A 72,089-nucleotide genomic window follows, 5' to 3' on the forward strand; every position below is an offset into this window, starting at 1 on the left:
CAGCTCACGTCTGAAACCTCATAGTACATGAGCGATAATAAATTTCCATGCTTATTTTAGTAGGCTACAGTAAATGATTTAGTATAACAGTAAGCGTTTTTGAATGTAGCCCAGTCTGCGTTATCAGTGCAGCAGCAAGAGGAGGAGGAGGAGGAGGGAAATCCCCTCTGATGTACCCCTGAGTCTGAATCACTTCTACAGGGTATGGAAGGCCAAAACATCCAAAAGAGTGGCAAAAAGCTTTGCTATGTGTAAAGAAAATACAATAGATTTACATAAAATTTAAATTTATGTAAATATTCTGAATTGGGACTATGGCACATATCCCATTATATGTTAATTATAGGCCTATATGTTGATATGCAGTATGTACAGTCTGTGACCACATTGAAATTATGGGATTAAAAAAATAAATAAATAAAACTGGAAATTCAGAAAATTCTAAAACAAACAAACAAAAAGAAATGTGTAACAAGAGTGACTACTCAATATTCAAGATGTTACACAATTTTCTAGGTCACTATGTAAATTTAAGTACATTTGTTATATTGACCATGTTAACTCCTTTGTACAAAAGGTCAGATTTTCCATAAGTCTTAGGCTATCCCTTCCATTTAAGCATGTGTTCAGACAACAAGCTGATGTATTTGATCTTACATGGATCATCAGGTTTTACGCACTTGTTTTACACACAACTTGTGGAGTCTGTGTCAAAAAGAGGACAAATACTAAATACTAAGAAATTCTGAAATTCACATCAGAATTTTTAAGAGTCTCCGTTTCACTCAAATTGTTGCTGACAAGATCATTTGTATGGCTTAAGTGTACGATTACCCATCGTGCCTAATCAGATGTTATCAAACTGTTTGGTGGTTGGGTTTGCAAGGGTGTGATGAGGTCAGACTTCAGAGCTAAAATTCAGTCACTCACACTGATCTGCTATAAACCTTTTGGCCAAATACAGTAATCTTAAAGTATTAAAACATTTTCATGCTCTGTACTGTATGAACATGCTCTTTTTGTATGAATCTGTTAAATGATTGTGTCAGACTGTCTATCAAGTAAATGTTTAGAAATTGTTTATATATATATATATATATATATATATATATATATATATATATATATATATATATATATATAAAGTTAATATTCCTTATGAGTCAATACAATGTTTTACAGGTGCACCAGCATAGTTTATTTCATATATTTTAACCAGTGCCTCATACTTATTAAGACCATGGCACACCACCGTTGACTCATGCATCACTTCATGTTGTTTCTATTTTTGTTTGAGTAGTACCCAACATGGAAGACGAAAGGTAACCATTTGGCCCTACAATGGAAAAGAAACTCGTATCTGAGAGTGACTGTATTTTTTTGCTGGTCGCCTTATTCCACTTTTGATACTTCTGGCCTTCCATAGTAAGATGAGCATCGCCCACACCACAGCCCCCGCGTGGAGTGATGGTGATTCTCCGCAAGAAGCCCCGCCCCTTATATGACATCACTGACTCTACTCTGCCATAAATAAAGGGGGACCCGTCACATCTCCCATCATAAAACCAAGTTCGCGTTGCGAAGAGCTACAGAAGGAGCTATAAACCAAAGCAACCAAAGGGAATTTTATTTTTTTAGGATCCACTGGAGTTCTATACTCAGGAGGAAGAGACTGGACACACTAACATGTATGTATTACATTGATTCATTAATGATTTTTAAATGTTAAAATGTTTTACATAGCTTTTAGAGATAACATTTAGATATTTAATAATTTAATAATAATGTTAATAATAATAATAACAATAATAACTTTATTTATTCATAGGATACAGCACTTTAATTGATTACATTTAGTTTATTATAGAGCCTAATTGTATAATGCATCTTTCAGATCGTAGGCTACTTTCTTATCAAGTGAAGTATTAAGAAGCGCTCGTGCTCAACGTAGCCAGTTGTGAAGCCATGACTTTGAACAAAGGCGACAAGTTGCGGAACATGGACAAAAGGAGAGGGAGCACGCCGTTTCCCATGCACCTTCAGACTCTGCACCGCAGGAGCATGCCGGTGGACGACCGCGAGCTGCGCTCCTCCATGCCCCCGGTGCTGGCGGGCGAGCTGACCAACCTCACGCGCTGCACGTCCTACAGTCCCGGCGAGCAGCACCGTGACAGCTGCGTGTCCGATTCCTCCGACTCGGTCATCTCCTCCGGTAGTGACTCCGACGGACAGATCTACAAGGTCGTACTTTTGGGAGAGCACGGCGTGGGGAAGTCCACTCTCGCGCGGATATTCGGCGGAGTGGAGGACACTCACGATTACGAGGACGCAGGTAATGACCATACACAACTACATTAATAATGAAAAGGTGCATCCCAAGGACAATCTAAGCCATGAGGAATCACCCCATCAGAGTGTGTGTGTGTGTGTGTGTGTTTGAGTGTGTTATGGGCAATGGAATTTGTTATGGATGGAACTAGACTTATTGATTGCTGCTGTTTCCATCCAGTTACCATTGCCTCCATTACCCACAAAGAGACTGCTGTCAATCCCTGCACACATTAATATAATGGCTCTAAATGGTAGTGCTAGCCAGCAGTGCTCAGTGGGACTGATATAGAAAAGTGATATTGCAAGACACTAAGTTGATCATATATTTTGTTCCATTCTTCTAGGAAATACATATGACAGATCTATCATTGTCGATGAAGAAGAAGCAAATATCTTATTATATGACGTGTGGGAACAGGTGAGCTAATCACAGTCACTCAATATAAGGTTTTAGAAACTTATTTTTACCATGAACACATGTCACACAATCTACATCAACAATGTAATAACCAGATACCAATTGTGTGATCTCCTAGGACAACAGCCAATGGCTGAAGGATCAGTGTATGCGTATGGGTGATGCCTACATCATCGTCTATTCTGTGACAGACAAGTCAAGTTTTGAGAAGGCATCAGAACTCCGCATACAGCTCCGCCGGGCACGACAGTCAGAGAACATCCCCATCATCCTTGTGGGAAACAAGACTGACTTAGTACGCTCCAGAGAAGTGTCTGTAGATGGTACGTACCCTCTGTCTGCTCTAGAGTCATTATTGAGCAAATCCTTCCCTCACTTATTCCCCTGCCAGCTCACTTCCTCACTGCCGGTGTTACATATCCATTCCCAGATGACTGTTGCATGTAAATGTAAGACTAAGTAAACAAGACCCTAACTTTCCTCAACTACTGAGTAATCGCCATAATAAAAGTCAGTATCTCCCTCTCTCCGTCCAGTAAAATATGAAACAAGGAAATTATAGAAGTGCAGGAATTAACATAGTTGTTAAATGATTCAAATGGCTTCACTTTTAGACATTTGCAAATTACCCTAATGACTGCAAACATCATAGACATATTAAGTCTTCCATCAGACCCCCATCCTTGCTCCTTCTAGCATGCTTCCTCACTCCAAACATTTAAAGCTGCTAAATTAATGTATCCATTCCGAGGTAACTAACGCATGGAAGGTTATGTAAACAAGTCCCTAAGCCTCGCTCCTCCTGTGTACTGAGTAATAGCCAGTTCCTCTAATCTGTATTAATTTTTCCCTCCATTTTTCTTGTAGAGGGCAGTGCATGTGCCGTCGTGTTTGACTGCAAGTTCATTGAGACCTCTGCATCACTACATCACAATGTCCGCACTCTGTTTGAGGGCATCGTGCGGCAGATCCGCCTGCGCAGGGACAGCAAGGAGGAGAACGCACGGCGCATGGCTAACTGCAAACGCCGTGAGAGCATCAGCAAGAAGGCCAAGCGCTTTCTGGGTCGCATGGTCGCACGCAAGAACAAGAAGATGGCCTTCAGGCAGAAGTCCAAATCCTGCCACGACCTTTCAGTGCTCTGAGCGCGATGGACTTGTAGAGCCACTAAGACCAGAAGCTGTGTGTGTTTTTTGACACTAACTCAAGGACTAGACAACTGTACAGAAATATCTTTACATATTTTCTATTGTAAAACAGAAACCAACAATAGTCAGTGCTATAGACTTGCATGAGGCTTTTTTAGGTTAAATATTTTATTTCATATTTTATGTTCTTTTTTTGCCTTAAAGTTGTTGAGTGGTCAAATTCTGGCAGTGCAAGTAGAAATCAAGGTCTCAAAGCCATTTCATTGTGAACTGAGAACTTTGGACATGCCTTCTCAAGAGAAGAGTTTGTGAATACAGTAGCAATTGTACTGATTTGTACAGCTCCCAAAGGTGGGATACACTTTCTCATGTACATGTCTAAAAGATGAGCACAATTCATTTTCCTCACTGATATGAGAAATGGAATCATATTTACTTGAATCTGAGTGCGCAGGTACGTACTTCAGCACTTCAGAAACACAGGATGGGGTTTAGGGGAGGGACTCTGGACTGAGAAATTTCACACATTTAATCATCAAAATATTATTTAAGTGCAAGGTGTAATTGAATATCGTAGAAGCAATAAATTATGTGTTGTTTTTCAAAATGTTTGTTCTGCACCTCCATTTAATATTATTCAATTGTTAATTTTATTACGTTTACACCGATTTTATAATAAAAAGAGTTAATTTAATGAGCAACATCCTTGTTTACTGCTCACACACACACACACACACACACACACACACACACACACACACACACACACACAAACAAAAACACAATTTCCTCAGGAAGCTCAGTTGCATTTAATGTATTCCCTCATCCATATGTAGGTGTGGAATTATTCAGAGACTTGTAGACCAGGAGTATCATTAAAGGAAACGAGGCAGTTAAGAGCTTTTGCATGAAATTAAAGGAGTTAAACATTAATTCTCTGAGAGTAGACAAAGGTCCCTCACACTTCAGAGACATTCTGTCTTTGTTGAGGACCAGAGGAGACACTAATCTATTTTTACAAGGTATGTTTTTCTAAAATTCATTTGAAATATGAAGGATATATTTGCAATAACAGGTCTACAATACCCTATGCACAATTAGGAAAGTAAACTGCACAGTGTAAACTCCGCACTGTAAATGTGGCTGGTGTTACTTTTAGCACTTAATCTGAAGTTCTTTCTTAGGCATGTTAGCCATCACAGCATTTTCGATTGCTATTCTGTCAAATAAATCAAATAGATTCACTTTAGTCAAAATTCCCATCAATGATCTCTATACTGTGCTGAAGTGTATAACAGTTGCACAGGATTTAAAATGCACCCAAATGAAAATAGCCTGCAGTTTAGTAAAATCCTGCCGAACGATGAAATGTGACTGTTTTGTGTAGCAGACTATAAATCGCGGTGTGTTCAATGAATGACATGTCTTCATGGATCAAAACACTGAACGTAGGTCTTTTTTCTTTTGTTTTACTATATGTGTTTAGTCGCATAATGTTACATAATGCATGCAATGCTGTGTAAACAACATTAAACAACATCTTTCTCATACAACTCTGACATTTTAGTGGAAGTAAATGCTCTTTTTTGCTCTTTTTTCTTTTTATTTTAGCTGCTGCTTTACCTGTCTACTTTATATGGAGAAGCAGCACACCTTAGGATTGGTGTTCCAGAAAACTATGATGGTATTTTCCCTTGGTACCTCACCAAGGTGAGTTCTTCCCAAAAAGGACAAACTGATACTGTTGCTCTAAATCTGAACAGACTACAAATCACAGACTTTAACTGCAGACTTACTTTAGGATAACTTTTTAGGCCTTTCCTATAGAATCTAAGTCTTGTCTGAATTTCCTTGGTGTGATTAATACATCTCAAAGCACAGTGGAAGGAATCTCTCTGCTATCACATTTTAGATCTAAATGGAGCAGCTATTAATGACTACCCTTGTGTTTTGAGTGTAAGGTATTAAAGACTCTCTAGATTGAAGTAGAGGTGGGGGTTCAAAAGGAGCTAGCTTGTGTACATGCAATTCATTGACCTCTTTTACAAAATTTAACGATCCAAGGTGTAATTATGAGCAAGCTGTATGCGTCACTAAACTTTATATGAGGCTCCAGCACAAAGCCAGAGGGCTAGTCGTGCTGTGTCCAAAATGCCAGGCATTTTAACCAGAGGCCACGGTAATAATGAGCATTTCTGTCTCCTCTGGATTGCCTTTACCCTCTGACATTGGAGGGAATTACATGAGGCAATCTTGCCACACTCAGTGTTTAATATCAAGCTCCCAAAATGTTCTCCAAATGTACTGAGGACTGATTAATTACTGTGTTGGTACTGAAAGGACATAATAATGGTTATTATGTTTATTCAGGCTTTCATAAAGAAGGCACAATATGGGTTATAACTCATGTTTTTGTATGTACCTATCAGTAAACCAAAGTAAGAATATTAAAAAACATTATTTCTTAATAGAACATAATGTTCTTTTGACCCTAAATATAGCCGATGAGCAAAATGCTTTAAATTCTGCTATAATGGTATAAAGTCAAAGTCTTTAGTGGTATACTGGAACTACAAGGCTAATGTACAAGGCTAAGGTAACAAGTAAGAAACACTTATAGTTACCGAGTTATGTATGCTTATGCTAACACATGCTCACATTGAGCAATATCATATTTGATGTGGTTTCTGACAGTCTCTTACACACTGTTATCTATAAAAATGGACTAAAGTATGTTGCAGAGCTTAAAACAGTAATGGAAGCCATCTTGAAGCCAGAATCACTTCACACAAACATCATACTCAGGTTTGGAGGTGTAATTTTTTTAGATTTAGATTTTAAATTGACTGTTTAAAGGGACGCAGATGTTAATCTAGTTCTGATTTAATGTTGTTGTTTTCTATATGGATTTTTCTGCTTTTGTAAATGAAAGAAATAGTATTAACTATAATAAACAATGTCTTTCAAGATAATTTGGCCACACTGTTTGCATGATGCTACACTGGCCAATAAGCTTTGCTTGCTTGTTAATTATGTTAGCCTTACAGCTACAGTGCAAAATTAAAGAAGCAATCTATAGACACCACACATGTTTTGGCTAATGGAATAAATTTAGGGTAAGAGAAATGTACGTTATGGAATGGAATGGTTATGGAAATTAAATTTTTAGCCAATTGTAGCATGGGAAATATTTTACTAGTTATTCAGACAAGCAGAATCTGCTCTCTGAAATGACCCCATTAGTTGTACCATTCTTAACCAATCAAGAGTTCATGAAACTACAAATCTCCTGTGTGGCCTGGGCAGATGATATTGAGTGGTATGCTTTGCCACATAGAAGCTAGAATCTGCACCCAGTATCGATGTGCTTTATTGAGCACTGGCATGATCCATACCAGAGTTAACCCAACTGAAGCATGTGTTTAAGTGGCAGTCATTTATTTGCAGAGAGGATTTATCACTGCCAGCAACAGAAATCCCTCTAGTCATGTGAGGCTCAGTGGGTTACATGGTATGGGTAACATCTTATCAGCCCACATTAGACATGTGTCAAACACAAAGCTGGCTGTCAAAGCAAACCATGAACAAGTTGCAAAAACAAATTAAGTGCACTGATATTGCTCTGATATTGACTAAAACATCATTGAAAAACTTAGCATGTGATTTTCAGAGTAATTTACTGTGAAAGGGTTGTTGTGGTGGCTCAGTCATTAAGGCTTTGAGTTACAGATCAGAAGGTCATGTATTCAAATCCCAGCACCCCCAAACTACTGTGATTTTGTCCTTGAGCAAGAGCCTTGAGCTCAATTGTGTCATGCATTAATTGTAATTTTTTATTATTTTTTTTTTTAAAAACACCAGCCAAACCCTGCAAGATATAACAATACTTTACTGTAAATATGTCTTACAGTTGTTTACTGTGAATCTTACAGTACTTTACTGGCAATCCTGTTGAAAGAAATTACTATACAATTGACAGGATTTTTTTTTGTGTGTGTTAGCTGCACTGACAAAAATCACTATCACACTTAACATGTTGACAATCAATATCCCCTTTCAATCACACCCCTGTAACAAAGAAATGCTTGAAATCTAATTTTCCTTCAAATCTGATTTTGTCTTATTGGAAGTTTTTGTTATTACTATTGTGCTTGTTCCCATAGCTGCCTGATCTTCCCTTAACCTATGCTGATCTGTTGGTGAGCGGTGATGATGAGGGGATTTTTGGAGTAGAGTCAGGCTTCTTGTATGCCCTAAAACCACTGGACCGGGAGAAGAAGCCATCATACTCCTTGCAAGTGGGTAGACTTTACAGTTAATATCTGACTGATTTTTTACTCATTATGTATTGTATAGGTCAAACAAGATGTAATTTTTAATGGGCATTTTATGGGCAAACTGCAATCCAACAATAAACAAGAAATAGAATAACATAAAACTACAGAATGACTTATTCAATGACTCACCAATACCATTTAATACAGGCTGTCAGTCCACTTCCAAAGCTTTGTCAGAAAGCTTAGTCACTATTTACAGTTGCAATCGACATTATTCAACACTCACTGCAAATCAGGTTTATTGTCAAACTTTACAGACTTTCAGATGTTTGCGATGAACAAATCAAACAAAAGCAATTGAAATAGTTCAACACAATGAATGCTTCAAGTGGTTTCCCCAAATTCAACTTAAAATGCAACTTATAATGATTTCTCCAGTCTGAAAATTATTCAATCCCCTGAATAGATTCCCTCACAACAGCACAAATATGCAAAACAGGTGTTGTCTCAAGCACACTTGATGCAATTAATCAAGCTGCATCTGGTGTGCTTGAGCTGGAACACATGAAATTCCTGAACTGGCTAGGGGAAGAAAATATATTAAATATCTGGACAGGGCAGAAAAAGGAAGCTATCAAGGGCTGCAACCAAATTTCTGAGAAGGCAGGTTGTGAAAAACCCTCAAGTGACTGAAAAAGACCTGCAGCAAGACTTGGTGGCAACAGGCACTGAGGTTTTATTGAGCACAGTAAGGTGCGTACTAAACGCAGAAGGTTTCCATACCTTAACTCCAAGATGTAAACCACTATTGACCAAAAAGCACAAGAAAAGTTGCTCAAAAAAGTTTTGGGACTCTGTTCTGTGGAGGGATGAAACAAGTCTGGAACTTTTCAGCACGATAGATCAGCGGTATATCTGGAGGAAGAAGAATGAATAAAGAACACTCTGTCCACAGTCAAGCATGGTGGTGGCTCAGTGATGCTCTGGGGCTGCTTTGCATCCTCTGGCACTGGAAACCTGCAGCGTGTGGAAGGCAAGATGGATTCACTGAAGTATCAGGAAATCCTAGGAGAAAACGTCATGCCGTCTGTGAGGAAGCTTAAACTTGGGTATCATTGGACCTTTCAACAGGACAATGATCCCACCTCAAATTCCACCAAGACTTGGTTGCAGAAGAAGTGCAGGAAGATTCTACAGGGCCATCACACTCACCTGACTTGAACCCCATAGAAAATCTCTGGTGGGATTTGAAGAAGGCAGTTGCAGCATGCAAACACAAGAATATTACTGAACTGGAGGCCATTGCTCATGAGGAATGGGCTAAGATTCCTCAGGAACGCTGCCAGAAGCTGGTGTCTGGCTATGCATCTTGTTTGCAGCAGGTCATAACAGTAAAAGTGTGCTCTACTAAGTACTAAAGATGCTTGCCATGAAGGGGTTGAATCATTTGGAGACTGGAGAAGTCATTGTAAGTTGCATTTTCAAACATTAAGCATCCAATCTAATGCAATTTCAAGGCTGCACCAAAAATACCTGACACACGCTATGGAAAACTGCAAGTCACAGCATATGATGAAGGGGTTCATTGTGGGCACTGAAAAGACTTATCATGTGACCATTAAATCAACCTGTGCTTTTCTCCCAGGTGTCCTTCATGGCATCCATGCACCCACAGAGCTTTAGTGTAGAGGTGTGTGTCATCGACAAGAATGACAACGTGCCCATGTTCCTGCAAGAGAGCATGCGAGGCACTGTTCAACTTGGCCTGCTGAAAGGTGAGAGAGTTCAGCAAGGCTACATAATGAGTCCTTCATCATTTCTTTGTAAAGGGTTTATGTTATCCAGGGCATTTTACATACAGTAGTTAGTACTAAACTAACATTACACTTATCCAAATCAACATAAAATCCCAGCACAGAAGTGTTAAAAGAGCTGATAACAAAATAAGTGCTGTCCCAATGCATGCCTCTAATTACAAACAACTGTCATAAAGCAGTAAGACAGAAACAAATTAAGTGAAATGAAATGAAATAACACAAATAAAAAGAAATCTTGTGAGCTAAAGAAAAGTAACTTACAATAATAACAAAAGAAAAATATTCGCAACCACGAGAAGCACAGGTCATTGATTACATAAATAAATAACAGGAAAATAAAATAGATAGATACTGTATACATAAACTCATACAGAGGGAGACTACTTCAAGTATAACGACTTCAAGTATAATCTAAATGACGCCAAGATTATAGTTCGCTTGATTTACTTCTACTAGTAAAAATAAAAAATACCATACAGCCTCAAGTAAGATAAAATTTTGGGGCCACATTTCAACAGTAATTTACAACAGAGATGCATTGGAACAGACCACTTAAAATCAACAGTGACGAATGATATAATTGGATTTTAAGGGCAGTGTGAAAAAATAATGATTTAATTTGCTTCAAGGACTTTTACCTTAAATGGAAATACTTTGCAAGGTTACAAAACTGTACCACAAAAATAATTTTCATCGCTTTCATCAGTCTTGCTTTTATGTTGTAACCTTCAGATTCACCTTCAGAGTGTACAGCAATTTAAAAGAAAACGATTACATTAAAGATGGAAGCACTTTCTCACTTTCTTGCACTGTTGGTAAGGCTTTTAGGGATGAGAATAGGAATGTGCATCATACTCAGAGACGTTGTATATTACAAATTCATATTCTATGTCAAAATGGAATAACCCTAATCTCAGATTTCAGAGTGTAATGTACTCACCTCACATACATTACATTTGTGAAAGTTATTAAATATGAATTACTTAGGAAGCCAAACTACAGCTCTCACTCTCTCGCTCTCTCTCTCTCTCTCTCTCTCTCTCTCTCTCTCTCTCTCACACACACACACACACACACACACACACACACACACACACACCTATGTCAGCAGTTAGTTTTATAATGTTGGAAAATGTTGAGAAGAATTTGGCAGGGTTTAAGTTGGAGTGTTTGTAATTATTTGGGGCTTTATTGAGTGCTTTGGGGCTTATAGGAAATATTTAGAATGTAGAGATTCTTGGGTGTGTATTGGGAGGGTTGGGTTTATTGAGGTTTAGTGGAGAATGCTGACTATGTTGGGGTTTATTACACTATGATGTTGGGTTTATTGCAGAAAGGTTTTTTGGGGTTTATTGAACAATGGTAAGTTTTATTTCACTCCTACTAACTGCTGGGGTAGTGTTAGCACCTGAATCCCACCTGCTTGTGTGTATTCATGGTGAAATCTTCCAACAAGGTCATGTAGTGACGAATGACCACTGTTGCACATCAATCAGTCCCTTTCTACTTCTCACCTATGCACATGTCGAGGATAGCCTTTTCTCTTTTGATCTTGGTGAGAACTCAAAATTCTGTTTCATCCCCTTTGAATCACACATGCTGAGACCTTCAACAAAGTCACACACAAAGTAACAGTGACATACCAATTGCTATATAAAAAAATAAAAAACAAAAAAACAACCTTCAGGCCACGTCACTTCTTTTCCTTTTCTTGACTGGCCATACATGCTCATGCTAGACCAGGTGTAGATTTTGGTGCTATTGTGTGCAGCTTGTGACTATGGTCGGAGCTACAGTTTTTCTGATCTCCAAAGCTGTGATAGAGTCCTGTTTTCTACTGTTTCTTCTATCCACCACATCCTCAGGTGGCACATTGAGCCTATGGCTTGCTAGCTTAGAGTGTTCTCTAGTTGCTAACTTAGCTTGTTATCTTTCACTGTCCAATGCCCTGTATAGCTAGTGTGTTGTTTTCAGTGGCTTGCCCTAGATCACAGGATAGGAGTGTGTATGTGTATGCTTTCGGCAGTAACAGGGCAGGAGTGTGTGTGTGTGTGTGTGTGTGTGTGTGTGTGTGTTTGTCTTCATCTCCCTTATACTGCCAAATACATCCTCCGAGAGTGGTTCTCTCAGCACTAAAGTTTTGCTCCGGTTCATGGCATAGGAGTGCATGCTCCTCTTTTTCCCTCACTTCCACTTGAGCTTTGCCACTAACAGAGCTTGAGCATATGTGCGCCACACAGTTATGCGCTCTGAGTCAACAGTTTTTCACAGCCCATGCTGGCTAGCAGGCCTGTAATAATAGGCCTGTAAGAGGCCTGGTGCTTTTTGTAAACACAGAGCCAGAGCGTTCTCTCTCACCCCAACAAATTCTCAGCATCCCAACTCAGAAACCAGCCACCAGCTTTATGCTTGCTGCCTCAGTATCAACATAATCATGTCGTTAGCCATAAACATCTCGGTCCAGCTCCGGCTGATATCCAGCACAAACTAAGAAACACTCACTGAGCATATGGTCATCAGACATGGCTCAGTTAAAGTAGCTAATTTTAGGGCCCTATAGTGGAGCCCTCCTGATAGCTCAGGATCCTTATGGAGAGGGTATCCAGGTGTTAGACACTGCCCCTGTCATTAGAAGGAGTGAAATAGAAGACTAGTTACAAATGTAACTGTGGTTCTATGAGCATCAGATAACCGAATAAGCACTCAGCAAATAAGTTCCAGGAAAAGAAGTGACATGGGGTGAAGTTATTTACAGCAAACCCTGTCACTTTGAAACTTTGAGAAGTTTTGAACTTTTGAGCATGAGAGGATATCCATGTGTTGACAGTGTCCCTAGAACCACAGTTACTGTAACTAGCATATTGTTTATATTATTTGTCGAAAGCTTTGCAGTGCGTTGAATCTCTTACCATTAGCATAATCGTTTTCCCTTCGTGAGCATTACTGCCCTGCATTTATCTAGTCACTCTATAAAAATATTTGGTCAATCTAGCCCATGCTCCTAAGTCTAAATAGCTTGCTAGTCACAAATGCCCAACAAACATAACAAGATGTCCTCTTGATGAATCAACAACTTTGCAGCAATCATAGTTGAGTGTTATTCTCAAAGTTACTCTCTGAATTAACGACTTGGTGGCAGACATGGCTCAGCTTAAATCATTCATCACTGAAAAGGTTTGCACATCTAAACAGAATCCTCCTTATACCTCAGTTGTCAGTCATCCTCCCAGGTAAGCATGAGAATGCTAAGTCTATAACCTCTGGGAGGTTCTTCCAGGCTAACAATGACCTACCAGATGAGTTGCTACTTTGAACTCAGCAGTTTCTTGGAGAGGCTTGGTTCTGACTGTGTCTGCATTCTTGTGCCTATAGCAGGCTGTATACACTGAAGCTGTGACTGCCACCCTGACGATGGCTCTGGGTGATGCAACGCAGCGCACAACATCAAATGGATTCTTCCGCGTGGCACCTGTGATGGCAGAGTTTCTTATGCCACAGTGTAATAACTTTATTGACAATGTTCATAGGTGATTTGGGCAGGCCCCAGCTTACAACTGGCCAGACCCCATGGCCCTGAAGCACAATACCAAGATACACGCTGCCTAAGTGCTGAGTGCAGACGCACTTTTTAGTTCCTGGCAAAAATGGATGATATAGCATTGTATGTGGCACATTATGCTGCTACCCTTGGAGCAGTCCATCCAGTTGGCAGACCCCTCTGTAAGGGATTTGATTTACACTTCACTCCTGGCAGTGCATCACCTGAGCCAGGATATTGACCACTCTGCCTGATATCTTCAATTCAACCCTGCTGAACATACCTTGAGCACCATCATTCACCAGCAGCATCATTCTTTGGGCCTGCTACCAAAGAAGCCTTAGACAGTAGACTGCAGGTTTCAGAGTCATGATGCCATATGGATTCATAGGGATTCTCCAAATTCACAATTACTGAAAATGTAGGGCACTAGGACCAGGTTGAGGCTGCTGCTGCGCTAATATTGAATCGGGTTGGCTGGCTGTCCCACTTGGTCTGAAAAAGTGATAATAAAGACTGTTGGCTAAAAGCTTGCTAATATAAAAATTAAGTCTTATTCAACCTACCTTATATACAGAATGAAACAGTTATACAGAATGAAATATTTACAATGTGAAAATACCTAGGTTCAAAATGAATATACCTGTAGCTATTTACATAGCTGTTAAATCCTTGTTAGCTAAGCTTTGGTTTATGTGCCGTAAAGAAACCCTACAGATAGTGAGAGTGTGAAAAAGATGACAAAAGAACATTATTGAGAACTCTTTATATTTTTTGCTTTCATATATCTCTCAGTATTTCTCAACAATCACATCATTAGTCACTTACTGTACACTTATTGTATTGTTTTCAATAAGTTAAAATCAGTGTAAGGATCACATGATGATCTCTCATTAAGCCTTAAGCCTCATTAAACCTATTCAGTTTTTGTAAATCTGAGTTTAATAAAAAGAATGTGTTACTACACACAGGCAAGGAGAGGCAATGTTCCAAATTGTTTTCGGAAGTTTATTTCATGACTCACTAGAGGCCTACAAAATCAATTGAACATGACAGTAGTCTGTAGAAACTACTCGTTGTAGAGAACATTACAGTCTGATGCCATTTCTATCCTAAACAGGGAAAATGATATATGAAGCTATTAAAAATATGCAGCAATAAAACACATAAAATGTAACATGTTATTTTCCATCCATATGTCATAGCTAGTTAAGAACTTATTTTCCACACAATCTATATAGCTTCACATAAAGGGCCATGGAAGTCACTAAAGAAGTCTGTTACAAAACAATATTTTTATGATGGGATGTAAGGTAAAATTTTAACAGAGAACTGGAAGTTAGCTGCATAATCAGTGCAACCATTGTAGAAAAAAAACATTTTTAAAGCCATACACTTTTATATCACTTTTGGTTGTGGCATTATGTTGTTGTTTTTGTTAAAAAATAAGAATAAAATAAGAATTTTTTTTTAAAAGTAAACATAAATGTGCCAACTGAAGCAGCTGTGTCTCATGTCTTTAATTCTCGAAAAACCTAGGGATCCCGTTCATGCAAGTGGGGGCTTTAGACCGTGATGACCGAAACACACCCCATGCTGATCTGCGTTTTCGCCTCCTAGATCAGATGCCTCGCATCCCAGCCAGTCACATGTTCCACGTAGATGCCACCAGCGGGGAGGTGTCTCTCACAGAGGATGGTAATGAACACAGGGCCTGAATCTGGGAGATATATATATAATCAATATTGTTTAAGTGTTTCAGTTCGGACCATTGTGTAATGACATTAAGAATAAAATAATATGGAAGAAATGACTGAATTTAAAATGTATATACATTTATTAATTCGACAAACTTTAAAAAATGTTTATTTTTATTTTTTTAAATCGTATAAATGATAAATCGTTTACCAGTGACCTACAGGTAACTAGCCTGAATTTGTTTAGGTTCAGTTTAGAACTGGAGACATTTTATGAGCGAGCATGATAACTGCAGAAATTATTCATTCATATTAATTAATTAACATATATTTTATATAAAAAAAATTATAGTGGCTAAATGTTGTATTTTTTGTTGCTCTTCACTGCTTAAATGGCTTCTGATGCCCTTTCCTGTGTCTATCTTACTATATCCATCTTACTCACCACTTCACAAGCACACACTCACCCACACATCTGTTGCAACGCTAACCTGTAAAAATCCTAATAGGAATCAAATCAGGGTTCAAAGAGCCAACACTTTATGTAGGCCCTATGTCAATTTATTTGAGTGAGTCGATGAGAACTTAAAATCTACAGTCGCTGTTAAATAACACCACTGTCTCTGTTATATTGTATGTATTATAAGCCTATAAATTGCAGAGTCTATGAAGCACATTTATTGTATCTGTCTCTGCTTTAGACATTTAAACAATTTGCTAATATATTTTCGGTGTACCGAAAATCATACAAATTTATATACATACATATTTATAGCGAAGCTATAACCTGTAATTATAATGTAACCTGTATTATAATGGAGATTAATAAACAAAATGTATTCTACATCCTTTTGTATGGCTCATGTGTACATGTGTTTTCTTTTCAATTACAATACATATTGTCTTTCTTTTGTGTGTTTGGATATGTGTGTGTTTGTCTGCAGGTGCCTCTACTCTAGACCCTGAAATGTGTGGCCGCTATAAACTTTCAGTGATGGTCCAGGACATGGGTGGGAAGGCCAATGCTTTCTTCTCTACTGGCACTGTGTTGGTGGAGGTGACAGGAAACACATGGGCTTCACCCGACCCGGTCCGATTGCAGGAGAACCTACCAGGCCCGTACCCTATCCCCATCTCTCAGGTTAGACAGCACATACACACAACTAGACATGTATTGTGTTTTGTCAAACAACAAATAAGTCACTACACTCATCAGCTGACCTCACAATCATAATTTTCCTATATTTCTGCCATTCTATAGGAAGAATGTATTTGACAAACTTGCTGTATTTATCTGTCTGACTGTCTATGGATCTAGCTCCCATTATATTATCTCTGTGAGCTTACATTGTGTAGTTTTACTCTCTAGTCTGTTAGTGGTAATTATTGGGTTGGTTTCTTAATCTGGGTTGTTGCCACAAATTATTGCACATTCCCTCTAAAGGGCCTGTGGCTAACGTGAATACAACTGCCATGCTCAGTAGCTTCTGAAGAAGGGTCTGAGTTGGCCCTTGCTGGCTTCTGGGCATTTGGAGGCCTGGCCCACTCAAATAAAAGTGCAGAGAGTTTTGCCCATGGCCCCAAGAGGGTTTGCAGAGGAATACGACTGCTTTCACAGTGGTTGGTACACTGTGGCAGCTTCCTCCCCAAGAAGATCTATTATCCCAGATAAGCAGGCAGTATTGGCACCCTTAGCCAGGTCACCTGTATCTGTGGGTCTGGCCAGATTGAATGGCCAACTGTGAACACAAGGGCTTACAGCATATGGGCTTTGTATGTCCTTAAGTGGAAGTTGTTCTGTGAATGGTGTTCACCTCAGCTGGACCCTGAGCATTGCCCAAAACCCTTAAGTACTCACTTATCTTTAAGAACTGCTAGAAAGCTCACAGTCCTTAAAACTGCTATTGTTGCCAAATAACTGCTGTGTTCAAAAATGAAAGAGTGTTTTCACTGAGAGGTTGAACACCATGTCCAGTTCTGGATTTATTGTCAGATGCAATCAAAACAGTCTGGCAAAGGCACTGAGAGATATAGAGGCTTAATCTTCTAAATGCAATCATTCAAAGGATCATGGAATATTTTTGTACTTTGTTTGTGTTAGGCTTTGCTCTGTGTTAGAGCACAGTGGGAAAGGATTTCACATGCCCATATTCATGGCTGCTGTTAATCAGCCAACCTAGATATTTGATATGTACACTTTGTAACAAGCGCCAGTGTCTCCTGTATGCAAACTATGCAAAAATGACATTACAACATGTACATAGGTTTTTTTTTTATTATTACATAGGCCATACTATTCATTTCCAAAGACAAGAAGGTAGACAAGGTCCTCAATAAGTCTAATCAATTTGTAATTCAAATCAAAGTGTGAATGTTTATGTCAAATGTAACAGCAATGAGCAAAAACTTATCAGGAGCTGAAAAATGAAAGAAAATTAGTGGTACCACTGCTGAAACTGCTGCTGAGATGAATAACTAATACACAGTAGGTGAATGCAAAATTTTGTATAGCATAGGAAACAATGGAGAAGGAAAACATTTCAGCCTTTTTTTTAATCTTAACCCCAACAGTGGAGGCATTTTTCTGGCCTGGTTTGTGTTCACATGTCCCCTTAGAAAGAAATTTCAGTGCACATCAATATAAAGTTAGTCTGAGTGATTACGTTTAACCTACGTATGATGAAACATTTCTGTCCTGATGGGCTGGTCTCTTTCAGGATGACTTCCCCCAAATCCACAGGGCACAAGGGCTCACTGAAAAATCTGATGAGTATCAAAATGATGTAAATCACATTAACCATTTTTTCAACCCAGTTGAACACCTCTGAGAGAGTTTGAAGTGAAGTGTTAGACAGTGCTCTCCACCATCATAAAATCTTAAAACACAAACAGAGGGAATATCTATTAGAGGAATTGTGTTCATTCCTCCAGTAAAGTTCTAGACAATCTCTGCCAAGGCACATTGAAGGTTCTGTCTCATGTCAGATGTCTTATGGTGGCTCAACACCTTACTAAGGCACTTTATACCACAGCAATGTTGAATTCTGTATTCAAATTGGTCAGAAGGTGTTAATTTTCTATAACATCAGCTTTGACATAGTGCTGGCTGCAAGGTAAATTACAGGTATTAATGTACTTATTCAAATAAGTTATTGTTTCTATAGTAACAGATAATTGGCAAGAACCTGTATGGTGGATACTTACAAAACTGAAATCTAGTAGGCCTAATAAACAATTTTTAAAAGAGAAAATGTGCCGCCATTTAACAAAGTAAAACATAATCATTGCTGTGGTTTTCTACAAGGAGATGTTTATATAATATGCAAGGAAAGAGACTCTTGTAGCACTATGTAATAAGTTTTACATTATGTTTTCTGCTGCACTGCATTTTTTGTCTTATTAACTTCAAGACAGGGAGAAAAAAGAGAAGGTGGTGTCTAAAGAGACTGACTGTCTAAAGCAGCTTTAACATAAATGATAACCGAACTCTCATAGACATTCCACATTAAAACATTAAATGTAACTATAAATGGATAGAAAGTATAGTGTGTTGTTCTTTAATATATAAAAATGTATAACTGTTGGCAAATTGTGTGTTATAAGAGGAACAAACAACTCTTTGTTATTATCTTGTTATAGGAAAATAAACACAGCATTATGATAATTTCCTATAATAACATTTTCCTCCATGTTTTATATTTGACTTAAGTTGGCTTTCCTTTGTCACCCGTTTTATATATAACCCGAACAGTACGGTATGTATACAGTATCTAAAGAAGGATTCAGGCAGTAACTGCAGTGTACTTCAATAATATAGTATGTAATGTTGTAAAATCCAGAGAAACAGGACATTTTGGACAGTCCATAAAAACCTTCATCAGTTGTGCAAGCAGTGCTTCAGAGGCTGTAAGAAACGAAAGCAGTTGATCAGCTTTCCATATGCTTCCTCACATCATCTTTCCCATAACATCAACTAGCAATGTTAAATGTGCATAAGACTAATGCAATTCTAACCACTGTATGTGAGTCTGTTATTGATGTGATAATATGTTATTATGTGTTAATATGTCCCAGTGTTTTTATTGCTCAATCTCTGCCTTACACATCTCTGATGCCTGGCTCTCAGTATAGCCTGATCTTTAACTTGTTATTCAAATTTTATTAGTCATGGTCTGGTGCCTGTCTCAGCACAAAAATGGCATGAGAGTAAAAGTAACACAGGACAACTGAGCCAGTGAGACAGGAAGAAAGGAGACAGCGTGGGCTTGTAGTCCTCAGCAATATGGATCTTGTCTTTTGTTTCCATTAAACTTTAATTGGCTGGAAAAAGTAAGCAGCACTTTGCAGATCTGCAGATCTCAGATCTCACTTTGCAACGGAAAGGATGAGCGAAAGCTCAGCTAGAGAGCTAGAGGTCTGGCTAAACATGGCCAGAAGGGGTTATTGTAAGGGAAATGAGGTAATGTTCAAATAGTTGGTTTGTGTACTTATAGCCACCCGTCCACACACACACACACACACACACACACACACACACACACACACACACCCCCACACACACACACACACACTCAATACTGAGCATTAGCACCCTAAGGGTGAGCACCCTCTTTTCTTCCACCTCCTTGATTCCTTTGTCCCCCACACACCAATGCAGCAGAAATATTATCACATTCTAAATTCGCTGTTAATCTTTTTCCAGATAAAGCTTATTTGCGGAATCCGTTAATGCACTATGGTGATAATATTAACAAACTATTGAAGCTACATCTACCAGTTATTGGCTGTAGTTGCACTGATTTACAGTAAATGTATTCATTTGGCGTATTTTATTTTTTTTTCCAAAGCAATCTAAGCACAGTGAGCAGCTGATGGTTAAGGGTCATGCTTAAGGACCCAACTGTTGCTCTCTATCAGCACTAGGTTTGAACTCACATGTATAGATAGAGACATTGAAACTTTTAATTGCTGAACAAATGAAGGACCAATCATACTGTGCTGCACTTTAGACTTATAAAAGACTGTTCAACTACATACTTGTGAAATATTTTGACAAACACTGCCTGAATGGCAAGGTCAGCTGCTTTGGTTGCACACAATGTAGTAACTTTAATAAATATAAAAACATCAAGGTAAAGGCAGTGAGTGTGTGTGTGTGTGTGTGGATGTTTGTGCATGTGAGGGTGGAGTATGTCTGTGTATGTATTTGAGTGTGTAGACATGTGAGAGAGAGCGTGTGTGTGTGTGTGTCTGTCTGTCTGTCTGTCTGTCTGTGTGTGTTATTTCTCTTTAATAAAGACACGGTAATGCAGGAGTGGATATCTTTTAAAGGATTTAGAGTGGGTATAGTTCCCCATGACCCTGAAAAGGATAAAGCGGTATAGAAGATGGATGGATGGATGGAGAGTGTATAGAAAATGTTTGCATTTCTGAACTGTTCTGTGTGCACTCCCTAGTGCATGTGTATGCATGTATATTCATAGCACCGTAGGGCTTTTTGTGTGCATGTGGAAAGCCTCATTCTGCCCACTTTTTTGGGTGCTGAGATGCATGTGGGTGGTGGGAGTCACAACTGTTACGACTGTTACTGGTGATGCTGAAAGACTAATGGGGTTTTATTTTCCAAAAGGCCAACATTCTCTCTCTCTCTTTTTTTTTTTTTTTTTTTACTGTAAATGCTGTACACACATAATAATAGAACCAAAATGTTCAGCAGAAACCATTAAATCACATGTACTCACAAGGATGATTTAGTGTTTTTTTTTAAAGTACTTAATTTTTTCCCAATTATCGACCCAATTTGGTCACCTGCCAGTTCTCACCCACCAGCCTGCTGTCCCCATCATATGACATGCACTAACCAGGGAGGTTGAAGGCAAACATGTGCTTCCTCTGAGACATTTGAATCCAACCGATCACATCTTTTCAAACTGCTGCTCATGTTGTGTCACAGGGCAGCATAACACACTTGGAGGAAAGCATCTGCCATCTTCTGCATACACGAGCTTCTGCAGCAACATGCACACTGGCAGATTGGTAATCATTCCAAACTTGAAATATGAAATATCTACCTGTCACTAAGCATAGGAGTGAAAATCAGGCGAATAACCCTTATTTGATTGTATTATGTGTTAATTCATGCATATGTAATTTAATTACATTTCACATTCACATTTTTATAGGACTGGCTCATATAACTCACATTCGAGTAGTAACATAACAGCATTTCTCACTTGTTTTACTATTCCTGCATTTTTTTTTATTTTTATGGATGTCCCTCGTTTCTTGCCTGGTCATTCAAATTTCCAACTGAATTATCTATACTGCATATAAAAACAACTTGTCCAAAGCCTTCCTGCAAAGCTGGATCATCTGATAATGAATTACTAAGAGAACAAATGCTGGATCTCCCTCCATTAAGAGCAGCTAAATTAAGACCCGTTTTAGAAGTTTATCACCATCAATGCATCACTACTCACTTCATACAGCTTTCACTTCAAAGACCTGCATTATCAGACTCTACCCTGACACAAAAGTTAATCATTTGTATGGACAACCAAAGCTTGGAAACTAAACAGATGACATCACTTTTGTTGTAGAGCACCATTTTTAGAACACAGGGCAGCTTGTTAATCTCTTCCAAGCACAGCTGCCCTGCTGCAAAGCTCTGCAAATGTGTGCAGGGCTGTGTAAAGAGTAACTGGCTGGCATGTACACAGAAAAAAAGGAGACAGGACAGGCTTGGGGAGCCATCTCCATAACAAATGATGAAGGTTCAGGAGCATGGTGGACGTGCACATGCACGTGGTAGTCACGGTCTGCTCCAAGCTCCTCTCCTAATTCGGTGCTTTTTAACACCCCGTCCATCATCGGCTGTCACCCTTTTTTCCCAGCAGAGTGGAAAATCCCTCTGTGGTTAGAGCAGAAGCTTTGTTTTGGCAACTGCTGACCTCGGTACACTCTCCAGTAACAGAGCTCATCTCTGCCTCCTCACTGCTTTGGGGCTCTGCTAAAGTTTCACTTTAACTCAAATATAAACATTATCTGTGCAGCACTGCTCCATGTAGATGCAGCTTTGTTTGTGGATTTTGTTCTTCTGAGCATGTTGATGCTTTTTGATACTTGTTACATATGCTTTCACATGTGTATGCATGTATTAATGCATCAGATAAACTGCCTTTTTTGTCATTCTAAATGAAAAATCATTTTAATATCTTTGCACTTTTGTTCAATTTAAAGATAACAGAGTATCATACCCTGTCATTAAAAAAAAACTGTCTATTTAGGATAACGAGTAATTATAAGATTTGAATAACTTGATAGATATTATTATTCCTTACGTGTTAGCTACCTTTCATCATTTTAAAGCTCTTCTCTCTCCACTATGCTGTTCCTTGGCCAATCCTTGTTCTTATATAAGATATTTTAAATAAGAAATAATATGCTGTTACTATATATAAGATTTTGAGGGTGACTATTACATCTTTAAATATCTATAGTATTGGAGAAGTGAATTGTCTCAGTGGGCCAGCTCATGTGTTAGAGTGATGTCACCTAATCGGGCCTCATTTCCTTCGCTCGCACTTTTTTAGTTTAGTAACAAACAGTTACTTCTGGCTTGTTAGTTGAACTCCCACAGACGTTGGTTGATTGGTCGCTCGGTGCTTTCAGGCTGTTGGTTGCTGTCCAAATTTCCAGCTACAGTGTGCAGACCATTTTAAATGTCAGATTGCTTTCTGTAGACTACACTTTCCAAAACATTTCTCTCAGTCGAATAAATTCTTTAAAATGACGCAATGTATCTACAGTGGCTCCAGAAAATATTCACCCCCAAACCCCTAATGCTTATTTCTCTTTTTGCCCTGGTGCAACATCACATTTAAGAACAGAATTATTTTAAGTGAGTCTCTATAGCAGTGGTCACCAAGCCTGTTCCTGGAGATCAACCTTCCAAAAGATGTTAGCACCAACCATAATCATGCCCACCTGACCATCTAAACACTGCCTTAAAAAGTTCAACTAAAACAGGTGTGCTAGATTTTGGTTGGAGATGAAACCTGCAGGAAGATAGATCTCAAGGAAGAGGGTTGGTGACCACTGCTCTACAGAAAAAAAGTAAATAAACTATTTAGATGTTCTTAATATTATTTGAGAATTAAAAACATCTAAAAACTGCTTAATTGATAAGTGTTCAACCCCCTTTGTTTTAGCAATCTAAATTAGGACTAGTAGTACATAATTTCTTGAGAGCACATACTAAATGTGTTAAACGTTCATTTGCTTAAAAATTCCTTGTAAACTGTAAATGACACAGTCTTGCATTTGCCTTAGTTTACACTTGCACTTCATCAAACTGAGATAAGCCTCCTTTAGGTTTTCAAACCTTTGAGATTTACTCTGCACTGTTCATTGAAAGTATTTGGCAGTTTCTCTGGAAAAGACCATCTGCCAAATGAGAAAACAAGAGTGTAAATGTGTGTGTGTGTGTGTGTGTGTGTGTGTGTGTGTGTGTGTGTGTGTGTGTGTGTGTGCGTGCGTGTGTGTGTGTGTGTGCATGCGTGCGTGCGTGCGTGTGTGTGTGTGTGTGTGTGTGTGTGTGTGTATGTGTGCCATGCTCCTCAGGTGAAATGGAGTGGGAGTTTGGTAGCGTACAGCCTGGAGGGAGAGTTTCCAGAGATGCTTTTCACCATCAGTAGAGAAGGAGTCATCTACCTGAATGCCCCTCTGGACCGAGAAACCCAAGATCAGGTAAAGGATAAATACACACAAACACACAGAACACCACAAAACAAAAAGTGTTCAGTTTTTGTAAGGCTTATGTAAGTTTATTTAATTGTTCTCTCATTATTTATTGGTGCCTGTTCCTGTGCAGGAATCAAGGGACAAAGGACAAACACTGGACGTATTTCTGTTTTTTTTTTTTTTTAAATCCACATGAGAGACATGGCACATAAAGCAGTTATACTTCCATTTTATTAAGGGTTTCAATTAATACCATCTGTGTCAGAGGTGCATTAGAGGTGTGTAAAACTCGAGTTCACATATCATGCTGCCCTTGTATTAAACCTTTTCTCTATTTTTTTTTCACTCGTGGATCATTAATCACAGAGAAATCCACTGAAATCACATCTGAAATGACAGTTTGTGACATTATAAGATCGTATCTCCCATTCTTATATCAACGATGCATCTTTCGACACACAGCTAGCTTCTTCTAAAATAATAATCCACATCATAAATGTGCAACAAGTAGTTTCATAGAAAACTACGTGTATGATAGAGATACTCATCGATAACCAGTTTATTCTCTGTCTGACTGCGTCATGTCACTTTTTATTGAGCTGTATTACTGCTACCCATCTCCAGTTGTCCATGTCTTCAGTGTTTCATGATGTCATTGGGCATTCGAGCATTAGTTTTAGTGCAATAAACTAAGCATTAGCAAACTGAGCATTTGTGCGTGCACTTTTAAAGCTGCTGTGACCAACTCAGACTCTGTGCTTGTGACCTGAAGTTTCAGAAGGTGAGTTCTAATGCCAGCTCTGTCAAAGAACCACCAGCATTCGAGCAAGACACCTTCAACTGCTAAGCTCTCTGCTTGGATTGGATTCCGACTTGGATAAAATTGTTTGCCAAATAAATTAATAGATTTTTTTTTTCTTCTCCCTGTCTCAGTTCCTGGTCAGCATAGTAGCAGAGAGGCCAGATGGCAGAAAGATCGCAAAGCCTGTAGAGCTGAGGGTCATGGTGGGAGACGCCAATGACAACAGACCAACCTTCCCACAGATGCAGTACCACACTGTTGTCAAGGAACTTGCACAGAAAGGTCTCTCTCTCTCTCTCTCTCTCTCTCACACACACACACACACACACACACACACACACGCACAGTCACGCAGTCAGTTAATCATCACAGTATGATTACAAGAACACTGGGTAGATTCTAGGGTAATGAGACGCTTTAACTGTGTATGATTAATTAATTAGATAGTTTGGTCATTTCATAAAATCATAGAATATATGACAATTACTGCAGAATGAATAACTAATTATTGTTTAAATACAAATATACAAATAAACATAAGTGACAGTAATTTTTAATACTCAACATCACCATAACTGACCGGAACAGGGTAAACTAAAAGTGTTAAAATGGCCACTTTATATTGATAGGAACAAGAAAGTGATGGTTAGTGGCTACTTTTATTATCCCCAGCATAAGAAGGGCTTCTAGGGACCCATTTCAGTCAGTATTGTTTATATTGATGATCACTGAAAAGAAGAGATATATTGGAATGAAAAGATTTTAGATGCTGCATACTGTAAAATCTAAAATTCTCCCTAAACTTTATGAACTGTGTTATGTTGTGATAAAATTTGGGGAGAATTAATTTGAGTATGCAAACCGATCAAACATTTGCACTATAGGTGTTGCTTCATTCTTATAAGACAGAGGGAGAGCTTAAATGTTTTAAAGGTTACTATTTAATTTTATATGTGACAGGCAGGTTATTTTTGTGTCATACATTAATTAAGTCTAACATTTTTGTGGAACTGTCATTAAGCAATTTATTATTTAATATACAAAAAATGTTATGGTCATCAAAACATAAATTGATTTTAAGTAATAAATAGGATGTTAGGGTTATGGCTGCAGGGATACTGACCCTTCTCCTTATATTTCCTCAATGCTCAACAGGAACTGAAATTCTCACAGTCCAGGCGGCTGATAACGACGACCCCAAAACGGATAATGTGCGGATTTTTTACAGATTGGCAGGGCAGGTGCCAGAAAGCCCACGCCAACTTTTCCGCGTGGACCGAGATTCCGGGGTGATCACAGTGCAGGCTGACAGCATGGAGGGCACTGCACCACAATACACACTCACAATCATCGCTGAGGATGCTAAAGGTTATACACACACCCATCACAATCAACCTTCAAGAAGAAGATTTTGTCACATATAAAGTGAAACTCTTTTCTTCATATATCCCTGTTTCTTAAGTAGTTCAGGGTGCAGGGTAAGCCATGATATGGTGCCCCTGGAGCATAGCGGGTTAAAGACCTTGCACTAGGGCCCAACAGTGGCAGCTTGGTGATGCTGGGGCTTGAACCCTTAGCCTTGTGCCTGCCAGTTCTAACAAAAGTAGAAATGGTCTCTCTGCCTGCCAATCCTAATAAAGTAGGTTTTTTCTCTCTGCCTGTCAGTCCTAATAAAGTAGGTTTTTTCTCTCTGCCTGTCAGTTCTAATAAAGTAGGTTTGGTCTCTCTGACTGTCAGTTCTAATAAAGTAGGTTTGGTCTCTCTGCCTGTCAGTTCTAATAAAGTAGGTTTGGTCTCTCTGCCTGTCAGTTCTAATAAAGTAGGTTTGGTCTCTCTGACTCTCAGTTCTAATAAAGTAGGTTTGGTCTCTCTGACTCTCAGTTCTAATAAAGTAGGTTTGGTCTCTCTGACTCTCAGTTCTAATAAAGTAGGTTTGGTCTCTCTGCCTGTCAGTTCTAATAAAGTAGGTTTGGTCTCTCTGCCTGTCAGTTCTAATAAAGTAGGTTTGGTCTCTCTGCCTGTCAGTTCTAATAAAGTAGGTTTGGTCTCTCTGACTCTCAGTTCTAATAAAGTAGGTTTGGTCTCTCTGACTCTCAGTTCTAATAAAGTAGGTTTGGTCTCTCTGCCTGTCAGTTCTAATAAAGTAGGTTTGGTCTCTCTGAATGTCAGTTCTAATGAAGTAGGTTTGGTCTCTCTGCCTGCCAGTTCTAATGAAGTAGATGTGGTCTCTCTGCCTTTCAGTCATAATGAATTAGATTTGGTCTCTCTGCCTGTCAGTTCTAATGAAGTAGATGTGGTCTCTCTGCCAGTCAGTTCTAATGAAGTAGGTTGGGTCTCTGCCTGTCAGTCCTAATAAAGTAGGTTTGGTCTCTGCCTGTCAGTCCTAATGAAGCAGGTTTGGTTTCTCTGCCTGTCAGTCCTAATAAAGTAGGTGTGGTTTGTTTAGCCTGTCCATCCTAATAAAGTATGCATGGTCTCTCTGTCTGTCAGTCATACTGAAGTAGGTGTAGCCCATCACACATCAAAGCTAATTTATTTTTTGTGGAAAATATTATATTGCATCACAATAGCTCCCATTTTTATTTTAATTTTCATTGACTATTTCACATAGGTCTTTTTTATACAACGTATCATTGATCATGTATCAAGATACACACTGAGTCATCTTACAAGGAGAGATGCACACTCGTATATTATATTCAATAAACTCTGTTTGTGGAAAAAGTTTTGAGCAAAGGTCTGTGCTGCTCTTTTTTTCCCACGAACTGAAAATGACCTCCAGTTTTTGGCCTCGATTTCAGATCATGCTAAATATCAGACAGAGGAAGCAAATGCGCATAAGACATGGTGTTTATTAGAAACAGTGCATCACAGTCCAGATGTCCTTGTTGGTACTTATACTGTGTTGTAACTAAATACATTTTTGTATGAGTATTTTATTCACACACATTAACTTTATGTGTCTGTTTACAATGACAAATGTACACTGTGACAAAGTGATTCAGAACACATAATAAATTATTTGAATGATTGTTCATTTGCATGCCATGCTGTTGGTTATTAAATGTAACAGTAATGATGATATTGTGATGGAGTGAGCATGAGTCGTGTCTTACACTTTCTGCAGGGCTGAACAGCTCCTGCACTGTGATAGTTAAAGTTCTGGATGAGAACAACAACCCACCTATCTTCTCTCAGCATGAGGTATGTATACTGCTGTGTGTCTATGTTTATGAGAGGTATTGTTAGGATTAATATTATTCTGCATGTTTTTGAATCTGTAGAACTTTATTCAGTATATCCGTGTTTGACCATGTATAACACTGTGTGTATATTGTTACTGATTTGTGTATTTCGATATGAGGTGATGCATAAACCTGTGTATGTACTGTATATCTCTATGCTCTGGTCTGGCAGATACTGATTTGATTTACTGATGTGAGCGAGGAAAGTATTTTTCAGGGGAATCCACAAATTAATCTCAGGCTTATAGGAAATGGCTGATATTGCAGAGGGCTTTCCTGTTCAGAGCTCCAAATGGATAGTGTTCTCAGTGCTAATCAGATTAATCTCAAGACCAGCTATTTAAAAGCAAATTGATGGCACCTCAGTAACATGACTCTTTAGTCAATACTGCAATAAGATAAGTTCTCTAAATGTAGACACATTTCAAAAACATTTAACAAAGTAATTAAAGATTAATATGAAGTAATATGCATTTTTGATAGCTGGCATGGTTAATATTTTGGAAAATAGTTCATATTAATAGAATTGTAATAAACATAATCCAGGGTCAAGACATGACTGTAGAATTTTCCATGAATCATTAGCATTAATAGCTGGACTCAAAACACTATTTAAGTCAATCCATTATCATAAACCAAACAGCTAGCTATATGTCAAACCTGGAAGATATTAAACAGTGTAATCTACAAACATAAAAACTGAATACAGTCAACCAAAGAATTGTTAGCACCTTTCAAGAGAAAGGGCAACAGAAATCACTAATGATGAAGTGAATTAAATAATTGGTGACCAAAATTCCAGATACCTAGCATGAGGTTTTCCAATTCTACACATTTTAATCAGATAAAGCAATGCATTCTCCCAGTCTTGTCTTCCAGAGGATGCCCCAACCTCTATCTTTTACATAAGACAGTTAAAAATGGTAATTCCTCTTGGAAACCCTCTTAGGTTTCTTTTCCTGAGGTGATCTTCTAAAAATGGTCACCTTTCTTCACTTTTTTATGGCAGACATTTTCTGGAAAATCCCCTCCATGCACTCACCCACGCTGAATGAATAATGCAGGAGCACAGAATGCACGTGGGTGTCTTTAAGCTAGAATGGTAACAAAGTAACAACATTGAGACCTCGGAAAGAGGGAGATTTTTCAAACCCAAGCAGGTTATCCCCCAGATTCCTGAATTCTGGCAACTTTTAAGGAAAGGTCTTTTAATTTTATTTATTTATTTATTTATTTATTTATTTATTTGATAAATATATGGCCTATAAAAATTGTAATGCACTTTTGATCAGGCCCAAAGGCTCTTATGTCAAATGTAGACCCTCATATGAGTGCCAATCATGTGTATTGACAAACAGGTAATGTGGTTTTTCTGTAGTGGTCAAATCAATTTTAGATTAATAACTTAATGAAGCAGGATGGGACATCAAAAGCATAGACATATAAAGAAAATACTAGAAAGTTTGTTCATTCATCTTCAGTAACCTCTTTATCCTGATCAAGGTCTCGGTGGATCTGAAAACTATGCCGGATCCTCAAAAATTGGGGGACAAGCTTTCTGCTTGGCAGTCTAAAAGCCATAAAATGCTCAGCATGCATGCCAGGAGAAAGATGCATAGGCGTATTTCTCTCTGCTGCTGACAGTGATGTCTAGCCCTTCTCTGAGACAAAGCCAACGTTTACAAGATGGATGTAGTCTGAGCTAATGCCCTTACAGTGCCAGGCTACCAGTGTTGAATCATGGGATCATGCACCTGGAGGGCAAACTGGTTACCCTAACTCTTAAGCAATAGTCACATGCTGAAAATATCCAGCTACATAAGTGCAGGGTTTTAGTTTAACTGTTTAACTATTGCTAGTACTACTGTAAGTCATTTAAATTAAATGGAATGCTGTTGTTATTTGGCAGTGTGTGCTCATTTTCTCCTTGCATACATAGACACACAAAGCAAGAGGTGGAAAAAACTCTTAAGCGGGTTGAGATGGTGTGGCCATGTAAGTGTGTGATGGTGCAGTGCAGTGTGAGTGTTGACAGGTTTGGCCTGGCCGATCAGAAGCTCAGTGAGAAGGGCTGATTACTGTTCTCCCAAACATGCTGATATACAGGCTGAGATAGAGAAGCTCTCCACCTCGCCCGAACCTGCCAAGACTCACAAACTATTATAAATAGAGTGATCTAGTGGATTCTCAAGACTTGTGGTTCTACTATTTTCAGTGTTTCTCTTCCTTTTCACTAAGAACACATAGTATAGTCTGATACCTTCTCTATACATGAACCATGCGTTTGTGGAAAGTTTAATACTTTTTTCTATCTCACTTTTGAGGCCATTCTTATACTTTTAGGTTGTGATTCATGTAAGTATCAGGTTTTAAATAAAAATCTAAATGTTAAATTGTAAATTTTAAACAGAAATCTACATGTTAAATGTAGAAGTTCAGTGTTTTGCTCATATGGTAATTGCCCCCACCGTCTCTGAGTTTTGCGTCATTGGGAACACACAGCACTGGCAAAGCAACCTTGTTCCAAAACTAGCAGTGGGTGTGAAAATGGCAACCTTTCCCACTTCGAGAGGGCAGGCTCAGTTAACATATCAGAGCAACAGTTACATTCTATGTTTAACATTTAGATTTATAATTAATAATTACATTTAACATTTAGAATTCGATTTAAATTTCACATAAAACATTTAAAATTTACATTTCTATTTAATATTTATACTGAAACTTAAAAATTGTTAGTTTACATGAATCACTTTCTAAGTGTATCAGAATGGCCTCAAAAAAAGTTTAAAAAGAGTAAAGTAGAACATTTTAATTTTTATATTTGGCAGCTCATAGCTTTGCTCAATCTCACTAGTAACCTACTTAGCACTCATAACTAACCTAACAAGCTTCACATGAGTGCCTCATTTTTGTGCCCAAAACCAATATAAATGTATTGCAGTGGACTGACTTGTTTCCATAAAGGTGAACTCTGCTGATTTTCTAATGTTGTTATTTGCATTATTCATGTAGCTCCAAGGCAAAATTGAAGAAACAAACTTTAGACATCAGGCACATTTTGATAGATCGCCTACATTTGAGGTAATAGAGAAAATTGTGTTTTTGGTCGGACTGTTCTTTAAATTTCACCTTAGGTGTCATACACGTGAGTACCAGAGTAGATTTTTGTGATTAGCCTCTGGTAGCTAAAGTAATTAACATGTTATTAACCTTGCTAAGTATCTAGGTGATGACAGCCACAATTTTCTCAACATTTCCTCCAGTGCTTTTATCTATACAACTTCACTCTGGGCTCCAATCCTCCTGCTGCATTCTCCTCAATTTTATTATTATAAAGCTCACTCCATCTTTCTCTCTCTCATTTTATTCTTTCCCCACTGTAACCTCCCTTAGCTTTGTCTCAGTCTCACTCTTTCCATTTTTTGATCTTTCTGTACTTTCCTCTCTCTAAAGTACCTTTCTCTCTCTACATTACAAACCTTTCACTGCTGTGCTGTTCATTTGGGAGTTTGTGCATACTCACTTTCTCTCTCCCTGTCTGTCTTTCTCAGTACGGCCCGTTTCACTTGGCGGAGGATGCCCCAGTGGGTGCCACTGTGACGGCGGTGGCAGCGTGGGATGCTGATGAATGGAGTGGGGACAGCTGGCTGGTCGACTATCGACTAGAGTCAGGGAACGAGGATGAGGTCTTCGCTTTGGTGACAGACCGACAGACTAACGAGGTCTCGCTTGTCCTCGCTAAGGTACTTCCTCATGTTTCCTCATTCACTGGAGTATGTCAGAGAATGATTTTAAGATAAGACCAACATTAAAAATAGATAGTTTGGGATTTTAAGAGATTGTGCTTTGACTATAAGCTCCCTCTGCCCAAGTAATCTGGCCCTGTAATCAACCCTTACCACATGTCCCTCCCAGTAGAAAAATCTCTTTAATCCCCTCTAAATTCATCTCTTCATCTGACTGCAGGCCAGTAAAAAAGTCATATGACTTCCTGTCTGAGAAATGCACCTTTTTTAAAAATGGGTCATCCACACTGTGTCCTCTATACCTTAAAGCATTAATGTTTTCTGTATTAATGTATCATTATCTGACACTGATTTTGAGTGACAGTCATTATGTTCTAATAACGGATACTATCACGCATAAATATGTACACTTGGGCTTTGATGATATGCCATAATTAAGGCGTACTGTGAGAAGGAAATGAAATCCATTATATTTATAGCCCCTGATAGCAATAGAGTAATGGTTCCATGACGTTTACCACTTCATCAGGCCCACATATCAAAAATGACACTGATGAACTCATCGAAATTTGAAAGCCAAACTCCCCTTTGGTAACTCAGTAATTTTACAAAATTAAAAAGCCACCCAAACATTGATTGAGTCATTTGTGGCCCAGATTTTAAATTCTGCTAAAACCCTTAAATGTTGCATAGTCTAGAAGCTCACATTACACCGGCTGTTGCCATGTAACTAGCCGTTGTGTGCTGAAGCTCAACTGGAATCCTCAGTCCGTCAATGACATCAAGGACTTTGTACTGGTGCATTTGTTTAAGGTTTCCTCCTATTGCTGGGAGATCATCAGTTTGAATCCTAATAACGCCACAGTAGTTTGTGGTCAGGAGTTCAAGAGAGCATAATTAGCCATGTGTTCTGGTTCTGAATCGCCCTCCTTTCTTCACTATTGATTAGAGCGACGCTCATGTATACAGTGCTCTTCTATCATGGCATTGCATGAGCAGGACTTCAAAAACATGTGGTAGCTTCACCTGTGTAGGAGGAGGCATGTGTTCGCCTTCATCCTACCAGTGGCAGTAGCTTTCATGTAACAGGTGTGCTTTAGCCATTGTGTATGATTTAATTAGAGGTTAAATATCTCCAAAGTTGCCAAAATATGCTTCTTAAAAAGTATATACCTGCTTTTAAAAGTATTGAAGAGTAAATGGTAGAAATTGTATTACTGGGCTGTGCTAATTTTTCATACTGCATCCGATTAATTATTGATTGCTTTTTGTATTTGTCAGAGATTTCCCCATGACATAAAACATAACAAAATACACGTGTCAAAAATTTTTAAAAAATTATGACAACCCGGAAGCTTAATCAGCCTGTAGCACGACAACACGCACTTCTGTGTTGTCATACTTTGTTTATTTTTTGACACGTGTTTTGTCTTATGTTTTATGTCATGTCTCCGCCCTGTGTTGTTATTGGTTGTCTCCCTCACGTGTCATCATTATTCACAGCTGTTTATGTTTTACCTTTGATTTCATTGTATATTTAAACCCGTGTGTGTCTTTTTTCAGGGCGAAGTATCGTTTCTGTGTTTTGCCACCAGTGCCTTACTAAACCTTTGTTCGGTGTTCTCATTTCCGATTCTTTGATCTTGTTCCCAGTTTTTCGTGTTCTGCCTTTGCCCTGTCTACCCTGTTTGCTGATTGCCTTACCCACGCCTGTTTTTGACCACGACGTTGTCTTCACATTTTGGATTTGTCTGCCTGTCTTTTTAAATAAAAATTGTAACTGCGATTTCATCTGTTTCAACCCTGTTTACATGACGATATTCAGCAGCATGTGGATTGATAATGGATTGTCTGAAAAATGTCAACAGCATGTGAGATGATAATGAAAATTAACAAGCACTTGATAATGCACTCCAAATAAAACAGAGGTCACATGTACTGAGCTGTTTCCTTTGCTTCATGATTAGTGCTCTGGTACGTTAGCCAAACCTCTCTGTCGCTGTTGCAGTGTGAATCAGCCAAACTGAATAACTGCACTGTGGTTAAACAAGAACTAATTGCAGTGCTTCATGTTCTCACTATGTGCACTATGTTTCACAGCTTTTTGATAAAACTGTTTACTCTGTCAGAACAAAGCTGTGACTGAGATAAAGTTGTTAAGAGAGAGAAATTACTAGTTTTTGTTGTTTTGAATCATATAAGAGCAGGGCATACATTATATAGGGCGGCAGGAGGAAAAGACACACACACACACACACACACACACACACACACACACACACACACACAAGTGACATAATCTAGTGATGAAGCTTTCAATTCAATTCAGTTTTATTTGTATAGCGCGTTTAACAATTGACATTGTCCCAAAGCAGCTTTGCAGAAATAAATTCAGGATATAGATTTTAAATGTATGAATGAATGGCTTACTCAATTATTGCTCCATCTCTGGTTGCTGCAATGACATTCAACACATTTAACTCAATTTACAAAAATGCAATGCTAAATATAAATGTGAACTAACATGATTGCATAACCTTGAATTACAGAGACACAGCTGGTGGAGATTTCGGGTTTGAATCCCCCCTGAAGTATTTTATGACAGTTCCTAATGCTTATTCATGGGTGGTTAATATAACACACATATAACACACAATATAATACACATACAAATATAACATACAATATAACACACATACGATCATTATAAGTGTGTCAGATAGCATTGTTTGCAGAGTAATTGTGCTGTACTGTTCTTCATAAAGGAAGTTATAATAATTCCTCCAAATGGGAAACAGGATTAATCATTTGGGATGATGTATTTTTCTCATTTCTGTTTGAAAGCTACTAGTCAGATAGCTGCAGTGTGAGTTCAGGTATATCAATGTGACAGCTGATTAAGTGGACATTTTACTGCAGGAGTAAATAACAGAAGTGCAGATCTCATTGTAGAAGATAAGTTTTCATATTAGTATGTCATTTGAATCATTTTCAGTGGAACCGTTATGAAGGTATTTTATAACAATGTTATTAATATGGCAAGACAAATTTGTGTCATTGCTCTCTATCCACATTCATATATATATATATATATATATATAGATAGATAGATAGATAGATAGATAGATAGATAGATATAGATATAGATATCCATGGAAGAACTGTACAGAAGATCAAACATACAATTAGGAACCAGCCAAGTAACACGAGGAAATATTATGTGTAGAAGAAGACCAACCTAAGAACACCCCTATTCCCTATCTCTCTCTCTCTTGTTAAGGAGACTTTGTGCTGCCTGGAAAGCGACAGGACATGTGCATGTTTGTTTATTTTTTATCAGCAGATCTAGCTTTTCCGGGAAAGTTTTTTAAATGGTGTTGGAAATGACTGACATAGAATCTTGATGGGAAATGTGCTGTGTGTTCTGGAGCACAGGCTCTTTGTTTAACTGGATGCAACATCAGAGGTGGAATGAAAGCAGTGTACCACTGAACAATCTGACTGTAGTGACACGCCATCTTTGTGTGGAAAAGCAGCTCAGCTGTTTATACTGAACTGTAATAGCCTTCTGGACCAGGCTGCACGATTTGTTAACTGTCACCTTCTTCTCACTCCTGTATTTTTATTTCTTTTATCTGCCAAATACATGTTCGACAATTTAATTCCCAAATCCATTTACCTTGTCTAATCTGGCCATGATGACAGAAAAGCACTAAAGTAACATATTTCCCCTCAGGTGCTGGATTTTGAGCGGGAGAGTGAGTACATTCTGGTCCTGAGTGCTCAGAACCCTGTGGCTCTGGTGAGGGGGAGGTATGGCCCTGCATCCACCGCCACTGTCTCCATCTTCATTGATGACATCAATGAGGGCCCCGTTCTGTCACAGAGTCACTACGAGGTCACTGTCAGAGAGGGCGAGGAGCCAGGACGGGTCATAGCTACAATTAGGGCTTATGACCCCGACTCCCATCCAGTCAGGCAAGGGCTTTTTTAGTGACATACTTTATGAAAAAATTTCTTACACATGTATTCAATATAGTACGGGAATTTAGCAAAGTAGATTTTTTGTAACCAAAACAATGGTGACAAAGCAGTTTTATAATTATAGTCAAAGAGGTCATGTTTTCTCAAGTATTCTGTCAGGTTCGCTTACATTCACCAGCTAGCTAGAGCTAGTATTGAAGATTATTAACCGCTGTAAGTGTGTAAATCCTCAAAAATTGTATTGTTCCTTTAGGAGTATCATTCATCTTCCATTTGTTTCACCTTTATGTCAGTTTAATCTATCCTATCATTAGGATTAATGTACTTATTATTATTATTATTATTATTATTATTATTACTATTATTATTATGTACTAATTATTATTGTACTATTGATCTTATCTTTAATGAATCAATCCCTAACTCAATCTTAACAACCTTGCGTATAAATTTGTGCTATATAAATAAAAGCCTTTGTAAATATGATTTTAAAATCTTCTCAGAAATCCTACCAGGTGAACTCGTGATAATCGGATAGCTAACAAATTCTGGGGAACTACAGAATGGGTACATATATGAATGGAAATGACTTTTTTCTGCTTTAAATTTTCCAAACACAACATCAAAGAACATGCTTTCTGTGGTACTCTATGTGCATGTGATATTGATCACAGGGAGTTCTGTTTACCTCCAATTTCCTTTAGCTGTTGTTTCATCTCTGTTTGCCACACTGCCTAAATAAGGATTATGATTTGTGGAAAAGTGTAAAGCTGGATGTAAGACCCTTACGGTTATACCCAGTTGCTTCTGGCACAGAAATCCAATTCAAAACTGAAACACTGACTCAAAGCATCAGCAATGTTACTGTTGTAGTTTATATTTCAGGATTAAATTACCCAGCTAAATGAAAAGTGTTGCTTTCATCAAATCTTTTTTTTATTTTGAATTTTTATTGCTATTTATGTTATGCAAATAATAATTCAAATTTAATAATCTTCTGTTCTTGCAGGATGTGGAAGAATAGGTCACACAAACCTACATGGTTATAGCACCAGAACTGAACAGAATGTTCTTTTCTCTTTTGTAGGTACTCACTGAGAGGGGACACAAAGAAATATTTCTCGATTGGAAAGTACTCAGGAGAGCTGAAGACAGTGCAGGCTTTGGACAGAGAGGAGAACAGTACCTACACCATGGAGGTGGTGGCTGAGGACGGACGTAAGAGATGCTTCATCCTACCATAAGAATCAATATAAGACTAATATGTCAGTTGCTGTAGTTATGATTTTCATACATACATACATACATACATAAATGCATACATACATACATGCATACATACATACATACATACATACATACATGCACACATACATACATAAATGCATACATGCATACATACATGCATACATAGATAGATAGATACATACATACATACATGCATACATACATGCATACATATATGCATACATACATACATACATACACACATACATACACATATACATACCAGGATGACCCTGCCCCTGTCCTCAGGGCATTAGGTCTCACTGAATGGTTTGATGAGTATGCCAATGTTGTAAATCAAATGCGATGCTCAATGCCTTCAGAGTCACCATATCTCAACTCAACTGAACAGATATGGGGAAAATTGGAACAATGTGTAAGACATCACTCTCCACCACCACCATTGAAAAACACCAAATAAGGAATATCATTTGGAAGACTTATGTACATCCCTCCACTGCAGTTCCAGAGACTTGTAGAGTCAATGGGTATCCTGAAAGGGAGGGAGGGAGAGGGAGAGAGAGAGGAAGAGAAAAAGAAAGAAAGAAAGAAAGAAAGAAAAAGAAGACGAAGTGGTTTAATAAAATGTAATACAGCAGCACAGTGGTGCAGCAGGTGTGTGTGTGTGTGTGTGTGTGTGTGTGTGTGTGTGTGTGTGTGTGTGTGTGTGTGCGTGTGTAAAACATTGTGATGGACTAGCATTCTGTCCAGGCTGTATTGCTGCCCTCCATGCAGTGTTCCAGGCCCAAGCATAGGCTTATAGTCCACCACAATAATGATCAGGATAAAGTGTATACTGAAGATAAATGAATGAATGATAAAAAATGTACTGCTTCTAAAGTATATTAAAAAAAAAAAGATTTTAATTTCTTTCTAGATTGTTGCCTATACCTTAGTTAATTGTGTTTAATTATTGAGGAAGGCAAAAATTGGTCAAATTTGAATACGAATATGAGTATGTCATACTGATTATCTAGCTACAGAAGTAGTAGCAGTTACTGCACTGTAGTGCGCAAGCTGTGTGTCAGATTACTTTGTATAAATAAGTCATCCATCAACCTGTAGCTTTTAGTTAAAAAAAAAAAAAAAAAGTGATAAATAAATAAATAAATAAAAACAATGTGTTATGTGAATGCAATGCAGCCACACAGGCAGAATAAACAAGCCTCAGATGTCTGCGTAGGCTACAAAAATTCTCATCACAGCTGAGACACTTGACATTTCAGACAGCAGTGACCGACAAAGTGCATGTAAGCTCTCATTGTGTATTCAAAACCACACACTAACAGTGAGCAAAATCTCAGAGAATGGAATCAAAAATACATGAGTCACCCAGTATTTTAGTGGAAAGGGAGGTGGAAGTGTGTGTGTGTATGTGTAAATGAAAATGCACATATGACACGCCTCAGTTTAATCACCAATCCCAGCATGCATTGCTTCTCCACAGATGTTTTCAAAAGAGGCGAAGGGGTCACCTTGTAAAAGGATGGGTCTGACTTTGCTGTCATAGACAATTTTGAGAAGGAGAAAGAGCATGCACATATAAGGCCCAGTGCATGTGGAAAAATCATGAATAAACTGAAAAGATAAAATCATACTTTTTGTGGATGTGTTTCAATCTGTGCTATATGGAAAATGCAGTTAGACAAATACTGTAGGGTTATATATAGAAGAAGCTAGGAGCTACATGATGGCAGTAATGCTTTAATGAGATTTATATCTGTGTATAAATTTAATAAGACTAGAACTCTGGTTTTAGTTGTTTTTTAATGTCCATAATATCTTGCAGTCTGCTATGATGGAGCTTTGTCCACACAGCAGCTGATGCAGAGTTTGGTTAATACCTGCTTTGATGACATTTAAACCTGGCTTTGTCACATAAACAGTGACAAACAGTGCAGTATGGAACATTTAATCCATAGAGTTTGTGCTAGATTTACACATACATGGACTTGTTCTCACTTATAATCTGTAAATATACACAGAAATACACACTACGCACTCTCTTAATTGGACAAACTCATGTTTGGATACTTACAATAGTAGAAAGCGCTTGAAATTGTGATATTGGGTCAAAAATTGGAAAAAAGTATGACCAATGATGTCATCCATCTGAGAGTGGAGTCAACCTCCAAGAATGTATGGGAAGCAAGAGTGTCTGCACACCAGCCCACTGTATTGAACCTTTAACTGAGTTTCTGCATCTTTAGATCATGTCTAAAAGCATTGCCAGGCAATGGGAGAAGCTTAATTACTATAGAAAATTACTGAGATGTTTTTTTTATTATTATTATTGCAGTGATAGTGTCTGACCAGAAGTGGTCTAATGAAAGGTCAAAGGGGACACATTTTTTGAGTTCCATTCTATGTTTGTGAACTTGAGTTTTTCTTAAATAATTCAGTACTTCTTCATGTTTTGAATTAAACTGGGCGTTAACCATGTCTGTACAGTGCAAATCTTGCCACACCACAACCTAAATAAGTGCAAAGGAAATCTGGGAGGAAGTAGGAAGCAATACATCTTTCTTTTTTTTTTTTCTTTTTTTAAAAAAAGGCTTCTTATGTGGTTAGAAGTTGCAGCAGTTACTCCTACTGTACCCATGTAAGTGATATTGAAATAATTTCCACATCTTGCAGGTAACTCATCTCTGTCCGCCTCCACGCTAGTGACAGTGCATATTCTGGATGTGAACGATAACAGCCCTGTTCTGGTGGGCGATTACTCCTGGAAATACCTTTGCACTCCACACTTGGAAGATCAGGCCCTGGTCCTAGCATCTCGGGACAGTGATGGACCGCAGCATGGTGGCCGCCTCAACTTCTCACTTAGCAGTGACCCCACAGTGCGACGCAACTGGAAACTCACACCCATCAACGGTAAGTTAGCTTTTAATCCAATTATCACTGTAATTAAAACAATAGGATGTAACAAAGCCAAATGTTATAGAAGAAACAAAAAAATATATAATACAGAACACAGACACAAGAAAGACAGAACCTAATGGCACTATCTTTTTAGTCAGTGTAGCCAGTGCTGATCTGATGTCAAATTGTAGTCTGTTTGCATCCTTAGTTCATTTTGTTTTGTCATTCAAACTCCAGTATGAAATAACTCAACCATACAGATTTGCTTTAAGTGTGAAAGTAATCATACAAAGGAAGTGCTGAACATCATGAAGCTCACTGTTCAATTTGCGTTAGCTACATTAATTGTAGTGCTCCTATGCTAAGCACTTTGAATTGTGGTTTGACTTGAGGTCCACGTTTCTACAACTGCATGGTCCTGTAGGTTTATCCTGTACAACATCAAGAAAATCAGACCTACCTCACCGAACAGGCTACAGAGATACTAGTCCAGGCTCTTGTTATCTCAAAACTAGACTACTGCAACTGACTACTCTCGGGCCTCCCGGCAGCTCCATCAAACCCCTTCAGATGATTCAGAATGCAGCAGCACACCTCATCTTCAACCACCCCAAGAGAACCCATGTCACACCTCTCTTCATCTCCCTCCACTGGCTTCCTGTAGCTGCCCACATCAAATTCAAGGCCTTGATGCTCACATACAAGACCTTGTCTGGAACAGCGCCCCCCTACCTCAACACTCTCCTGAAGGCCTACGTTCCCTCTCGCAATCTGCGATCAATCAACGACCGATGCTTAGTAGTACCTACTCAGCGCGGCTCAAGGTCCCTTTCAAGAACCTTTAAACTAACTGTTCCTCAGTGGTGGAATGATCTTCCAACCTCAATCCAGACTACAGAATCTGTCACTATCTTCAAGAAACAGCTAAAGACCCACTTCTTCCGTGAGCACGTAACTAACCTCTAAAAAAAAAACTAAAAAAAAAAATACTCTGGCACTTACAACTCTACTCTGTGTACTTTGCTTCTTCTGGAACTCAATTAATGGATCTTGTATGGTAGCACTACTTGTATTGTTCTCTGCTTGATATCGCTTTGCTTGTATTTTCTCATTTGTAAGTCGCTTTGGATAAAAGCGTCTCTTAAATGAATAAATGTAAATGTAAATATAAAAACGCCAGCACTCCTAATCATCTGAATATTTATCTTATTGTAGTAACTCACTAATGACCGTCTTACTCACTGCATTCAGTGCTAATGTTCTTATTAACTCATTACTCATTGTGGTCAAGGCTAATATTCTTGTTACCTTCTAATACACTCTGACAGCTACTAATCTATTTGTTATTTCCTTATTCACCATAACCAGTGCTGTTATGCGTATTACCTCCTAATAGACTCAGATTAGTGCTAATATGCTTATGACCTTCCTATTGACTGTGCTCAGTGCTAATGCTCTTGTTAACTCCTTAGACCAGCCCAGTCTCACAGAAAAAAACGTTCCCATGAAACTTATATGCAGCACCGTCTATACAAGTTGATATCCAAAAATAATATACAAGGTGCTGCAAATAAATCGCAGGTGAATGTTTTTTTCTGTGAGACTGGATCGCCTTAGACATCATACAGTAGAAGATTTGAATGTGCTTGTTATCTTTATACTAGTCCTGCAAGTCAGACTTCTAGATAGGGATAAGAAAGTCTACTACCTTTCATCACTATTTTCATGTGAAAAGGGAAATTAATTTACACTGCAACCACAGAAAAGCCATGCTTCTAAAGCACCTGATTCAGTCAGTGGACAAACAAACTTTTGAACACTGTGGCTGATAAAGAGCTGTGCACAAAAGTACATAAGCAAAGTGGTGTGGTTAGCCAATAAGATTATTACCACCTTCGTCAGTAGTCAAGGCTTTTGTAGCAGTGTGAGGTTAGGCAGTGGGCTTGCTACGCTGGCTTTATTCTGGCTCAGCCGCTATTGAGAATAAATGACAGGATTTCAGGCGCATGCAAAAAAAAAAGAAAAGATAAAATCACGTCAATGCACTCAAACACACAAAGGCGGTCTCAGCTGCTGACGTCAGGCCAGGTTAAAAATGGCTTGTCAGAAAATAACATTTCAGTGGCAGTCCGCCAATCCAGTAAGTGAAAGACGTCATCTGAATTAGGTGTATTATAGAGACCTGCTGATTCATGCGGTGTATGAGGAGCAGAGCGATCTGAACAGATGAAGGACAGACATCTCAAGGAAATTGCCTTCCTGACCTGAGTATTCCAGAGTTGACACTAATGTGACAAATAGATTCTGGTGAACATGTTGACTTGGCTAAGATGACTGAGTCAGGTCGTTGTCTCTGTCTCTGTACCCCCAGACTTTCTTTCTCCGTTTTTCTTTGTGAGCTGTTAATAGATGAAAAGGCATCATGTCTTGTCATGGGATAATTATATTGACTTGAATTGTCTCAGCTGGGGTCTTAGTAACTGAAAGGCTAAATGTGCTTTCAGCATTACTATTCACCTAATTACACACACAGGCAACCTGTAGCATGGCTCGCTTTTTATCCACTCTCCTTCGTCATGGCTGTGATGTAGTCATGCACCCTCAGGTTTCTCATTAGATCTAACCTCCTGTCGTGACTACTGCGTGTGTGCCTTTCTGGGACATCATTTCCTCTACACACAAATGATACAGATCTTAAGAAGTAGCACAGAAATCCCCCCACCATGGACACCATGTTGGAAAGGTTTCTCTTTTCCTTCTCCGTTCCTCAACCAAAAGGAGTCTGATTATCACTTCTTGTTTATTTGTTTGTGTGTGTTATTTATATTTAATCCTTTTACTCATATTTTCATGAGGACCAAATCTGGTAAAAACTAAAAGTAATACCAAAGAGAACATTATCAATTTGCACTTATATATCTCGTATCATAACAAAAAAAACAATGATTAGTGTGTTATAGTGATGATACCACAGCATTTGTTGTCGGGAGGCAAGGGAACCAAATTGGCTGTGCTCTCTGGGTGGGAGGGATGGCATACTCTCTCTCCACTATCAATCACAGTGACACTAGCCAGTTGTGGGTATCTGTGAGGTCATGTATGTAGAAGAGAGCAGATAGTGTGTTACAACGCTCTGTGATGCAGCATCAGCAGTAGTTTGAAAAGATGCGGTTGGCTGGCTTCATGTGTCACCCTCAGATGCGTTGTTATCTTCCGTTTAATAGGGGAAAGCTGGCAGATGGGTGGGAACTGGCAGGTGACACATGGCAGGGAAGAAAAAAAGCGGAGGGCAAAATACATAATTATATATCATTATTAGAGATGCACCAATACTAAATTTCTCAGCCGATACTGATAACCGATTATTCAGAGTGATATCAGCCTATACCAATACCAATAGTTCTGCCTTTAGTGCCTTCTTTTAAATGAATAATAATTAATTCCACAATTCTGAAAGAAATGGAAATAAAAACTTTATTCTCTCCATTTCAACAAGTTGTTTCACAGTAACTGGTCTCACAAACAGAAAACACATTACTCTAATTAACATGAACACATGAACTAAATTCTGAAGATTAAAGAAAGATTTCTTAACTTATTGAATGTTATTAATTCATATTAACAGAATTAATTGACTTAATTGTAAAAAAAAAAAAAAAAAAAAAAAAACTCCTGTTAGGCTCACATTCACTCACCACAAACAAATGCAAATGCAACATTAAACTGGTAATATATAATATAAACTTTTTTATATATTAACATTAACTGGATATGAAATATACTACTCTACAAATATATTTTTCTGTGCAATATATACTTTTTTGTCAACTCATCTTCATTTAAATTTTTCAACAGTGTACCGGCGCTTTGATTCAGCGCGAGCAGCTTGAGCACCATGGCAAAAAATAATAAATTAACTAATTTATTTGAATAAAATAATGAAACTCCCGCTTCACTGCTGCAGCGTCCGGTGTAAAATTTCATCAGTGCAGAGATTACAGAGCTTACAAACTGCAGTTTTGTCATCGTTCCACTCAAGAGACATCTTTACACACAGCATGAAATCGATGTGTTTTCCCACCCTCTTTTGATTGACAGGATATAATCGGCCCTGATCATCGGATGTTTTTAAACTATCGGATGTTTTATAACTATTATTGACATCGGTGCAGCTCTAATCATTATATATATTATTATTATTATATAATACAATAATTATATATAACATACCATGAATATTTCAATACAGGTCCAGCTTTACTATTCATGTTATTACACCAACCTGTATCTTACTAAACAAATGTATAGCAATTCAAGCTTCAGTGTGTAAGGATCAAAGATGAACGTAAGGGGATGTTCACTGATAAGACACTTATGGCTTTATGACCTCAGTATTGGCAAGTTTTAACATGATTTTCTAACACTTTTATACAAAAATATCGAAGTAGTCAAAAATATATATATATAAAAAATACAATAAAAAAAGTAGTACAGCAGAAGCTACTATGGTCGTTGTGTTGTGCCTGCAAGACCATTTAGTTCCTGTTGTCATTGACATTATATCAGCTATAAACACTCTTAAAGGTAATAAGACAAAATAAGTATATTGATTGGTATAGATAGATAGATAGATAGATAGATAGATAGATAGATTGATTGATTGATTGATTGATTATGTGGATTTGTTAATTATGCACATCATTGCCTCAGAAGTTTTTACATATTTCTTGTCCTGCAGATTTGTGGAGGGTTTTAAATGGCTGCTGTGTTGCTTAGTAACAAGTAAGAAAGCAACCGTTATTCCAAACAAGAATGAAACAGTTGCGCTCTCAAGGCCACAGACCGAACCTGGATTCCAGTAAGAGCCATCATCACTGCAGGGCTATAATACACAAAGACCCTTTCGAAGTGAGGAGAGTGTGTAACATACTCCTCACCTCTGACAGCACAGATACAGCAGAAGATAGGTGTGTTTTCAGTTTGCTCCTGGCGTCATCACAGCCTCTTCAGCCCCTCAAACCCAGTGGAACATTAAAGGATGTTAGTGTCAAAAGACAGTAGAGGCCTTTTAGGAGCCATGATAAGATTTAACAAAGAGTGATAACATGACCTCTTTAGTGGACTGGGCTTTTGCTTCAATGCCACCTAACTGAGCTCTGATTAGATACAGGACTGATATATCTGTGTTTTCCAAGCTGTACCACAACAAGCATTTGCTAACGGTACAACACACTGCCATGACAAACAGACAAACACTGCTTTGTTACTGTAACTATCCAAGTTCTCAGGACGTGGACAACTTTAAAATCAGCTCTTTTGCGATAAGATTTTTGCAATATTATTTTTTTAAATAATAGTTTTATTAACAACAAAGATTTGATTGATTTCTCACTATGTAGCATATGGCGCTTTGTGTCTGTGTTGAAATATCGCAGTTGTAAATATGTCATTAAGATCCTTATTTGCTTACTAACAAGTCTAAGGTTGTGGTCCATTCTGAAGTGAACATTAAAGTGCATTACTGACAGGGAGCTTATTTGTTGCTGCATTACTTTTACCTGTTTTATTCCATTTAATTTGCAATTTAATATTACTAGACATCATTTTTCTTACTTGGATTTAAAATACATTTATAGGTAAGTTGCCTTGGCAAGTTTTCCATTCAGCATATAAACACAAAATTATCTTGGGAGGGAAGTTTCCATTAGTTGTTCTCTTTGAAAATGACTGTATAGAAGGTCCCTTTTGAAGTAAATGGGTTTGGAATGATCATTTCAAATCATCATTTAAGTTTGGAATGATCCTACAAATGGCTGCCATGGGCAGATCCCTTCGAAGTGCCCTACATGGACTTCAGAGTATACTGCAGCATCATTTTTCTCCTGGCACTGTCCTTCATTTTGTTTTTTCTAGATTGCTCCTTGAGCTGTGGTGTGGTGAAAAAAATATTTGGCATCACTCTGTGCTTTTCTGAAAAGTTGACTTTTCTCCAACTTTTGGAAGCTCCTCGACGTGATGTGAGCAAAACTCTGGCAGCACTTTTCAAAAGCAGTCACATTCTGCCTCGTGGCTTCTTACTATCAAGTTTTATGTATAATGTGTGCTGACAGTTGAAGAAAAATGCCTAGTGTGGTCTTTTTCTATGGGCTATCTGTCTTTCATTTACATTTACTTTTAGATTTATTCCAACACTTTTATTCAAAGGGACTTGCAAGTCAATTTAGGCAGTGGTGGCTCATCAGAGATTCTGAGCTCCTGAGATAAAGGTTTAAATCCCACCTCCACACACACACACACACACACACACACACACACACACACACACACACACACACACACACACACCCACACACACATTGAGAGGGAGAAAGCTAAGGCCATCTCTGCATGTTCAGGGTTCTTTGGATGTGCTTTGTCTTCAATCTGAAAGAAATCTGCAAAGTGAACAAAGTTCGGCAACAATGGTGGTTGCACCAAGTTCAGTTCATTCATGAGTGCTGCAATCTCAACACATTTTTCTCTCCACAGACACTCACACCAACCTGTCTCTGAATATCGATGATCTGACCCCTGATGTTTATACGGTGCCCTTCACCATCTCAGATAGTAGCTCTCCTCCCAGAAGCACCTTCATTAACTTGCCTGGTAAGTCAGCATGTCCAGGGCTCAGTATATCTGCAGTGATAGAAAAGGGTTGTGGAGGAAAAAAGGTTAATTTGATGTCAGCGTGACATAACCGTTCCACCTAATCGGAGGCTGGGACATTCACTGCAGGTCACTAAATGTTCTCGATGAATCAAAGCAATTTAATATGTGTAACATTATTTTGAAGATCATTCTGTTCGTTTATGAGTCGTGTTTTGTACAGGTTGCTGATGACATTAGCAATAGATCTAAAAAAGCTATTACAAGAAGATGTAGCACTTATTATACAGAATATGTATTCTTAAAAGGAACCCCGACTATGAAGATGTGTAGGCCTTAAAACGCAGTAATTGCCCTCTCTTTCTAAAATATGTTGTTAGAAACACAAGAAATATGTTCATTACTTTAAAAATCCTTAATATTAATACATATTTTAATCTATGGAAGCCGCCATTACGTGACGTGTACAATGCACTCTGAGTAGATGACATAAAATGGTTGCACTTGAGCACTCAGAAGGATTGGTTACTAGCCCTTGCTGCAGGAGAAGAATGTCACATTCACTGTGCTGCTTTTGGCTGTAATTTTCTTGTGTGCTGTGGAACAGGGGATATCTGTAAATATAACCAAACCCGTAAGCATCTTGTTACTGCGTTTTTCTGTATATTCTCATAACATAAAGCTCCTGTAAAATTACCATAAAAACGCCTAGCCAAGTCATACCCAAAGTAAAATTAAAGCTGTTCTTGAACCATTTGGAGTACTTGCATGGTTTTGGTCTCTTTTGAAATGTGGACTAAATATTTTTACATGATTGGATTGTTTGGACCTTTGCCAGTGTAACAAGACTGTTTTTGTCAGGATGTTATGGATCAGTGGATTACTATGAAGCTTCATATGAGGGGAGTTGTGAGTTTCGTAAGTGTTTGTTTGTATATCGGAGGTCTGACAGAGACGTTGATTGTAGCTGCTGTTGTGACTGGATCTCAAAACGGTTTATATCAATCGAATCACAAGAATCTTAGCGTTCCAAAGATACGAGTACCTTCATACACACAGAAGCTGTGTAGATAGCACAGGTTTGCTCATAACATGGCGGAAGCGGGCTGGCCGTCAGATTTTAACAGGATAAAGTATACGACGGCGAGATGTCTGATAATCTCTAAAATTATTGATATTAGAATACGTTTAATCATAAAATGATAGTTTAATCCATATGCTTAACTAGAAAACAAACTCTCTCGGTTGGCATAGACATGCAGTTGCCACACAGACACCATGGATTTTGCCCCACTCTTGCCTCCTCACCTCTCTGATCGTCTTCATTTTGATGTACATTTTTAGTAATGTCTTCTATATTAGCCTCCTCGCTTATGTTACGCTCGGGTTCAAATTGAAAAGACTGAAGACATGTTCATATCGCTGTAGTCACTGGGTCACTGGAGGATCAAGACCAGTGCAATCATTTCACGTGTATTTTCGTGGTAGAGTGGTTTCATTGCAACCATTCTACCCAGAATGCATCGCGACATAAACAGCAATGGCGGCGTACAAGTGCAAGGATTGATTATTTTTTTTAAACTGACATCTAGAGTGTTTTTGTATAGCGGATTTATATAGCGGATGTCAGCGTTAATCTAATAAACCATACAAGTCTTTATAGTCGGGGTTCCCTTTAATCTTAATTGAGTGCAAAATATAAGGGTGTAACTATTGGGTTTGGATCAAAATGTAACAGTTGAATTGAAGAATCAAGGCTGCAGTGATAAATCAGTTATTGTTTAATATAATTGATTATCCATAATAATTTATTTATAATCAATTATAATTATAGTTTCAATTATAATTGCTTATAATTACCAATTATAATTGATTATAAAAGAACAGACAACTGGTGTGTAAAAAAACAGTTAATCTGATGTGTAAATAGGCTAATGAGGTGATTTACCCTTAACTCTGATAATAGTCCTCCTTTATACCATTATCATTCGTGAATTAATGGTAGGCATGCCCTCAGATTTTGAGCAAAGTTGGTCACGTATCGATTGGAAACTACTAAATTGTATCATATCATGTGGAAACCTAAGGTTTATGCTAATTTAATTAAATAAAATTTTATTTGTATAGCGTTTTTAACAATGGACATTGTCACAAAGCAGTTTTGGAGAAATATATAAATTTAGGATATAAATTTGAATTTTATAATTGTATTCCTAATGAGCAAGCCAGAGGCGATGGTGGCAAGGAAAAACTACCTGAGACGATATAAGGAAGAAACCAGACTCAAAAAGGAACCCATCATCATCTGGGTGACATAGAATCAGCTTTCATACAATCAGATTTACACTCCTAGTGCAGAGTGTCTTAACACAATTTTATGTTTTGCCTCTTCAAGTATAGCTGATTCCACTCTAAGGCTGTCATACCTGGCTCAATTGTGTTATGTGTAGTTCAGGACTGAGAATAAACCCAGTCTGTTTGATTTGCTAGACCAGTGTACCAGGTGTTCTCTGAGCATTTTGTTTTGTTCACATTACACTCTCTGATGCACGCTGCTTGGTCACAGCACAGGATCCACTGTGTCTCAAGTTCCATGTAAAACTAATATTCAGCGGTTCAGTACTCAGGCCTGTTAATGGTAATATGTGCAATTGAATTAGAGAGACAGTGTGTGGGAATATGTATTTGAGTTTTTTTCTTTTGTCCTGTGCAAACTGACACGTTGAACTTGCCCCTATTTGCTCTATTCTCTTGCCTCTCTTTAAGTGCAGTTCTGCGCCTTTATTTTAAAAAGGACCAAACATTCACATTTTGCCTCTCCACTACCAGTAACCGTGTGCACATGTAACGTGAGAGGGAATTGCCGCACCGCAGCAAAGCAACTTGCAGGGATGCCCACTATCCAGTCCACATTGGGAGTCCTGCTTGGAACTCTTGGAGTTATAGGTAAGAATCCTAACTTTTTCTGAAATGGCCATGTTCTCCCTACATACAAGGATAGGATTTTAAAGGTAACAAGGACTGGTTTTGTTCCATTACTATTGAAAACCTCTAAAATGTTGTTGTGCCTGATACACTCATACCAGTGCCACTCACTCAATTATGTCAGTGTCACTGCAGTGCTTAAAATGATCCACAAGCCAAATGATCTCTGGTCAGTATTGGTGTTTTTTAATGATAAGAAGAAGTAGACGGCTTGCAAATTGTGCATTGCAGCAAGTGTTACAGTAAATTTAGGTTTACTTGATAAAATGGCCAATGTGTGTAAGTATATAGTATACGGTAAACATACCCAATACACTGGCAAGTGTAATTCCAACTAGTTTTGCTTTGAAACATAATGTTAATAATAATAATGAAGATAATATAGACTAAATATCATGATCTCACATTCATTATTAGTTCAAGTTCATCATCATTGCGTGATGCAATATATAATTTTTTGGCTAGTTAAAGTTTAACATACAGCATGTTTCTTTCTGTTGTCTATTTATCTGTATGTTGGGGATTTTTAGGAGGTAACATTGTTTGTCTCTTTGTTAACAGGGATCATACTGATAGTCATTTTTGTGAGACTGTCCTACCAGAAACCTCCACCGACTGGAAAAGCCAATCAGGAGACGATGCCTCTCCATGTGTCACTGTAACCCATCAGCCAATTGGATCCGTTGTTCAGTATACACCAATTACACAAAGGCAGCAATTAGTGTTTCCTCACAGTCATGCTTTGCCTGATGGTAGATTTTATAGTCCAAGTTTTTTCTTACTCTTACTCCTCATCTTGAAGTACCCTTTCACTGTACATTTCATTGACATCTTGTACTAAAACTACATATTTAAATTTATGAAGGGTTACTTAATGTGCTTATGAAAAAATTTATAGTGTAGGGTGAACAAATGTGCAGGACTGTGAAGTACTTCTATGGACTATAGGTATTCTACTGGTACTGTAGACTAAGCAGTGCTTAATATTATTTATATGTATAGTCATATATAGTTATAGTCTTCCTACATTTAGAAGTAGCAGGATTATCTATTGTTTGCTTAATCTGAGCCTGTGCGGTAACTTCACCCTTTTACAATTGTATTTATCTTTTCTATTTACTTTTATACTTCATCTTGAAAAAAACACTTTATATTTAAACGGATAATCACACATTAAATTCATTTACACCTTTCACTGTGACAGCTGTTAAATCTAATTGAAATAAAACAATGAGGAAAAGAGATATGCTGTTTGTTCATGCATGGATTTTCTTTAAAGGGGTTGCAGAGGGCTTAAACACGTTCATGTTCACCTCTGTTTTGAAGCCTTTCGAGAATTAAGAGATTAATTCACCCTTTCTGGGGGATAAAATGAATGCCACGGTTAAGGAGGATGGGAGGATTACCCATGCTCCCTCCTCTTATTGCAGGAAGATAACAGCGGAGAGTGACCTAGATGACCTTCCAAGTGGGCTATATATAAACCTGCAGTTTGCCATAAATAGACCTGCTAATGGGATGCTCCACTGATGCCTCCTTGTATCCAGTCTCCTTTGATTTTAAATAAATCAGGTATAGCTATGCATTATCATGTTCGGTTAATATGTATCCCCTTGATTTCTTGTCCTATTCTAACAACCTCTCATTCACTTACTTATCATTCTTGCCTTTTAACTCTATTGCTAAATAAAGGCAACTCACCTGCAAAATCCATGTGTCAGTAACTAGGCCATATCTCATTCATAAGCACTGGACTGTCAAAGCTCACCTAACTGTTCATTTATTCCAAAAGATCATAATGGAAAATGTCATTGTCACATCCAAAAATAATAGAGTCATTATTTATATTCATTCATGCTTCTCAATATAAAAATATGCAGGTTTAGCTTGAAAAAGCCACAAATACCTTGAACTAACAATCAAGCCGGAAAACACACACAAGGCAATGAAAGATTGTGTATGTGCAATTTTTGAAAAAGCAAAAGCCCAGTGGAATATTTCAAAACGGCTTAGCATGGGTCAAACCTTAGGGCCACTGAGACAGAGGCAGACACTATATTTAGACTTACTGGCCTTGTTTTCCTTCTCTTAGGATCATAATGGTTCAGCTGGTAGGCGAGCCATGGAAAAGGCTGAGGTTTGTAAGCACGCTGTCATTCACCCTGGCCTCAGGAGGCGATTTACTGCAAATGGATGCTCAAATTACAGTGGACAGACCCTCTGACCTGTTCATACTATCGTACTTACCTGAATTTTACACATATTAATTGGTACTCAGATCCACATCAAACAAAATACAGATGGTTGTAAGTTGTAACAATGAATGATAATAAGGATTATTAAACATCTTAGCCACTTTTTCCATGGCCCAAAAGTGGCAGTTAAGGTTAATGTCATCTGTACTGCTGTCTGTTGTACTTCTGGAAAGATTCCATCATCCGAATATGCGTGTGGTTTTCTGTGCCAAGATGAGAGCAGCTGTAGACACTTTTCAGCCTGTAAACACTCTTCAGGCTGATGAAGCGCCCCATGACGCAACGTTTTTTTTAACTTTGTGGAAAATATGTGTCACTTCCTTCCATTCCGTTTCTCAGTCCTTAAGACTCTTTTTGGAGTTTATTTTTCTTCTTCTTTTTTCCAGATTGCAGCATCAAGCAATGACGCTTAAATCCAACGCAAGCTTACTTATTGATAGTCTGGAAACTGTTTGTTCAGAGCAAACTCTAACGTCAGGAAAATTCTTACAAGCTCTGTTTTCTGTTTTGTAAGACATCATAATAAAATTAGAGCTATGGATAGGCCTTCCTTTCTGCTATCATTGATCTGAGCTTAAACAGTGGAGTGCTTTGAGATTGCTGATGCTCATTCTGTACCAAAAGCTCTTATCATATATTATCAACACATATGGACTCGTGGGTAAGATGGCAGCCTAATAGTGATGGTCAGGCTGGCAGGCCAGAAAAAAGAGCACCCACTCTCAAAACTGCCAACAGTTCTGCCCACACACACACCTGCAATCACCCATAGTTGAACAAACATCAGCATTTATTTATAGCTGCATTTAATCTATGCAAATGAGACAACAGTTCAGCTGCTTGATTAATTTAATAGGGCCTCAGCCTCTTAGCCCCTCTCCAGTGCTCTCCATCACCCAAAACTGTTAAGTGTTGCCAGAAACATAGGAGTCGAGTGAAGGTTAGATGGCCAAATAACAGAAGCCGTCCTGTATCAAGAAGCTTGTAATTACCTTGATGCAATATATATTTAGCAACTGCATATTGAGGGAGGCAATACCACACAGAGGTCTTTGTATATAGGGACAAGCATGAAACATCAAACATGAATGCCTAGCAAGTGTTACCTTCTTTTGTTTGTTTGTTTTGCTTACTTCTAGTGCAAATGATTTTCAGTATGTGTCTCTTCAAAGGAACCAACACACTAAGCCATTCAATACTAGCCAACAACACTCAATTCTATAGCTATGATGTGCTTCGAAGGGCTAAACACTGCTAAAGATCTGCTCCTCCCTACCAAAGAATCTGGATCCCCTGCAGTTTGCCTATAATAGCCCATGTCCATGTCCATAGCCCTTTCCTTCATAATACTTTGTTGAATCTAGATTCAAGGAAACTAGGTGAAATAGCTATTAAACAATTTCTGTTCTGCATTTACATCCATAGACCCAGGCTGCCTAGCAAACCCACAGACTGAATATCTTCCTGTGCAAATAGATCCAGAATTTCCTGACAGGCAGACTGCTCTCACTCTCAACACTGGAGCCCCTCAAGGATGTGTGTGTACTTCCTCTATACATATGACTGCGTGACCACACATAACTCCAACATCATCATCAAGTTTGCTAATGACACCTTTGTAGTATAACTGCTCGCCAACAACGCCGAACAGACCTATCTGTATGAGGTTTAAAACAGTGGTGGCAGCTCAACAAACTATCACTGAACACTGGCAAGATGATGGAGCTGGTGGTCAACTTTGATAAAAGCACAGGAGGAGCTACAGGACAATCAGGATCAACAGAAATCCAATGATGAGGGTCCTACACTTATAGTGTATCTAGAGATCTAGAGATTCAGATCTCCAAAGAGTTAACTTGATCTGCACACAACAAGGTGGTGAATAAGACACAACAGCACCTTTACTATCTCCACAGACTGACAAAGTTACGATTGCCCTCTCGCCCCCTTACCTTCTTCAGGAGCACCAATAAAAGCATCCTGACAGGCAACATCACTGTATCGTATGGAAATACCACCAGTCTGGACCACAATGCCCTGAAAAGGGTGGCGTGATCAGCAGGGCGTACCACTGGTGAACATCTGCGAGACATGCCGGACATCTACATCTGTTGATGCAGAGAGTAGCCTAGGAGGACAATCACGAACCCATCTAAACCACAGCCTGCTCTCACTACTGTGCTAATGGTCAGTTTCATGGACACACCCTCACCCACACAGCAGCACATACATGGACCTGGAGTGTCCCATCACATTATTCATTCCAACAGCACAAACATCACACACATTAAATCAGGACACTCATATACATAATGTGTATTGCACATATCAGATACACACGCATATTGCAATGTGCATTTTGTGCTAGATATTTATTGTTTTTCCCTGCACTGTGTTGTCCTATGTGTCTTATATGCCTTACATGTCTTACATGCCTCATGTGTCTTTGGCCTTTATAATGTAATGTTTGCACAGTTTGGGAACCTGCCATTAAGGATATCACTGCAAGTACTATACACTGTATTACTGTCTGTATGTGACAAATGAAGAACTTTCAAGGTCTAGTTCAAGGTGAGTGTGTTGTGTCAGCTCCATCTTGCTCTGGCTCACAACAGCTACTGAAAAGAAAACACACATGAGTAGGCTGCTGGTAATAACACACATGTGGGAGCAATTATGCGATACCTGCCAGTTTAATCCACCTCCTCTCTTTGTCCACACATTACCACACCCCCTCTGCCAGAATACCATTTATGGTTGGGATTGAATTTTGGTGGCAGCAGCACTGTCTCTGTTTTGACATGCATTCCTATTTGGCCTTTCTAAAAAACTAAGAAAAGAGGATAGAGGATGTAAGTGAGTGGAGGGCCACCAGGGCAGTTACCTTGGGAAAATAGTGGAGTTTTCCCATTTGCTCATTTCCTTACCATGCGCCAATAGCAAAGTTGCCATTCCATGATCCCATGGGGGTAGTCTATAAAACACTTATCCTTTGGCCATTCTTGTCAACTTGAGTGACCTAGACCAGGGATTCCCAAACTTTTCCAGGGCAAGGCCCCCCAAATGGCATTAAAATTTGACCGAGACCCCCCTTTTGCAAGATGTCTTTAAAAAACATTAAAAATACAGACTTCTGAATATATCACCCTTTTTTTTAATAATTACATTTTTACATTACATTACATTAGGAATTGACTGTATGTGTGTGTGTGTGTGTGTGTGTGTGTGTGTGTGTGTGTGTGTTTGTGTGTGGTTGTCTGAGAGTGAGAAATAGAAAACATACATTTATTTATTTTTCACACCAAATTGTTGAGGCCCCCCGGGCGCCCCCTGGCGGACCCCAAGGGGGCCGCGGCCCCCACTTTGAAAACCACTGACCTAGACTATGTATGTTAACATCTATCCTAGTTCCTTACAATTCCTTTGGAACTATTGCAGGCCATATATAAAAATTGTTTGGGCTTTCTACTAGCCTCCGGATAGTGAATCTTGTCAAACAAGAGCAAACAGCATAAACAGTGCTGATACCATAATTGATTGAGAATGACAATCACTCAGGTACTGATACTGTTCTTAATTCAGGATAAAGATTGTTCTCTATTAAATGTAATAATAGTCCTATTATTATAATACAGTCCTAGGACTGTACTCTCTGGAGAATGGGAATCACTCAAACACACCAAAGAGCACATGGGCTGCAATAAAGCAACATTAAGTCTATAAAATTTTGGCAGAAAAAGACAGTGAGCTCCATGTCACCTCTTGACAAATATCCACAAGTGACACCCCGCTTAGTGCCACCTAGGAGGTAAAGACTTAACTGAAGACGAAAAGTCTTGGTAAGCATTGAACAATGCTTGCACAGTTATTTCTTTTACTGAATAGACTAACCTGTTTTTGGAGAGCAGAGCTCCTTCATCATGCCACCAAAAGCACAAACAGCTGGTCAGTGATCCACTAGCTGGTGCTCACTTCTACATAGTGTTTGTGAGCTCTCACTGGACCCAGGACTGACCTTGGCACATTTTGATCTGCATAAGCAAATAGACTCAAAGGCATATTAATATACCATGGTGACCATGCTGGGGTCAGCCACATCGTAACATGTTTAAACTCCAGTTCTGATCACGATGAACACACTTGTTACATAGTCTGTTGGATGCCTGCAGTGTCATCCACAGCAACAGTATTATTAAATTGAAGTTATTAAAATGAAATCTAAAATGTACATCTGGCCAATTGTGCACCAAAGTGTTGGTGGTGAACCACTGACTAGCATGTCTGCCATCTGACTGCAACAGCCCTATAAGTTGGCAGCATCTGTCCTCTGAGTTTGCTTGCCCTACCTCAACATGGCTCACCATTTTGTGTTCACTGACGTAAAACACCACTGTGTTGCAGTGGGTCCACACAGGTATGACCCCCTTAGGGATTCCTGAAAATATTGATGATGTTGATATGCTAATGCTGAGACTTGTTTTTCTACCTTTTTCCTTTCTCCTCTTCTTTCCATCATTCTGAGAGTGATACTTTTCCAATTCTAGGCTGCTGAGAAGAGAATCCTTCTGCACATTTTTGTTCCTGCCATGACATCACAGCAAAGGAGCTCAGATGTTCCATCCTCAGGAAGCAGAACAAATGATCCTTTATTTCTACACACTTACAAAGCACTTTGCTGATGAAAGGAAGTGGCCCATATCGACAATCTGGGGCTAGTTAGTTAGGTTGACATCTTTACTTTCAGATGAAAGTGCAGTTCTCTCACTCTAAGGGTTCAAAAGCAGCAATGCTCAAAAAACTATGGGGTTCTTATCTCGCTGGCCGAATAGTTGCTTGGTGGGGTTTAGGTAGCTAGTTTTTGAGTAATACAGTATATCAACCATGCTCTTGAAATAAAATTGTTAGCAAGCTGTGCTGATGTACAGTAATTGGAGATTTTCTTGAAATCCCCAGGTTTCCTTGTTTCCTTGTTTCCTGTTTTGAGCGCACCAATTGAAAGATGCACTGGCAAGTCACCCTCACTTTATTTCACAGTAAGTAGTTAATTGTGATTTTTAGTTCAATAGTTTATAATATCTCAAGTTCTCAAAACAAACTGGAAATATTGGGCTCATGGGGGAAAAGCTTAGAACATAATGCCACCTACACATGCATTTAATTCACATACAGAGAATGTGCCAGTCTAGTCCCACACACACAGTCGTGAGGTTGAGAGTTTCAAAGCTCTTGCCCTTTGCACCCAATGTAAGTGAAAGCTGGGTCTAAATTTACCCACCAGCCTTACTGGTAATATAGCTTATTTCTGGTATCTGGTGACTAGGACAGAGATAAGCGTGCTTAATGACAAGCATGAAAATCACCAGGACAAAATTAGGTCACATTTATACACGGGTTTGTGCTCATATAAATAGACTGATCTTATCTATATACTGTTCATTGATCTTTGTTGCTCAAGTGATATTAGTAAGTAAGCGTTTTATTTATAAGGCACATTTACAACAACAAGCCCTAAGTGCTGTACATACATAGTACATATTCACTGTTCTTTGCTGTTCTTTAGCCATTGTTAACTATGAGATTAGTAAATCTGAATAACTGTTACACCTTGTCACAATTCTTCTATAGCAACCGTTGCCATGTGGCCCCCTCCTTCCCTCATCGCCAGCTGTTACAAAGAGAAGTGCTGTCTTCCCAGGAAGTCACGCTTCAGCACCAGACAGCTTGCAGAAAGGGACGTGACTATCACACACAATTTCCCACACTTTTCATTGCATGACTTATTAGTTGAATTAAAACTATGCAGTGTAAGGTGGGGGTATTCTTGTGGGTGAGAAGCTCTTCCAGGAACAGTAATGTTTCTGGGAGAGGTAACCAAAGCTGTTTTCCAGGTGCAGAATGATGTCAGGGCTATGAAAGAGCCAAGGTTATGTGCTGGCTGACAGCCATTGTGAAGGGCATTATAGTAACTCAGCTCTCCACAGAAGACAGTTATTGCCAACCCAGGCATCAATTTATACCCTTCTCTAACACAGCGGAACATCTTGCACGTGCACATTATGCATTAGGTGATGCAGTTAGGTGGTTATATACATCCAGTATATATTTATACCACTTTTGAATTCTTGAACCTGATTGGTCAGAAAGTGTTGATTAATTTTTTATATTAGTACCGTTTTACCTGCAGTTCCAGCTGCAAGGTTTATATTAATGCAGTTGTTCTAATTCATTATGGTTTCTGTTTGTATGGTGGATCTTTCAAATCAGCTGATTTTATAAATATGTGTAATCATTTCTATTGGGAGGGTTTCTGGGTTTATTTTGTGTTTATTTAACATTTTTAAGGAGTCTCCAGTGTCAGCTTTTTGCAACAGTCATAGGTAAAGCTGTAATTAAATTTTCCACCATGGGAAGGTGTTTGGGACTAAGCCATTTTTTGTCTTATAAACATCAAGAGAGAGAAAAGAGAGGTGCTGGTGAAGGAGGGACTGTTTATAGCTGTTTTAATGTAAGTGATAATGGGAAGTAATGTTTATGGACATTCCACAACATTAAAGGTATTCTGTTGTTCTTTAATTCATTAAAAATTGGGATAGTTGGTATATAGCTTTATAAAACACTTTGGGATGTGCTGTTTTGGAATATAATCAACATCAGGGTGGTAAATGTTGGGTTCAGGCCAGCCTGTCACCGATTATTTTCCTATAACAGCACATCAATTGTTGTTTTAGTTCTTATATTTATAGTTTCCCCCCCTTTATTCCTTGCCAAAATTAAGGACTTTAAGTTGTATCTCCACATGATGTTGGCTTTCTTGTTGGATGTATTTGAGTGCCACAGCAGTAGCTTTTACAGCACTCCAGCCATGACAGCTCACCTCAGACCCACTGCAGGCATTATTTGCTAAGCAACAGCAGTCAGTCTGTGAAAAGATGAGATGTACATTCCCGTCTCTGCTCTGTAGGACCCTCTGAAAGGGCCAGCGCTATAATTGTGCGCACTTCTCTTTTAAAAGCAAAAAGTTGACATTTTCCTTCTGTGTCAAATTGAACATGCTTGAGGAGTTCTTTTACGTGAGTGCACACTGCCGATTCGCAGAAGGCAGAGGAGGATGACGACAATAACCACAATGTCAATGATGACTGTGATTACGTTTTTGAAGGAACCTTCGAGCGACATAAACATGTGATCATCTATTTTCAGAAAGGCCATTTTGAATTGCCTCCCAGCTAAAGGAAGGAAGAAAATAGTTAGGGCTAATGCAATAGGCCTTTCAGTTATTGTGTGAATAGTGACTGGCCATGTTAACCGGATAGCAGAGAATGTTAAATGCCACACATGGCAAGCGGCTTGCCTTTCTCCAATGCCAATATGGAGATGAGATGAATCACCCACAGAACCTAATCAGCAGTTAGCATACATTGGATTTGCACAATGAATGCAATCAATTCTGATGAATTTTAAAGAGCTTGTCCATGAGTGCATATGGGTTCAAACACTGACGTTACGCAGTTACAGTGACAAAACAGCTTCCATACATCAATCATTCTAAATGCATTTTCATTTAATCAATTGATTTGTTTTCGGTGACGTTCAGCTCTAATGGCAACAGTGTATGATTCATCCCTCCATCACTGGTGACATAAGTTCCCACTCTTTGTAACCTACTCTATTTATGGAAAAACTAAATTATTAACAATTTATCATTATTAGTAACACTGTGATGGAAAATACATCATCCACATCAGTCTTATCGTGTGGTCAATGTCAGTCATAGCATTTGACCTGCTCTTCACTTGACTGATTACTGTTTGCTCTTACAATAGTTCTGAAATAGTAATGGATTATTTCTGAGTTTTGTTCTTTTTGCTAATAATCCTTTTAAATTAGCATTTAAACATTCTGCCTCCATCTGCATCATGCCACCTGATTATTTGAAAGGTATTTACACTGTTTACAAATCTATGTATGTACATTTCACTATGGCACAGTCACATTTAAAACATCTTCTTTTATTTTTTTCATTTTCATATGATTCATTTACATGTCATTCATTTACATGTCATTCATTTTATGTGATTCATATTCATGTGATTCATTTACATGTGATTCATTTATGTATGATACATTTTCATGTAATTCATTTACGTATAATTCATTTACATGTGATTCATTTACTGATTTGCTTCTCTTTAAATCCAGTTTTAGACTGTGATATTACAAAGGTCTTTCCAGATTATTACTTGCCACACTGTATGAGATAACCTCAGTAAAATTGCCTGAATTCTATAATATAATATGTTCACCATGTTAGGTTTAAATTCTCTAAAAACAGATTCGCAATTGAATAACATTACTCTGTTCCAATTCACATCCTTCAAAGCATTGGCATGTTTTGTTTACTCTCACAATCCCCCAAACTCCCACACCCAAAGTCTCCATAAAACATATAAAACATCTTAATGCAGACTGCCTTTGCTACAGCCACGACTGTTAAACCAATTTTCATTTGGTAATTTTCGCTGTTTGTCAGAATTCCAGAATCTCTAGCGTCATCTGATGGGTTTTCTCCAACAACGATGGATGTTGATTCCTATTTTCTTAACTCCACATACATCCACTACAATGTCTTGGTCACTTTACTAACTGCAATAAGTTATAAGATGGTTTTAGAAGGAATTTACTGTTGGTCTGTGTGTAGATGGGGGAGCATGATTTTTGGTGGGGACCAAATTTGCCCATAAGGATAGGAATATCTAACCTTAGGAATATCTTGAGAATGTGGGGACATTTAGCTGGTCCCAACCATGAAAACTGTTTTTTTTTTTTTTTTTTTTAGGGTTAGGTTTAGTATTAATCAGCTGCGTTAATAATCATGTCAATGGAATGTCCTCACAAGGATAGTACGACAAATGTTTTTGTGTGTGTGTGTGCGTGTGTGTGCGTGTGCGTGTGTGTGCGTGCGTGTGTGTGTGTGTGAGAGAGAGAGAGAGAGAGAGAGAGAGAGAGCGAGCCAACAGCACTGCCTTCAGACATCAGAACATGATGCCCTGTTCTTCCTTTTTAACATCTTTATTAGGTACAATATCTATAGTACCTTCTTATTCTCTTTGACTCTCTGATCTCTCTTTTTCTCCATTATGCCACTTTAGTGCATTAACATTGCTCTTTGAATTGGACTTCGGAATAGCAACAGGCAGTCACCATCATCTGGCATAGTTGCCCTACCCACATTATAATAAAAGGTGAATCAAATATGAATCCAGCCTTGCCTGCTCCCTCTATCCACTGCCCATCTCCCAGCCACCTACTCATACCACCCACCTTCTGAGTTCTTGTTCAGGCTTGGCGTGAACACAGAGAATCACGAACACACAGGCCGCCACGATGAGTGGGACCGTATCCACTGCTCTGAATATGAGTGGGCTGAATATAAAATCTCTAACATTCTGTATGTTAGTAGTCTACTGACTCACTGTTACTACACTGTAGGTGTGTGTACTGTCTATCTGATTCAAGTCATAGTAATAATGTGGGTTGTTTAGAGAAAGCCATTCTTTAAACATGTGCTGAAGTAATGGGGGTGTGGGGGTCATTAGGGGTCAAGAAGGACAAACTAGGGAATTCCAGGTTGTATGGCATCTAGACAAAATAAGTCAGTACATTACACAACCTCACTGGTAAGAGAAGATCTCAAGGCTCTAAAACTAGAAATATTCCACAAACATAAGTTGAAAGTACAAATTTATTTCAGTGTGCTAGTGTCTCACTGCCAAAGTTTTTAAATCCTAAGAGGAGGAAATGGCTCACCCGGGTGCCATTTATACTGTTTCTTACTGGGCTTTAAATGTTTTAATGGCAGGCCTTGAATTGTTTTTACACACACTGACGTCTGCTCTTTAAACCTATTCCCTTCTGACCTGCATTTTTGGCACAAGTGAGTGAAAAAAAGCTTCTCTAATATACAGTTTCATTCTACTGCCTACAGATAGGGGACTATCAGGGGTTTTAATCTTCCAACACAAGCCCAGATATGGCTGCATTAAAAGTTTGTTGTGACCAGTAGGACAACTGCATTGTTGAATTATTGAGCCGTGATCACTCTGTAGCAGTGATCCTCATCATATCACCTTGTGTTCAGAAACACAGTACTGGAATAGTACTCACAAATGCAGAATACATTTCATACCTCTCCATTCCCATTTTGGGGGAAATAAGTTCTTTTGATTTGTTTTTAATATAAAAAAACACCCATAAAACATGCTTAATGTCACGATTTCCCCTCGTGCTAGCGCGCGCTTCCAGGTTTTACAGTGACATTGACTTTGTTTACTTTTGACATGTGTGCATTTGTTATGATTTCTGTCCTGTCTCCGCCCCTGTATTGTCATTGGTTGTTCCCTTATGTGTTATCATTGTATTCAGCTGTTCTGTGTTGGTTATGATTATGTTTGGTATTTAAACCCCACCTGTGTCTATGTTCAGGGCGAAGTATCATTTCCAGTCCATAACGTACCAAGCCTTCGATCCTCGTTCTTGTGTTTCATGGATTTGATCCTCTTTTCATCCCCATTTCTAGATTCCTGTCTTAACCTGGTTTATCCTGTTCACCGTTCATCTGACCATTTGCCTGTTTATTACTACGCCTTTGCCTTTCGATTTGGATTTCTCTGCCTATCTCTAATAAAGCTCTTATCTGCACTTGCATCCCTCTTAACCTCCGTTACGTGACCGAACTAACTTGTTTTGTGGTCATTGCAAAAACATTAAATGTAATTTTAAATGGATAGGTATGATGTAATTTTTTTAATAAAAAAGTCAAAATTCCTTAATTAAAAAAGTAATTGGAAATTGCTGAAGTATTAGAGGATTAAAATGCTTCAGAATGTGCTGTTATTATTAAATAATCAACTTTGGGTTGGTAACAGCATCACCACCCCTTGACTGATTATTTACCTATAATAATAATAATAATAATAATAATAATAATAATAATAATAATAATGATGATGATGAGTGTTTTGGTTTTATTCCTTACATAGCATATTTTAGGAAACATTTCACCCTAATAATATTTTTTGTTACCTGATGACTTATTCTGGTATAGCATTACATTAAAGGTGAATCCCTATTTCAGATTTATTTGTCAGGGTACAGTCTCATACCGAATCCCTCCACACACCCTTTACTGAGTCTACCGAAAATTGGATTGGGGCTTTTCCCAGAATTATGCAATCTTGTCCGTGATTATAGTTCCAGTATTTGATTCTTTAAATTGCACTGTAAAGGATTTGTATTTCAGTACACATTTCAAGCTGGAAGAACATTATATTCATTTATATTTTATAAGAACGCAATATTTAGTTTTTTTTAGTTTTTCATCTCCATTTGGCATTATTGCTCCTCAGAGCAGAGAGAATAGTTTCAGTATAAATTTTATTTATATAAAACTATAGTTTCCTGAAATCCTCCTTGTAAACAAAATCAGTGAGTCTTGTTGCAATCTGCACAATTTATTTTAACAGGCATTTTAAAAATAAACAGTACTTGCACAGAAAGAAGTCAGCCAGCTGTGTTTAGTCATTAGTTTAATAAGGGGGCTTTTAGCAGTATTCGTGTTTGGGATTTTCTCCCAAGACGGCGATTTCCAGCAACACAGAGCCATGAGACTCGTGATCCCCAGCATGGTGAGTGGAAAGCCTATGAGTGCTGCTGTCAACACTGGGTCATAAATAAAGCTAAAGATAGGGTCACACCACCATCTCTTCTGACCGACCTCTCTTTTTATAGCCGCGCTTCGGTTTATAAAAGGCATTGAGGGGCTATTTTTTGATCAACTGATGGAAACTTGTGACGGGTGCATGACTGACCTCTGTAGCCTGTGTGTGATGGGATTTTCAAGCGATAGTAGGTGTGTATAGTGTCAACGACACACAAGGCCAAGGTAGTGCATGCACTGGAGACCATCCCACAGGCTAAATTAGTGCACCCCTGTGGTGGCGTTCCTGGAAGACTTTACTCCTGGTGCTTTACGGCTATCCTCTAAAGATCCAAAACAAGTGTTAGACTGACATTTCCCAGAATAGGGAAAAAAGTGAAAGCAATGTTATATTTAAGATGTCACCATCCTGACCAGGACATAGTGGTTAATGAAAATGATTGATTAAATGAATTTTTTAAGATGACTTCTAGTCTTATGATAGAGCAAGAAATGTGGAGGATCCCTAGTCAAGGTCAACAAATTCCTAGTTAGAGAATCAATACATTTCCACAGAAAAGCAATACCATAAAGAAAAATTGTGTGTAGATCAGAGGATAGATGCATGTGATGTCATCGACCAACTCACATTTACCAAGTGACAATATAAACTGTAAATAACTAATTTTATATGATCCGGAACATTCCTGCACTGTTTGGTAATACCGTAATGAATGTTTAGTCAATTCATTTCCCACATAATATGTGACACAAGGTCATAAAGATTCCTCAGGGCCAGTAATCACCAACCACGTCTGAGACTTGTGAATGGTTCACCCGGCAGCTGGCCTTACTGTCATAATGTGTCATTTGCAGTCTTTTTCAGGGTGTCCACGAAGACAGTGAATCAAATCACACCTTAATACACAGTGAATCAGCAGCTATTTGTGCTGGGTGAGTGTGCCAACAGTTTTCAGCAGTGCCACATTTGCCACCAGTCTCATTTCCCCATAATGTAATCCCACACTGCTGAGATCTGCTGACTGGTATAAGTGTGTGGGATGGCAGTAGAGTGGTTTTCTGAATAGTTAAATGGGGATATCTCCATCCAGTAAATTCTGGCACACATATATCTTAAATGGAAATTTACCCCCATGATTGATATTTACATACCATTTGTAGCACTTCCCGATTTTTACTTTGTCCTGTTGGCGAGTCCAGACTTTGACTCACTTTCTTGGATTTGTATCTTTGTTTTTTTAGTTTCACAATGTTTAATTAATAATTCATGTGCTTTAAGATAAATGACTCAATGAAATGCCATGTTTAAAGTGTTAAAGGATTTGCTGGAAAAGTTGTGGGAGAACAAATAAATAAAAAAATAAAATAAAAATCCTATCCCTCTTCTGATATCTCCAATATCCGCTCAACTGAGTTCTCTTTAACAACACTGAGCCCAAACAACAGCGTGAATACTTCTGCAATCATTCCTTCAAGCATGGAATTGAGAAAAATGTTAGACCACTGGGAAATAAAGGGGGGAATATAATATTGTTATTATACTGATTCATTATTTCCTGAACACTTGTAATCTTGACCTTGGTGCCATCTCAGACTAAATGGTTCTACTGCCAGGAGAGCTGACAAAGGGAAACTGAGGTTATTGGAATTCTATTTCAAATATTACATTTGCCCCTCAGTAAAGATGTTCAGCTTCCTCAATGTACACACCAATGTTAATAAAATATTAATCATACAAGCATAAATATGTTTCGTCTCATTTATATTTCAATAACAGTTTATACCATTTAAAGGTACAAGTCTTTTCCTCACCTGGTAAACACAAGCCTGGTGTGGCTAAAAGATGCTAAAGCCATTTGTGACCCTGCATGATCTAGTTTTTATAGAGGCCTAATCCATTTGACAAAGCACTCTTTTAGTAAACTCAAGTTTTGTACCTGAAGCTCACATCAAATCAGGACTGACACAATGAACAAGCATAAACTCAAAAAAGGAGAGTACAGTAGAGGCATGATGTGGAAAGACAGTGTGTGATATTTTGGGCCTGCAATCTGTTAGTTTTTTTATTTTTGATGTGGTGACAGTGACAGCTTGCAAGTTTAGAGCAAGAGAGAGACAGTGAGAGAGAGAGAGAGACAGTGAGAGAGAGAGAGAGAGAGAGAGAGAGAGAGAGAGATAGATAAAGGTAGGAGTCAGCCTGTTTGTTTGTAACCATGGTGATGTCCTGCAGTGAAATGAGGCAGAGACCATGTGTGTGTGTGTGTGTGTGTGTGTGTGTGTGTGTGTGTGTGTGTGTGTGTGTGACCTGGCCTTCACAGCCTGCCCTCTATAGCCATAAATACAAACCCACAGGCGGCTGATGCTTGAAGGAACAATGCAATGTTTATAAAATTAGAAGGGCACTTAATCAGACAAGTGGTCTCTCTAGCTAACATGGATGCTGTGCACTTGTTAAGGACAATGTGGTAGAGTGAGTTCTAGGTCAAAGCACTATGCTTAATTTATTATAGTTTATAAACGCTAATAAATGATAAACTATTAAAGAGAAAACACTTCAATAAATGTGAATCAATATATAAATTATTAAGTCTAAATTGAGACCAAAATAATAATTGCTATTAAACTAAACTGAAATAGCATTAGTAAAATGATATGATGAATACACAAAATGAAACATGGAATGAGCAATATTTCTGATATGAAAAGTCACCATAGTCCTCATAAAAGATGCTGGTGAATAGTGTGTCCTGTCACTAGCTATATTGCTGCTTACTGTAATAAGTAATATGACTACAAAATATAGTAAAATAAAACAGAAGAAATTACTTAAACTAAGAAATCAACTAAAAAGACAAGACAACAAACTACATTTGATTAATAAAAAATGCATCTCCTTGAAAAACTGCCTCTTTTAGATTCCTGTCATTATGTGGTATTACTTAAGATATCTTATACACCAGCCTGCCATAACATTAAAACCACCTGCTTAATATTCCATAGGTCTTCCTTGTGCCATGAAGGGAGCTCTGTGACCCATTGAGGCATGGACTCTGAAAGACCTCTGAAGGTGTGCTGTGGTATCTGGCACCAGGACATTAACAGCAGATCCTCTAAGTCCTGAAAGTTGCAAGGTGGGGCCTCCATGGATCGCATTTGTTTATCAACCACATCCCACAGATGCTCGATCGGATTGAGATCTGGAGAATTTGAAGGTCTCAAACTATTCCTGAAAGAGGCCACTGGCATATCGTTTAGGTAGGTGCTAGATGTCAAAGTAACATCCACATGAATGCCAGGACCCAAGGTTTCCCATAAGAACATTGGCCAGAGCATCACACTGCCTCCGCTGACTTGCCTTCTTCCCATAGTGCACTCTGATTCCATCTCTTCCCCAGGTAAGCGACACACACACACCTGGCCATCCATATTATGTAAAAGAAAATGTGATTCATCAGACCAGACCACCTTCTGCCATTGCTCCATTGTTCAGTTCTGATGCTCACATGCCTATCGTAGGTTCTTTCAGCAGTGGACAGGGGTCAGTATGGGCACTCTGACAGGTCTGTAGCTACGCAGCCCCATACGCAGTAAGCTGTGATGCACTGTGTGTTCTGACACCTTTTTATCAGAGCCAGCATGAACTTTTTCAGCAGTTCCAGGCGGGCTAGCCTTCGATTACCACGCACATCACTGAGCCTTGGGTGCCTATGACCCTGTCGCCGGTTCACCGGTTGTCCTTCCCTGGACCACTTTTGGTAGGTACTAACCACTGCATACCGGGAACATCCCACAAGACCTGCCGTTTTGAATATGCTCTGACCCAGTCATCTAGCCATCTCAATTTGGCCCTTGTCAAAATCGCTCAGATCCTTACACTTGCTCATTTTTCCTCCTTCAAATACATCAACTTTGAGAACTGACTGTTCTTGACAGTCCCATAGTAACAAGATAATTAATGTTATTCAATTTACATGTCAGTGGTTTTAATGTTATGGCTGATTAGTTTATATGCTGACTATCTTTAGGCTATTACATTTAAAACCTGCTAGCTAACTAATTAACAGGTTCGTGGGTCTTGAGGGTCTTTCTGCATAGAAAAAATATTTGGCTTTTGCCAGATTATGGTTAATTCCAGCTTTTGTCTTTTGTAAAATGGATTTTATTCGATTTCCAGGGTATTTTAACTACCTAGTTGCTAGCTTAGCTAACTTCTTTAGTATCTCTCTTGAAAACATAATTTAAATCAATGTATAACTTCAAATCCTCAACCCTTCTGTTTTTATTTTTCCAATTCCAATTTTGCCACTGCTGTCACACATAACTTTAACTGAGTTACTGCTGCCCTTTTAGACCAAATCTGAACAGAAACTAGATAACCAATACCAATACCAAAAAAAACAATGTGGAAGTGGTGGACACAAATCTATAAGTTCTTTATGTCTCTTACTGATCCTGGATGACACATGTCTGGAAGACACTGTGTAATCAAAGAAGCATGACCGGACATAACACAGAGATGACCAGACAAATGCATTCAAGCCTGGTATTCATGCCCAGAGGGACAGCGGTTAAGGCTCTGGGTTACTGATCAGAAGGTCGGGGGTTCAAGCCCCACCACTGCCAAGCTGCCACTCTTGGGCCCTTGAGCAAGGCCCTTAACCCTCTCTGCTTCAGGAACGCTGTATCATGACTGACCCTGCACTCTGACACCATCTTCCTGACATGCTGGGGTATGTGAAGAAAAGAATTTCACTGTGCTGTAATGTACACGTGATTAATAAAGAGCCATTAACATTATGTCATGTGACATTTACTCAAGGGGATCTAAAAGTGTAGCAGGTTGTGTGGAAATGTATCTGGCGTCAGTCATAATCATCATACTCCATCAGCTTAGGGTAACGTCAGTAGATATAACTGATATACCCCATGACAAAAATATCGGATGGCAGTTATTTATACAAGCGACAAAACCCAACAGCAGTTTACATTACACACCGCATTGATCGTGCCTGTGTATTTTCGGCTTGCTCAGGTATCTTCAGCGCTGCTATTCTGGGAGATCTATTTCTGCAGATATGTTAAATATACACCAACGCCTTAGGCTCATTCATTATTAATGAGGGCGCACATAGAAAATAGCTGTGAATAAGACTGCTCAGGTGACAAACGCTAGACAGAGGAAATGCAGATATGGCCTCCCATGAGATTTTAAAATGACTGACCTCATCACTTCAGATGAAGAAGGGAATGCTGAGCTGTCGTTACTGGTCCATGACCTTGGAAATGGAGATGTGGCTTCATTCTAACACCTGGTCCCAATAGAAAACATCTAACAAATGAATAGGCTTTAAAGTTTAAGTTCAATATTTTTTAAAATAATAACTAGCATTTAAGTGCAATGCTGTATTAATATGTATGGTGATAGTGAACATCTGATTTAATCAGACTAGCTTCACATTTGTGGTAAAAAAAAAAATGTAAACAACATGTATACATTGTGTAAAAATCGTAAATAATAATTTAGTGGGACTCTTTTTAATCAACGCTTTATAATTACAGTGATTTATCAGAGCTTTTTCTGGTCTGGGCAGCTTTTCGGAGGAAATTATAAACTTTGGTCTACACTGCCACCTTGTGGACAATGCGACAAACAAAAAAAAAATAGGCTGAACATGAAATTCAAACAAACAAAGAAAGAGGCAAGCAAGAAAACAAACAAACAAAATCCAACAGCAGTGCATGTTTTAAACATCCGAATACAGATGAACAGATTTGAAATAAGAACGTAAGGCATTAGAACAATTCCAGTGAATAAATGATCATTTAAAAAGTTGTTTAATTCTTTGAGCTAATTGTTTAATTGTTTTGTTCATTGCTTTTTGGGAGCCACATGTAAAATAGCCAATATTCAAATTAGTTCACTCAGAATAAATGTATTGATTGATTACAAGCATTAGATGGTGTGTTCTTGTGTAAGTAACAACACTGGGGGTGTTTTTGGTTTTTTTTGTTTGTTTGTTTTGTTTGGGGTTTTTTTTGGGGGGGGGGGGGTTGGTTGCTGCACTTCTACTCCTAATTAGTCTGTCTCTCCCTGTGAAATGATCCTTGGCCTGATTACCTAATGGAACAAATCGCAGTCTGAGATTATTCCACTCACAGCATGAACATACTAAAGTACACCGCCTGCGGCTGCAGTCTGTTCTCAACGTCGAGATATGAATCACAGTCTGACAAGGTTAAAGATTCACTCAGGTTGCCAACACTGTGGACAGCCAGCTTCCTGACCATCAGTTTGAAAACTGCTCCTACTTGTATGTTCTTTTTCATTTAGGATATAAGATGAACTCCTTATTGACAATATTAATGAATTATCAAGAAAACATAGTGCTCCTTTTTGCTCAGTACTCTTATCATTGCAGTCCATCATTGCTGTTCTTCAGTCCTACTTCAAGACATACTTTAATCAAATATAACTTTTCTCTCAGCTTCTCTTCACTCTTGCTTCTCAGCCTCCTGGGACAGTGTAATTAACCAGAATGTAGAGAGGTCAAATTCAAATTCCACAGCTGTCAGCAAGCCTTTTAACCCTCAGCTGTGATCTCTCTGCTTGGATTGGATTCTTCCTTGCTTGTAAGTTGCTTTGGATAAAAATGTCTGCCAGATGCATTAATGTAAGTCAGTGACTTGTGTTTTTGTTTTTTTTTTTCCATCTGTAAAATTGTAATGCAGCCTTGAATGTAAGAAATACAACAGGACTATTATTTGAATATAAGGGATAAAACTTACTACCTGGTGTGACCCAGAAGAGGCTGGGTTCCCCTTTGAGTGCAGTTTCTCTCTTATTTTTCCCCCTTGATCTCATGGCAGGCTGCTTTGCTGGCCACGGTCACCTCTGGCTTGCTCATTAGGCATTTAAATATAAAACTACATCTGGATTGCTGTACAGCTCATTTGTGGCAATGCCCTATTTTATTACTTTATGTTGACTACATAAGTCTAGATTAGTGAAGTTTTATGTCGTCACTATTATTTTGAAATTATTGAACAGCACCCCCCTACCTCAACACTCACCTTGAGGATTATGTTCCCTTGTGCAACCTACGATCAGATAACAATCGATGCCTGGTAGTGCCTACTAAGCAAGGCTTGATGTCCCTGTCCAGAACATTCAAACTGACTCTCTCTCTCTCTCTCTCTCTCTCTCTCTCTCTCTCTCTCTATCTATCTATCTATCTGGTGCTTGAAAGTTTGCAAACCCTTTAGAATTTTCTATATTTCTGTATAAATATGACCTAAAACATCATATTTTCACACAAGTCTGAAAAGTAGACAAAGAGAACCCAATTAAATAAATAAGACAAAATATTATACTCGGTCATTTATTTATTGAGGGAAATAATCCAATATTACATATCTGTGAATGTCAAAAGTATGTGAAACTCTAGGATTTGCAGTTAATTTGAAGGTGAAATTAGAGTCAGGTGTTTTCAGGCAATGGGATGACAATCAGGAGTGAGTGAGCTTCCTGTTTTATTTAAAGAACAGGGATCTGTCAATGTTTGATCCTCACAACACATTTGTGGGAGTGCATCATGGCACACACAAAGGAGATCAGAAAAAGAGTTATCGATGCTCATCAGGCTGGAAAAGGTAACAAAACCATGGCTGAATCCGAAATCGCATACTATGACGATACCTACTGCATTTGTTTCAGTACGTAATGCTCGGCCGTTGATACCGATCAGTACGTACTGATCAGTACAAGTGTTAAGCATGATTCTGACGGTTCTTCCACATCCGGTTTGTATTCAGGCACGTTGGATAAAGGGACAGCCCAGTATACACTGTGTCCAGTCACTCCATACTGCTGAATCGTGGCGGAAGCAGTACATCATCCAAATATTTCTCGCCTACCTTTTTATGAATACTGAGATTTGGACATACTACTCCTTTGGCCTAGTGCTTTTTGCCTACTGTGTAATAGCGTAGTAGGGATATTCATATGCAGCCTATCTCTAAAGAGTTTGGACTCCACCAATCCAAAGTCAGACAGACTGTGTCCATATGGAGGAAATTTGCTCTGGGTGTGGAGGGGATGTCTTGGAGGACATGCCTATTTAACATCGCGTGGATAGTCGGGGACAGTGCCCAAGGAGTGGCAGACCGGGGTGGTGGTTCCCTTGTTCAAAAAGGGGGACCAGAGTGTGTGTGCCAATTATAGGGGTATGACACTTCTCAGCCTCCCTGGTAAAGTCTACTTCAAGGTGCTGGAACAGAGGGTTCGGCCAATAGTCGAACCTCAGATTGAAGAGGAGCAATGCGGATTCTTCGTCGTGGAACAACGGACCAGCTCTTTACTCTCGCAAGGATCTTGGTGGGGGCCTGGGAGTATTCCTATCCGGTCTACATGTGTGTTGTGGATCTGGAGAAGGCGTATGACCGGGTCCCCAGGGGTTTACTGTGGGAGGTGCTGAGGGAGTATGGGGTGAGGGGTTCCCTTCTTAGGGCTATCCAATCGCTGTACCTCTGTCCGGATTCTCGGCAAAAAGTCGGACTTGTTCCAGGTGGGGGTTGGTCTCTGCCAGGGC

At 38.6% G+C, this 72,089-nt stretch overlaps 2 protein-coding genes across 2 annotated transcripts; both read left to right on the forward strand.

Moving 5' to 3' along the window:
- The first annotated feature begins 1,507 nt into the window (after positions 1–1,507).
- Positions 1,508–5,747, forward strand: rrad (Ras-related associated with diabetes). Its single transcript, XM_053617131.1, has 5 exons — positions 1,508–1,688; positions 1,895–2,332; positions 2,676–2,749; positions 2,868–3,072; positions 3,617–5,747. Exons 2-5 carry the CDS (start codon positions 1,966–1,968, stop codon positions 3,892–3,894), a joined length of 924 nt encoding a protein of 307 aa, XP_053473106.1. The 5' UTR covers positions 1,508–1,688; positions 1,895–1,965; the 3' UTR covers positions 3,895–5,747.
- Positions 5,748–9,819: 4,072 nt separating this feature from the next.
- cdh16 (cadherin 16, KSP-cadherin) lies at positions 9,820–50,264 on the forward strand. Its single transcript, XM_053617132.1, has 14 exons — positions 9,820–9,949; positions 15,069–15,227; positions 16,171–16,367; positions 23,849–23,974; positions 24,902–25,052; positions 25,926–26,138; positions 27,898–27,974; positions 31,570–31,761; positions 35,501–35,742; positions 36,836–36,966; positions 39,673–39,912; positions 46,429–46,545; positions 49,375–49,491; positions 50,092–50,264. The coding sequence occupies exons 1-14, from the start codon at positions 9,829–9,831 to the stop codon at positions 50,190–50,192; spliced, it is 2,184 nt and encodes a 727-aa protein (XP_053473107.1). The 5' UTR covers positions 9,820–9,828; the 3' UTR covers positions 50,193–50,264.
- The last annotated feature ends 21,825 nt before the right edge of the window (positions 50,265–72,089 follow it).

This window comes from Ictalurus furcatus, chromosome 27 (genome assembly GCF_023375685.1).
Source record: "Ictalurus furcatus strain D&B chromosome 27, Billie_1.0, whole genome shotgun sequence".
NCBI classification, from domain to species: domain Eukaryota; kingdom Metazoa; phylum Chordata; class Actinopteri; order Siluriformes; family Ictaluridae; genus Ictalurus; species Ictalurus furcatus.

Coding starts and splice junctions, on each gene's coding strand:
- rrad (XM_053617131.1), top strand. CDS start 1,966: ATGACTTTGAACAAAGGCGACAAGTTGCGGAACATGGACAAAAGGAGA. Junction 2,333..2,675: donor TCACGATTACGAGGACGCAG/GTAATGACCATA, acceptor CCATTCTTCTAG/GAAATACATATGACAGATCT. Junction 2,750..2,867: donor TATATGACGTGTGGGAACAG/GTGAGCTAATCA, acceptor GTGATCTCCTAG/GACAACAGCCAATGGCTGAA.
- cdh16 (XM_053617132.1), top strand. CDS start 9,829: ATGGCATCCATGCACCCACAGAGCTTTAGTGTAGAGGTGTGTGTCATC. Junction 36,967..39,672: donor GGTGGTGGCTGAGGACGGAC/GTAAGAGATGCT, acceptor CACATCTTGCAG/GTAACTCATCTCTGTCCGCC. Junction 46,546..49,374: donor CACCTTCATTAACTTGCCTG/GTAAGTCAGCAT, acceptor CTCCACTACCAG/TAACCGTGTGCACATGTAAC.